Genomic DNA, 72,089 nt, shown 5'->3' with positions numbered 1-72,089 from the left:
AATTTTTCAGTGAATTGGGTAGTAAACTTTATAAGGTAAAGAATATGAAAATACTTTACATTTATAGTATATTTTCCTCAGAACAGAAAGTGACAGTCATCTGCACTCTGGGACTGACCACACCTTATCTGCTCCCTGGTTACCTTTGTTTTTACAACAGAGTCCACTGATAGGTATGTAACAGGAAAACTGACATGGCTAAAAAATCTACAACATGAGAAAAACTGACAAAACTGATGACCTCTAATCTAATATAGAAAAGCCAGGGAATTTCTTTTTTATTTTTTTAATTTTATTTAAGGTAAACAAATTTCATCTATTTCACATATACAGATTTAGGAACACAGTGATACTCCCCCCCCCTTCCTTCTTTCCTGCCCATACTTCTACCCTTCTTCCTCCCCCCTCTCCTATTTTCTCTCTTAATTTTTACAAAGATTTACTTTTAGTTTACTTTATACTCATAAGATTAATCCTACAGTAACTAAAGAGTTCAACAAATAGAATAAAAAAATACTGTTCCTCAACAGTAAAGACAAGGGCTGTAAACAATCATTTGAATCTCAAAATGTCAGCTTCACTCCTATACATTACATTTTTTGTACTCTATTAGTTACCACTGGAATTTCTTAATGGTTCATCTTCTTATGCTCGCAGGGTTGTTACATGAAGTTGGACTAGAAAACAGATTGGAAACAGATGCAGAGAAATTACAGGAGATCAGATTCCCACTCAGTGCAAGGGAACTCACAAAAACTGCCCAGAAATGTTAATAGCAGCTTTGTTCATAACTGCCAAAACTTTCAGGCAATAAAGATGTCCTCCAGTAAGTGAATGGATAAATAAATTGTGATATATCCAAACAATAGATTATTGGTCCATGCCCAATATAAATGAGCTAACAAACCATAAAAAGACATGGGGGAACTTTAAATGTGTATTACTAAATTGTGCCCAATCTGAAAATGTTCTATACTATATCATTCCAAGTATATGTATAGAATTCTGGAAACAGTAAAGCTATGAGACAGTTAAAAGATCAGTGACTGTTAGCATTTGGGTGAGGGAGAATGCATAGGTGAAATATATAAGTGGAACACACAGGAGTTTGAGGGCAGTGAAATTGTACTGCATGAGACGATATTGGTAGTTGCATGTCAATACATATTTGTCAAAACCTAAAAGAGAGACCAAGAGTGAAGCTGAATGTAAACTACAGACTCTGGCTGGCAATGATGTGCTAGTATTTGTTGACTGTGTGACCAAATGTCACATTCCAGTGTAGATGGCAATAGTATGGAAGTTAGGTATGAGAGGGAGTATAGGGGAAATATCTTTATTTTCCACTCATTTTTTCTGTAGGCTAAAAGCTGACAAATAAAATAAAACCTATCTGTTTTTTTTAAAAGATAACAAAAATATGTTGAACTTCTTTTCATCATGACTGGTTTGTCAAAAAAAAGTCTGAGAGAATGACTGTCAAGAATACTACCAAAGGAAGTTTTTAACTACAAAGATTGCATTCCTAACCTCTACATCTCCTCCCATCTCTTAAGTTTCTGCCATTTATTCATTCAGCAAGTATTCCCTGAATATTTTGCATAGCTATTTTCTTAACCTAAGGTATGTGTAACCCCTACAATATGTGATGCTGGATCAGCTGGTACTCAAAGCCATAGTATAAAAACGGTGCATCTTCCAAGAGCCTTGGTTTTACTGGATTTTTAAAATTAAAACAAAGAACATAAAACAAATTTTAAAGGTAAAGTAGCAGAAAAAATATCCTGCTCACATGAAGTGCTCCTAAATTTTCTTATATACCTTACCAAGGCCCAAGGATTACAAATTCACACTGGTCTTAGAGTCTTTCAGTGGAAAAATTGGAATAATACAGGCTTACTGTGTACCAAGAATTGTATGCTCTGCAGGGAGGAAACAGAGTAATAAAACCCAGCTGCACCTGCAGAGAGCTGGCCTTTAAGAGGCATGACAGGCCTACTTCCTCATAGCATTAAAATACTTATCTCTAATATAAGGGGAATGTAAGTAACATCCTATACTAATACAGTCACGGGTTTCATTCCTAGCTATGGAAATACTTGTTATGCAGCAGTATTATGTCAATCTTGAGAATTTGATTTCATAAACATCTTAACTAGGCAGCAGTACTGTTGGTCTGCTTTCTAGTGGGCACTGTGTGATTGATTTATCTGATATCTCTTGGGGAAGATAATTTAAAGTAAACCATATTTTATCCATGGAAACCCCATTTTTAAGAAAAAATTTTATTGATAATGATTGCATGTATTTATGGGCTACAGTGTGACACTTTAATACATGTATACAATGTGTACTGATCAAAGCAGAGTAATCAACACTTTCCCTTCTTTGACATTATTTTGTGGTTGGAGACTTGGAGTTTCTTTCCTCTTTTTGTTCATAAAATACATTCAAGGTTAATGTGAACCACAGTTACCCAACAATGCTGTGCAACACTAGCAACTTATTCCCTCAATATAACTCTGATCTGGTAGCTGCTCTCCAAACTCCCTATATCCCCACTGCCTACCCTTCTTAGCCTCTAGTAATCACTACTCTGTATGCAGACTGAATTTAGTTTCCATATATGAAGGGTGATATATGGTACTATCTTCTTTTGTCTGACTTGATTCACTTAACATTATATTCTTTGCTTCCATCCATCCTTTCTTCTGCAAATAACAGGATTTTACTATTTCTGTGGCTTAAGGATTAACAGCTAGAAAATATTTTCTCCCATCCTATTAGAAGTCTCTTCAGTGTTGATTGTTTCTTTTGCTGTGCCAGCGTTTCTGTGTTTATAGGGGAGATGTGTTTGTTTTCTCTCTGGACTTCAGAAGCAGTTTTTCTGTTTCTACAAAAGTTGGGTCAGGAGTCCTGCCTGAAGAATTACAGCCAGATGATTGAAAACACTTCTATTATAAGACCTTTCTTCTACCAACAGTGCATAGCTATGACTGGGTTTTTGTTTTGTTGTGTTCTTGTTTTGTTCTGGTGGGAACGTTTCAGTTAGGAAAAGTAATGCTAGAAGAAAGATCTGTCTAGATCATATAAAGATTGGCCAGAACAAATTTAAGATTAACTGCAGGGAGAAGGGGCTTCTCATGGAGATGGGCCGCCATATGTAGAGAATGTTGCTGGGGTGCTGCCTCTGTCACTGAGGAATCAGTGTGAGTTTGTGTCCTGAAGATTCAGACACAGATAAGAACAAGACCATAACCCTGCAGCCCATGTCCTGCAAGTGTCTTTGCCTCTTCATGTGTTTGGAGATCTCAGTAACTCCCTAGTGGGAGGCAAAATTTGCATGTTACACAACAGTGGTAACAACAGCAGACAAACAACAGACAGTCATTTATTTGGATTTCTACGTGTCAGGAGTAGCCCTTTGGTTCTCAGAGGACTGGCAAAGATTTTAATTCAATCAACCAATATTTATTCAGCATCTTCTCTATGCCTGGAACATTATTTCAAACTATCTAGCTATGAACAAAATCCGTTCACTTCATAAAACTTGTATTATTCTAATGGAGAAAATGAGGAAGGAGAGATCCAAGATGGCTGAATAGGAAAAAGACATGCTGATTTTTGTCACAGGAAGGTACCAGAAGAAGAGAGGAGGGACTGTATTCCCAGGGGACACAGGGAGAGAAGTTCTCAGTAGAAAGCCTACAAATAAGAGACTCTGGAGCAACAAAGACTGTACACAAACATGCAATATGTGGCACAATGCTACCAGCACCTTCCACACTGGCAGGTTGTAGAAACACCATCTTCCCAAAGTGAGGTAGAGGAGCCTGAAGCAGCCTGCATGCCACCAGTGATCTTGTCTGAGGGAGAATCCTGTGGTTCCCATTAACTGTCAGTTGGCCTGGAGAGCTGGTGGGGGCAGTGTACTCACTTGGATACATGAAGAGAGAGCACTTCACTTTCCTCCACTTCCCAACCAAAGCATGCAGCACAGGTGGAGAAAAGGGCCATATTCCCAGAATAAGGCAAATGGAGGCTGCTGTGGCCCATATACCACTGATGGATTTTGTGTGAAAGAGAACTCCATGGTTCTCACTGACTTTGACCTGCAGAGTTGGTGTGAGGCAGGGAGGTCCACTTAGCTCCATGGGGATGGGCACATTGCTTCCTTCCCCTCCCTCCACTAAAGTGCCAAACTCAGCTTGTTGAGGCAGAGCACCAACAGACTTTGAGCAGGCAGGTGGCTGGCTCCTGGGCAGGGCAGCTTGTTCCATGGACAGGGTGCTTTGCAAGACAGAGTGGATCCCCTGAACACTTTGACCATGAAAATCCTGTGACTTCAAGTTATACATAGACCAGAAAACTGAGTGTGGCATGGGGTGTCACTAGGCCTTTGGGCTGTCACCTGGTCTGAATCCAGAAGCTCAGAACTGGGTGCTGGAGAGGGATATTATAGTGAGATCCATGCTCACACTGCTGAGCACACTGATCCTTTGTATGGTTTGTTTGCTTGAATGGGTTGGGGCATGCAGGCACAGCAAACTCACCCTTGATAATTGGCTCACCTTGACCCAGAGAAGGGCTTGGGCTCTTAATATGTCAGCCAGTGCAATCACCTCCCTCCCCCTACTGATGATACAGGAGATCTACCACAATCACCTTGGGTGTCACTCTGAACTCACTCCACACACAAACACTATACAGAGCTTCCTGGCCCCAAACAGCACATAACTCTGGATATCTGCTGAAGGTGCAGGCACTCTACTGAGCCAGAGAGGCATATTTCCAAGTACAAATGCTTAGAGGGGATACCAACAACTGTTTCCCCAGATACATAAATATAAACAGAAATATAAGAAACATGAATAAAGAAAACAATGTAACACCAAAAGGAACACAATAATACTTCAATATTAGATTGTCAAAATGAGGAGGTTAATCAAATGCCTGAAAAATAATTCAAAAGAATGATTTTGGGATGGCTCAAAAACACTGAGAAGCAATTAACTTGAATTAAGAAATCTGTACATGATATGGATGACACATTCTGGGAGATAGAAGTATTAAAGAAAAATCAAACAGAAACATTAGACATGAAGAATTCAACATGTCAAATAAAAAAATACAGTTGAAAGTCTTTTTTTTTTTCCTGTGGGTGACCATTACATACAACTAAATGGTACCAAGTTTTCTCATTCAATATCTAATTTTTAAAAATATGAGAATGAAATATTTGGATGTCCATTTATGAGATAAACAGAGTTCATAGTTTCAGGTGTAAAACTCCCATTAGTAGCAATAGGTATATGTGCATATATTATGCTTGTAAGTTACAGAAAGAAGAGGGGGGAAAAAGAGGAAAGGGAAGAAAAACTTTTGCACATTACAATTAGAGTGGAATTTCTATAATTTTGTAGGTCTGAAGGTGAGATTAAGTCAATCATGAATCTTCCAAGTAAAGCAGCGAAAAAGAGAATGAAGCTAGACAAGGTTAAAAAAGTACAAAACTGGGGCTGGCGTTGTAGCATAAGGGATTGAGTGGTTACCTGCAATGGCAGCATCCCAGATGGATGCCTGTTCGAGCCCTGGCAACTCCACTTCTGATCCAGCTCCTTGCTAATGTGCCTCGGAACACAGCAGAGGAAGGCTCAAGTGTGTGGGCCCCTGCACCCACATGGGAGACTTGGATGAAGCTCCTGGCTTGGCCTGGCCCAGCCCCAGGCATTTCAACCATTTGGGGAGTAAACTAGCAGATGGAAGATCCTTCTCTATCTCTTTCTCTATAACTCTGCCTTTGAAATAAATAAAATAAACCTAAAAACAAATTACAAGATCAGAACAGTACTTGAACATATAAATAATACAACAGGGGTAGAAGATGGGGCCCAGGGACAGGGAAGAAAGGAAGAGAAAGAAACTGGAAGGGAAGTAATTAACAGAGGATTATAATACTAATTGAGAAATATTTCCTTGAAATGAAAGACCTTTATTTCTTGATTTAGAAAGAAATAAGAAGTAAAGAGTCTTTGGAAAAAATACACTCACCAAGCACATTGTGAAGCTCATAATACTAGGAACAGAGATAAGTCCTCAAACTTCCAAAGAGGTCAAAAACGCGTTACATTCACAGGATCAAGGTCAGTGTAAACACTACCTCTATCTCAGCAGCAGCTTGCTATGAATGTTAGATTAATTAGCGCAGATGGGGCCACTTGCCACAATGTAGTTCCCTTTGCTCTAGTACACCACCACTATTGTGATATACTATACGTCACTACTCTGTGTATTAACTCATTTAATACACAATTCCAGTAGTAGGAATAATTACGATTGTTGTGTTACAGTCGGGGAACACGAGGGACAAAATAGTTAAAGAACTTAGCTAGATGTCGCCCAATAGTAAGTAGCTTTTTGGAACTCACATTATTAGCCATTACGCAATATAGGAATCTTTGTTAGTGCATGAACCAATATAAATCCCCAATGAATAAAAGAGCTAAAGATAGTAAAAGAAATTTGTGAAAACATAAGATAAAATATTTTAATATTGTTGTCATGAAGAAAACATTTATCAAGATGAAAGTCTTAATGACAGACTCGCTGAGGCATCAGAAGAATATCCAAGCCTGGAAACATTTCTTTAGATATAGTCAAACCAAAAAAAAAGAACAAAAAATTTAGAAAAATCAAAAGCAGTGTTCAGGATCTATGGAATACCACCAAATGATAAAATATAAATGTCTTAGGAGTTCCTGAAGGAATGGAAAAACAAAATGGATTAAAAAGATTATTCATGGAAAATGGAAATTTTCCCTAATTTGGAGAAAGATACAGACATATATACTCTTGTCAAATTTTGAAAAGTAATATATGAAGAAAATATCCTAAAATATCCAAGAGAGAAATACCAGATTACCTCTAAGGATCTCCAATTAGATTGACAGCAGATTTCTCATCAGAAACCCTATAGGTTGGGGCCAGTGCCGTGACACAGTAGGTTAATCCTCCGCCTATGGCACCAGCATCCCATATGGGTCCCAGTTCTAGTCCCAGCTGATCCACTTCCAATCCAGCTCTCTACTATGACCTGGGAAAGCAGTGAAAGATGGCTCAAGTCCTTGGGTCCCTGCCCCCCGTGGGAGACCAGGAGGAAGCATCTGGCTCCTGGCTTTGGATTGGTGTACCTCCAGCTGTTGAGGCCATCTGGGGAGTGAACCAGCAGATAGAAGACCTTTTTCTCTGTCTCTGCCTCTCACTGTCTGTAACTCTACCTCTAAAATAAATAAATAAAATCTTTTAAAAAAAAAAGAAAGAAAGAAAGAAACCCAGTAGGCCAGGATAAAATGGAAATGTATAGTTTAAGGCCTCAAAGAAAAAAATCTTTTTTTTATTTAGAAAAATCTTTCTTTTTTTAACATTTATTTTATTTATTTGAAAGACAGAGTTATAGAGAGATAGGTTTTCCATCCGCTGGTTCACTCCCCAGATGGCTGCAACAGCTGGAGCTGCGCTAATCCGAAGCCAGTAGCCTGGAGCTTCTTCTGGGTCTCCAACATAGGTGCAGGGGCCCAAGGACTTGGGCCATCTTCTACTGCTTTCCCAGGCCATAGCAGAGAGCTGGATTGGAAGAGGAGCAGCTGGGACTAGAACCAGCGCACATATGGGATGCTGGTGCTTCAGGCCAGGACTTTAACCCACTATGCCACAGCACTGGCCCCCAAAAAAAACCTTTCAACCCAGAATTCAGTACCAGCAAAGCTCTCATTTACAAACTGAGGTGAAATAAAACCCTTCCAAGCCAAACAAAAGTTGAGAGAATTTGTTGCCACCAGACCAGCTTTAAAAATGATAAATTTGTACTATCTAAAGAAACATACAAAGAAAATCAGCATCATGAAATAATGCAGAGAAAGCCTCCTATTTATGGTATATAGATCCAAAACAAACAAAAGGAATATTTACAGAAAAATGGCAGAAAAAAGTCATTATTCATAAATAATAACCTTGAATGTAAATGGAATAATTCTCCAATTAACAGATACTGACTTGCTGAATGAATTAAAAAACAAGACCCATCTATATGCTGCCTACAAGAAACGCACCTAAGAACAAATATACTCAAACTGAAAGGGAAGGATGGAAAAATATAGTCTATGTAAATAAAAATAAAAAATGAGAAGTGCCAAACTTAATTACAGATAAAATAGATTTTAAGACCAAAACTAATAGGGCTGGTGCTGTGGTATAACGGGTAAAGCCACTGCCTGCAGTGCCAGCATGCCATATGGCCACTGGTTCAAGTCCCAGGTGCTCCTCTTCCAATCCAGCTCTCTGCTATGACCTGGTAAAGCAGAAAAAGATGGCCCAAATCCTTGGATCCCTGCACACACATGGGAAACCCGGAAGAAGCTCCTGGCTCTTGGCTTTGTATCAGCACAGCTCTAGCCACTGCGGCCATCTGAGGAGTGAACCAGAGGATAGAAGACTTCTCTCTCTCTCTCTTTCTCTCTCTCTCTCTCTTTTTCTCTTCTCCCTCTCCCTCTCCCTCTCCTTCTCTCTGCGTGTAACTCTGACTTTCAAATAAGTAAATAAATCCTAAACAAAAGACCAAAACTAATCAAAAAAAAAAAAAGACAAAGAAGGTCACTATGTAATGACTAAGGGTTTAATTCAACAAGATGATGTGACTATAGTAAGTGTACAATTACTCAATGCTAGGACACCCAGCTATTTTTTTTATTTAATGAACATAAATTTCAAAAGTACAATTTTTGGATTATAGTGGCTTTTCCCCCCATAACCTCCCTCCCACCAGCAAACATCACATCTCCCACTCCCACTCCCATCCCATTCTTCATCAAGATTCATTTGCAATTATCTTTATATACAGAAGATCAACTTAGTATATACTAAGTAAAGATTTCAACAGATTGTACCCACACAGACACACAAAATATAGAGTACTGTTCGAGTAGTAGTTTTACCGTTAATTCTAAAAGTACAGCACATTAAGGACAGAGATCTTACATAGGGAGCAGGTGCACAGTGACTCCCATTGTTATTTAACAATTGACACTCTTATTTATGACGTCAGTAATCACCCAAGGCTCTTGTCATGAGCTGCCAAGGCTATGAAAGCATCTTGAGTTCATCACTCTGATCTTATTTGGACAAGTCCATAATCAAAGTGGAAGTTCTCTCCTCCCTTCAGAGAAAGGTGCCTCCTTCTCCAATGGCCCATTCTTTCCACTGGGATCTCATTCACCAAGATTTTTCATTCAGGTCATTTTTTTTTTTTTTGCCACAGTGTCTTGGCTTTCCATGCCTGTGAAACTCTCATGGGCCTTTTAGCCAGATCTGAATGCCTTAAGGGCTGATTCTGAGGCCAGAGTGCTGTTTAGGGCATTTGCCAGTCTATGAGTCTGCTGTGTATCCTGTTATGCCTGTAGGATCATTCTCTCCCTTTTAATTTTATCATTCATTATTTGCAGACACTGGTCTTACATGTGTAATCTCTTTCACACTTAACCGATCTTTTTGATCAGTTATGAACTTAAACTGATCACTTTAGCAAGTAAGATGGCATTGGTACATGCCACCTTGATGGGATTGAATTGGAATTCCTGGCACATTTCTAGCTCTACCATTGGAGGTAAGTACGAGAGAGCATGTGCTGAACTGTTTATCTCTTCCCTCTTTTATTCCCACTCTTATGTTTAACAGGGATCACTTTTCAGTTAATTTTAAATGTCTAAGAATAACTGTATACTAATTAAAGAGTTCAACCAATGGTATTAAGTAGAACAAAAAAAATACTAAAAGGAATAAAGTAGTAAGTTGTTCCTCAACAGTCAGGACAAGGACTGATCAAGTCATTCTTTTCTCATGGTGTCCATTTCACTTCAACAGGTTTCCTTTTAGGTGGTCAGTTATTTGTCACCGGTCAGGGAGAACATATGATATTTGTCCCTTTGGGACTGCCTTATTTCACTCAGCATGATATTTTCCAGATTCCTCCATTCTGTTGCAAATGAGCAGATATCATTGCTTTTTACTGCTGTATTCTATAAAGTACATATCCCATAATTTATTTATCCAGTCTTCTATTGATGGGCATTTAGGTTGATTCCAGGTCTTAGCTATTGTGAATTAAGCTGCAATAAACATTGAGGTGCAGACAGCTCTTTTATTTGCCAATTTAATTTTCTTTGGGTAAATTCCAAGGAGTGGGATGGATGGCTGGGTTGTATGGTAGGACTATATTCAGGTTTCTGAGGAATCTGCAGACTGACTTCCATAGTGGCTTTACAAGTTTGCATTCTCACCAACAGTGGGTTAGTGTCCCTTTTTTCCCACACCCTCACCAGCATCTGTTGTTGGTGGATTTCTGAACGTGAGCCATTCTCACTGGGGTGAGGTGAAACCTCATTGTGGTTTTGATTTGCATTTCCCTGATGGCTAGAGATCCTGAGCATTTTTTTGTGTGTCTGTTGGCCATTTGGATTTCCTCTTGAAAAATGTCTGTTAAGGTTCTTGGCCCGAGTTTTTATTGGGTTGCTTGTTTTGTTGCTGTGGAGTTTCTTGATCATTTTATAGATTGTAGTTGTTAATCCTTTATCAGTTGTGTAGTTTGCAAATCATTTTTCCTATTCTGTTGGTTGCCTCTTCACTTTCCTGACTGTTTCTTTTGCTGTAAAGAAACTTCTCAATTTGAGGTAATCCTAATTGTTCATTTTAGCTTTGACTAGCTATGCCTCTGAGGTGTTCTCCAGGAATTCTTTGCCTGTTCTAATGTCTTGGAGGGTTTCCCCTATGCTGTCAATAAATTTGATGGTATTGTGGCATAGATATAGATCTCTAATCCATGTTGAGTGGATTTTTGTATATGGTGTAAGATAGGGATCTTGCTTCATACTTCGGCATGTGGACATCCAGTTTTCCCAGCACCATTTGTTGAAGAGGCTGTCCCTGTTCCAGGGGTTGGTTTTAGCTCCTTTGTCGAATATGAGTTGGTTATAGATTTTTGGATTGATTTCTGGTGTTTCTATTCTGTTCCATTGGTCTATCCATCTGTTTTTGTACCAGTACCAGGCTGTTTTGATTATAACTGCCCTTTAGTATGTCTTGAAGTCTGGAATTGTGATGCTTCTGGCTTTCTTTTTATTGTAAATGATTGCTTTAGCTATTCGCAGTCTCCTGTTTCTCCATATGAATTTCAGCATCATTTTTTCTAGGTCTGTGACGAATGTCTTTGGTATTTTGATTGGTATTACATTGAACCTGTAAATTGCTTTCGGGAGAATGGACATTTTAATGATATTGATTCTTCCAATCCATGAACATGGCAGATTTTTCCAATTTTTTTGTGTGTTTTCTTCTTTTCTTTCTCTAATGTTTTATAATTTTCATCATTGAGATCTTTGTTATCCTTAGTTAAATTTATCCCAAGGTACTTGATTTTTTTTGTGGCTACTGTGATTGAGATTGATCTTAGAAGTTCTTCCTCGGCCACGACATTGTCTGTGTATAAAAGGCTGTTGATTTCTGAGCATTGACTTTGTATCCTGCTACTTTACCAAACTCTTCTATGAGTTCCAATAGTCTCTTAGAGGAATTTTTTGGATCCCCTATATATAGGATCATGTCATCTGCAAAGAGGGATAGTTTGACTTCCTCCTTTCCCATTTGATTCCTTTAATTTCTTTTTCTTGCCTGATGGCTCTGGTTAAAACTTCTAGGACTATATTGAATAGCAATGGTGAGAGTGGGCATCCCTATCTGGTGCCAGTTTTGAATGCAAATGCCTCCAACTTTTCCCCATTCAATATTATGCTGGCCATGAGTTTATCATAAATTGCCTTGTGTTGAGGAATGTTCTTTCTAACCCCAATTTGCTTAGAGTTTTCATCATGAAAGGGACACCCAGATATTTAAAACAGATGTTAATGAATCTAAAGGGAAATATATGCTCCAAAACAATAATAATAATGTGAAATTTTGAACACCTCACTTTTGTAAGTGGACAGATCAACTAGACAAAAAAATCAACAAAGAAAAAGAGGTAATCTACATTATTAGCCAAATGGATCTAATTGATATCTACAGAACATTTCATCCCACAGCTTCATAATACACATTCTTTTCATCACTGCATGGAATATTTTTAGGATAGAACATAAGCCAGTTCATAAAACAAGTCTTTAAAAAATTCAAAAAATTCAAATTATACAAAATATCTTTTTTGAACACAATGGAAGAAAGCTGGAAATTAACAACAAAAGAAAATCTAGGGGCTGGCATGGTGATGTAATGGGCTAAGCTTCTGCCTGCAGCACTGGAATCTCATCTGCATGCCAGTTTGAGACCTGGCTGCTCCCTCTATCAATCTAGCTCTCTGCTATGACCTGGGAAAACAGTAGAAAATGGCCCAAGTGCTTGGGCCCCTGCACCCATGTGGAAGACCCAGAAGTTCCTGGCTCCTGGCTTCGGATCAGCTCAGCTCCAGCTACTGCAGCCATTTGGGGAGTGAACCAGCAGATGGAAGACCTTTCTATCAGTCTATCCCCCTCACTCTCTGTAACTCTACCTTCAAATAAATAAATAAAATCTTAATTAAAAAGAAACTCTAGAAAATACACGGACACAGAGACTGAACAACATGTCCCTGAATGAACAGTGGGTCATAGAAGAAATTAAAAGGGAAACCAAAAAGTTCCTTGAAACAAATGAAGATAACAACACATCAAAATTTATGGGATACAACAAAAGCAGTATTAAGGAGAAAGTTTATTGCAATTAGCGCCTACATCAATAAATTGCAAAAGCATCAAATAAATGATCTAACTATGCCTCTCAAGGACCTAGAAAAATAAAAACACACTAAAACCAAAATTAGTAGGAGGAAAGAAATAATAAAAATTAGAGATTAAATAAGCAAAATTTGAAATAACAAACTATATAAAATATCAGTAAAACAAAGAGGTGTTTTTTTTAAAATAAGCAAAATTGGTAAACCATTGACCCACGAAAAAACTGGAAAAGACCCAAATTATTTAAATTAAAGATTAATAAAGAGATGTTCCAACTGATGCCACAGAAATAAAAAAGAATCACCAGGAATCATTAAAAAGAGCTACATGCCAACAAATTGGAAAATCAAGAAGAAAGGGATAGATTTCCAGACACACAAAATCTACCAAAATTGAGTCATGAAGACATTGAAAACCTATATAGACCAATAACCAAAATAACAATTGAATGAGTAATAAAGATTGTCCTAACATTAAAAAGACAAGGCCAGATGGCTGCACTGCTGAGTTCTACCTCATCTCAATTCTTCTTAAACTATTCACAACAATTGAAATGGGGGGAATCCTCCTAAATTTCTTCTTTGAGGCTGGCATCACCTTGACTCCAAAATGAGTCAAAGATATAACAAATAGAACTATAAACCAATATCCCTGATGAACATACATGCAAAAATCCTCAACAAAATACTAGCTAATGAAATCTAACAGCACATCTAAAAGATTTAAAAAAACGAAAGAAAGGTAGGGAGGAAGGTTGAGGGAGAGAGAGGAAGGGTGGGAAGTGTGATTATCTTCTTAGAATTGTAGCTATGAAATAAGTGAAATTTATTCTCTTTACATGAATAAAAATCACAAAAAAATTATCCACACCAAGTGGGATTTATCCAAAACAGAATGATTGTTCCAACATATGCAAATCAATAAACATGATAAATCACATTATCAAATTCAATAATAAAAATATGATAATCTCAATAGATGCAGAGAAAGCATTTGATAAAATAAATTTCATCTCATCCTAACATTCTCTAGTTTTCAGTACTCAGAGAGCCTATGCAATTGGTAGAAGGCTTAATCTGAGTTTCTGAGAAAAAGGATCTTGTTCAACAGCATTCTAAACTTTTAATTACCATTTGGTGGCACTTCCTTAGAACACTAATATTAATTTCTGATCTTGTAGGGTTGTCTGTCTGCACATTTCCATTACCCAGGTTCTTACAAGTAGCAGTGAACATATTGGAAATTGCATGAGCCTTACAGCCATATCTGTTGAGGCCCTGAAGAATTGGGTGTCCTTGAACATGTTATTTAGTTCTGAGTTTAGTCATATGCAAAATATGGAAAATACCTGTCATATCTGAAGATAAAATGAGATAATGTACAGAAAGTCCCTACTAGAGTGTCTGGCACATAGCAAATGCTTTGGAAATATAGCTATTATTGTCATTATTAGTGTATCATTTCCTCAACAACCTACTAACTTATATGGAGGATGCTGTGGTAGCCCCAGAGGTATGATATATGTCCAGAAATACCCACAGATGACCCATATAAATTTTAATGAGACCCAATAGTGCAAAATACAGCAAATTCCTCTAAAATTTATTTAGAGATTTGCCCCAGAAGTTTAATATTGTATTAGTCAATACATTCCAGAGATAATCAATAGAAACAGATAAAGACATATGTATATAGATGATATAGATGTAGATATAGATATATGAGAGAGGATTTATTAGGGGAATTGATTGATACAAGCCTAAAGGCTGAAAGATCCCATAATATGCTGTCTGCAAACCAGTAAGCCAGAGAATTCATTAGAATAACTCAGTCCAAGTCAGAAGATCCAGAAGCAAAGAAACAGGTGGTATAACTCCGATCAAGCCCAAAGCCTTGGGAGACCTAGGAGACCACTTGTGCAAATTTGAGAGTCCAAATGCCAAAGAATTTAGAGTTCTAATGTCCAAGGAAAGGAGTAGAAAAATATCCTGTTTCAGATGAGAAAGAATATGCTCTTTGTCCATATTTTTTATTTCACTAAGACTCCCAGTCAATTTTGTGTACCATCCACACTGAGGTTTATCTTCCTCCCACTCAATCCCCTTATTTATGCACCAAAGTCTCTGGAAATGCATACCTAAAAGCAAAGCTTCACATGGGCAAAACTCAGCTCAAAGTAATCATCTCATCTGGGTTTACCTGAAAGTGTCAAAAGCAGGTGCCCACAAAAATTTCCTCAATGATCAGCCAATATTCAGAGTATGAGATGGACAGACAGCTACTAACACAGTACAGGTCATCTGGTGTATGGTAAGGTAGTGTTTTAAGTCTTGTCTTACTACACAAGTCAGTGTGTATAACTGGAAAGAGCAAAAAATGTTAGACTCATTAAATCTGCTCGGCTCGTCTTCCCTAACCTGGTTGTAAAGAATTGAGTACATGTGGTTCACTGAGTGTTTAGGCTTTGTCTCAGGGAAAAGCAGAACTTATTCATTCCTAGATTTTTCACTTCTGTGGATAGTACTTCAGATTTCCGATGCATTTTCATCTGTATGTTCTGTAAGGGCATGAACATTGGTTAGGCTATGATTTGGGTAATATGCACATTTTCTTGCAAAAATAAAGCATTGCTGTGATCGCTTTACCTCCATGTCGCTGGAGGGCCTCATGTGGTGATTCTTCCTGCCTTCCTGGAAATCGTGAACATTCTCTGTAACCCTTTAGGAGGATCTAATCCACTTGCACTTTTACCACTTCCTTAATTCTTTTCTCCTCTCCTCTACTTTGTCCTAGAAAAAACTATGAGCATACTTTAAAAAGTTTATGGAAAATGGAATTAAAAGATGTATTTATTTTGCAGCAAATTTTTGAAATCAATGCATACTTTTCATAATAAACATTTTCCATGAATTTTCTGAAGACCCTATGTATGCTTTAAAAATTTGTTGCACCAAAGTAAACCTAACTTTGAATTCCATTTTCCAAAAACTTTTTGAAGTACCATTTCCCCCCTTGTTTTTGATATGTGTTTCACAATGTAACTTACTCTCCTCTGTATTTCCCAAAAACCAGATAACTGTGCTTTGCTGTTAGGGTAATAACGGAGACCTTGGTGGAAGCAGCTTAGATTTGGCTTACCCTCATCCTCTTTTTGCTCATCTGTAAAACAGGGATAATTACAGTACCTAACTCAGAGTTATGCGGATTAACAAGTAAAGCACTTGAAAGAGTTCCTGGCACATGATAAATGCTCAAGAAAGTTTGTATCTGTACATGTTTTTTGTTCAGTTTATTAATAAGCATGTCCAATGACTGGTGATAACTAAGAAAACATGTGAAACACATACTTTCTTTGTCAACAACAGAAAAATATTTATAGCATCAAAATTGAATCTACTTTCCACAATAAAACTTTACAGATCTTCCAGGACTTCTACTGAAGCTTATTGATTCATATACAGGTACTTTCTGTTACAAAAATTGTTTAAGGAAGGTTACAGTGACATGTATTAGCTATAAAATATTATTAAAAATAAGTTTAAATAAATAAGAATGAAAATATGAAATTAAACCCAGATAAAATTTTTAAAGTATATAATTAAGATGTACACATGTGCTAGCTGAGCCATAAAAGAAAGGTTAAAGTTGCTCAAAAAGAAACAAAATCCTGCTTTAATTTGTACTCCTGCTGGCAAGGATGACATAGAGAAAATTAATTGATATTAATGTTAGGCTCATTATATTCTCAATGCATACTTGTGATGGAGCTAAGCATGTAGCTGCTCGCCTCCCACAAGCCCTTATACAGAAGCTTATCAAGATGAGACAAGAGTAAAGAAATAAAGAAATCAACTCCAATTCTTTCTCCCTACCCCAATAATATTCTATGAAATAATTCATTAGACCAACTTACCTGTGGAATCTCAAGGAGTAAGGCAGCTTCAAAAACTAATGAGTATGCTCACCACTGCTAATCAACATAGTTCTGGAAGTTTTAGCCAGAGCCATCAGGCAAGAAAAAGAAATTAAAGGGATACAAATTGGGAAGGAAGAAGTCAAACTATCCCTCTGTGCAGATGATATGATTCTTTATTTAGGGGATCCAAAGAACTCTACTATGAGACTATTGGAACTCATAGAAGAGTTTAGCAAAGTAGCAGGATATAAAATCAATGCACAAAAATCAACAGCCTTTGTATACACAGGCAATGCCACAGCTGAGAAAGAACTGCTAAGATCAATCCCATTCACAATAGCTACAAAAACAATCAAATACCTTGGAATAAACTTAACCAAGGACCTTAAAGATCACTATGATAAAAATTACAAAACCTTAAAGAAAGATATAGAAGAGGATACCAAAAAATGGAAAAATCTTCTATGCTCATGGATTGGAAGAATCAACATCATCAAAATGTCCATTCTCCCAAAAGCAATTTATAAATTCAACGAGATACCAATCAAGATACCAAGACATTCTTCTCAGATCTAGAAAAGATGATGCTAAAATTCATATGGAGAGACAGGAGACCTTGAATAGCTAAAGCAATTTTGTACAACAAAAACAAAGCCAGAGGCATCACAATACCAGATTTCAGGACATACTACAGGGCAGTTGTAATCAAAACAGCATGGTACTGGTACAGAAACAGATGGATAGACCAATGGAACAGAGTAGAAACACCAGAAATCAATCCAAACATCTACAGCCAACTTATATTTGATCAAGGATCTAAAACCAATTCCTGGAGCAAGGACAGTCTATTCAATAAATGGTGCTGGGAAAATTGGATTTCCACGTGCAGAAACATGAAGCAAGACCCCTACCTTTCACCTTACACAAAAATTCACTCAACATGGATTAAAGGTCTAAATCTACAACCGGACACCATCAAATTATTAGAGAACATTGGAGAAACCCTGCAAGATATTGGCACCGCCAAAGACTTCCTGGAAAAGAGCCTGGAGGCGCAGGCAGTCAAAGCAAAAATTAACTTTTGGGATTGCATCAAATTGAGAAGTTTCTGTACTTCAAAAGAAACAGTCAGGAAAGTGAAGAGGCAACCAAAGAATGGGAAAAAAATATTTGCAAACTATGCTACAGATAAAGGATTAATAACCAGAATCTACAAAGAGATCAAGAAACTCCACAACATCAAAACAAACAACCCACTTAAGAGATGGGCCAAGGACCTCAAGAGACATTTTTCAAAAGAGGAAATCCAAATGGCTAACAGGCACATGAAAAAATGTTCAAGATCACTAGCAATCAGGGAAATGCAAATCAAAATCACAATAGGTTTCACCTCACCCCAGTTAGAATGGCTCACATATAGAAATCCACCAACAACAGATGCTGGCGAGGATGTGGGGAAAAAGGGACACTAACCCACTGTTGGTGGGAATGCAAACTGGTTAAGCCACTATGGAAGTCAGTCTGCAGATTCCTCAGAAACCTGAATATAACCCTACCATTCAATCCAGCCATCCCACTCCTTGGAATTTACCCAAAGGAAATTAAACTGGCAAACAAAAAAGCTGTCTGCACCTAATGTTTACTGAAGCTCAATTCACAATAGCTAAGACCTGGAACCAACCCAAATGTCCATCAACGGTAGACTGGATAAAGAAATTATGGGATATGTACTCTACAGAATACTATACAGCAGTAAAAAAAACAATGAAACCCGGTCATTTGCAACCTTATGGAGGAATATGGAAAACATCATGCTGAGTGAAATAAGCCAGTCCCAAAGGGACAAATATCATAAGTTCTCCCTGATAGGTGACAACTAACCGAGCACTTATAAGGAAACCTGTTGAAGTGAAATGGACACTATGAGAAACGGTGACTTGATCAGCCCTTGCCCTGACTGTAGAGAGCAACTTAATGCTTTATTCCTCCTAGTATTTTTTTTTGTTTATTCTACTTAATACTATTGGTTGAATTCTGTAATTAATACACAGTTATTCTTAAGTGTTGAAACTTAACTGAAAAGTGATCCCTGTTAAATATAAGAGTGGGAATAAGAGAGGGAAGAGATGTACAATTTGGGACATGCTCAAGCTGACTTGCCCCAAACGGTAGAGTTAGAAGCATACCAGGGGATTCCAATACAATCCCATCAAGGTGGCATCTACCAATGCCATCTCATTAGTCCAAGTGATCAACTTCTGTTCACAATTCATCATAATGATAGGACCAAGAGACAAAGGGATTACACAAACAAGACTAGTGTATGCAAATACTAACGGATAGAATAAAAAAGGGAGAGAACTATCCAACATGGGAAGCGGAATCCACAGCAGACTCAAAGAATGGCAGATGTCCTAAACAGCACTCTGGCCTCAAAATCAGCCCTTAAGGCATTCGGATATGACTGAAAAGCCCATGAGAGTATTTCAGGCGTGGAAAGCCAAGACACTCTGGCAAAAAAAAAAAAAAATGACCTAAATGAAAGATCTCCGCATGTGAGATCCCAGTGGAAAGAACAGGTCATCAAAGAAGGAGGTACCTTTCTCTGAAGGGAGGAGAGAACTTCCACTTTGACTATTACCTTGTCTAAATATGATCAGAGTCGGCGAATTTGGAAGGCTTCCATAGCCTTGGTAACTCATGACAAGAGCCTAAGGTGATTACTGATGCCATAAACAAGAGTGTCAATTTGTTGGGTCAACAACAGGAGTCACTGTGCACTTGCTCCTCATGTGGGATCTCTGTCCTTAATGTGCTGTACATTGTGATTTAATGCTATAACTAGTACTCAAACAGTATTTTTCACTTTGGGTTTCTATGCAGGTGCAAATTGTTGAAATCTTTACTTAATATATATTAAACTGATCTTCTGTATATAAATAGAATTGAAAATGAATATTGATGTGAATGGAAGGGGAGAGGGAGTGGGAAAGGGGAGGGTTGCGGATGGGAGGGAAGTTATTGGGGGGGGGGCATTGTAATCCATAAGCTGTACTTTGGAAATTTATATTCATTAAATAAGAGTTAAAAAAAAAAGTAATGAGTGTGTCTTCATACACCTTACGTACTCCAAATCATTTAGGAACAGATAATTGTTAACAGAAGTCACTCTACAACATAAAAATATTAAAGAATTGAACAATGTATGTGTGTTATCACACAAGCAGTTTGCCTATAGTGACTTAAATTAACAAGGTCTAACAAGGTCATAAACAAGACTAGTGTCTGCTAATAATAACTGATAGAATTAAAAAGATAGAAGGATCTAATATGGGAAGCAGATGCACAGCAGACTCATAGAATGGCAAATGCCCTAAACAGCACTCTGGCCTCAGAATCAGCCCTTAAGGCAATCAGATCTGGATAAAAAGCCCATGAGAGTTTCTCAGGCATGGAAAGCCAAGACACTGCGGAAAAAAAAAAAAAATGACCTAAATGAAAGATCTCTGTGAGTGAGATCCCAGCAGGAAGAATGGGCCATCAAAGAAGGCAGTACCTTTCTCTGAAGGGAGGAGAGAACTTCCACTTTGATTATGGCCTTGTCTAAATAAGGTCGGAGTTTGTGAACTCAAGAGGCTTCCATAGCCTTGGCAACTCATGACAAGAGCCTTGGGTGATTACTGACGTCATAAATAAGAGTGTCAATTGTTATATAACAACGGGAGTCACTGTGCACCTGCTCCCCATGTAGGATCTCTGTCCTTAATGTGTTGTACTATGCGAATTAACAGTAAAACTCCTATTCAAACAGTACTCTATACTTTGTGTTTGTGTGGATGCAGTCTGTTGAAATCTTTACTTAGTATATACTAAGTTGATCTTCTGTATATAAAGATAATTGCAAATGAATCTTGATGAAGAATGGGATGGGAGAGGGAGTGAGAGATGGGATGGTCATAGGTGGGAGGGAGGTTATGGGGGAAAAAGCTGCTATAATCCAAAAGTTGTCCTTTGGAAATTTATATTTATTAATAAAAGTTGAGGAAAAAAAGAAAGAGATTTGCCAGTCCCAAAAAGACAAATACCATATGTTTTCCCTGATCTGTGGCAACTAATAGAGTATCTAAAAAAGTAATGTATAGGAGTGAAATTGACATTTTTTTTAAGATTTATTCCATTTAGTTTGAAAGATAGAGTTACAGAGAGAGGTAGAGACAAAGAAAGAGGCAGATCCTCCATCCACTGGTTCACTCCCCAAATGGCACAATGGCTGGAGCTGAGCCGATCCAAAGCCAAGAGCCTGAAGCTTCTTCTGGGTCTCCCACATATATAGAGGGGCCCAAGGACCTTGACCATACCTTGCTGCTTTCCCAGAGACATCAGCATAAGCTAGATTGGAAGTAGAACACCTGGGATTGAACCTGTGCCCATATGGGATGCCAGTGCTGCAGGATGGGGTTTTAACCCACTGTGCCACAGTACTGGCCCACAAATTGACATTTTGAGGTTCAATGATTGTTTGCAGTTCTTGTCTAGACTGTTAAGGAACAGTGTTTTCTTTTCCATATTATTCATTGAACTTTTAGTGTAGAGTTAATCTTATGAGTATAGAGTAAAAATAGCGAAAATAGATCTTATAAAACTTAAGAGTGAGAACAGGAGAGGGAAGATGAAGAAGGGTTAAAGCATGGGCCAGAGGGAGGGTAGGGTAGAAAGCAGCACTATGCTCCTGAACCTGTGTATATGAAATACATGAAATTTGTATACCTTAAATAAAATTTTAAAAAAAGAAGGGCCAGCCCTGTGGCATAGCAGGTAAAGCCACCATCTGCAGTGCCAGCATCCTATGTAGGCATCAGCTTGAGTTTCGGCTGCTCCACCCTGATCCAGCTCTCTGCTATGGCCTGGGAAAGCAGTAGAAGATAGCCCAAGTCCCTGGGCTCCTGCACCTACATGAGAGACCCAGAAGAAGCTCCTGGCTCCTGGCTTAGGATTGGCCCAGCTCTGACCATTGTGCCATTTGGAGAGTGAACCAGTGGATGGAAGAACTCTCTCTCTCTCTCTCTCTCTCTGCTTCTGCCTCTGCCTCTCTGTAACTCTGTTTTTCAAATAAATAAATCTTTTAAAAATAAAAGTAATAAAAGAGATTTGCAATTAAGGACTTTCATAGTCAAAACAGTTATTCTCTCATTCCGATCATTCATCCAGCCTTACTAGATTTCCTTCCTCCACCTCCTGAACAAAGTACAGGGAGAAACACAAACAGAACTAATCATCGGTACTATTTCCCCCGAACGGATACTACTCTGATTTTCTTTCTTCCTGAGTGGAAGCTGCATTCTCAGAACCAAAGTCCTATAGCCTGAATCAATTTTTATTCCTTCCTCTGTCTTTTTTCTCCCCCATCTTCTCACAAATCCAATTAGTTGTCAAATCCTGGGCCTTCTTTCCTAGTTATGAATGAATCTCTTATTTCATATCTTATTTCCCAGTTATGCATGAAGGTTATTTTCTCTCATAACCCTTTACCTGGAATACCATAATGCCCATCTGAACCTGGCTTCTATTCCACCTTCTACAGAACTCTTCTTGTGCATTGCAACCACAGTGATCTGTAAGCCTAGCTTTTTCAAGGAGCAGGTGATTTTCTTTCCATCTTATATCAGAAAATTAAGCAGCCACTCACTAGCACACAAATTAAAAAGCCTTGATTTGCACAGCATGACCCCAAGAGAACTACAAATAGTGCATATCTCTTAAAACTCCACTCTGGATCTTCCCTACTCCAGTGTTTGTCATGTTCATACATCTCTTGGGATAACCTTATGAAACCCCAGAAAGGAGCCAACTCAAGATGAGTAATGGGGAAATGACAAGAACAAAATGTCTCTGGGTGAAAATAAAAGACTGTGTTCTAAACACAGCAAGCCGGAAACGGGAATCACTAGAACAGAAAAAATTCAGTCTTGAAGCAGCACATCTGTCAGCTACCTAAAAATTTCCTCAGGTTGCTACTGAATTTACTAGTGACTGTGCCCTGAGTAGACACCAGTGTCTAACATATACCATCTCTGGCCGGCGCCGCGGCTCACTAGGCTAATCCTCCGCCTTGCGGCGCCGGCACACCGGGTTCTAGTCCCGGTCGGGGCACCGATCCTGTCCCGGTTGCCCCTCTTCCAGGCCAGCTCTCTGCTGTGGCCAGGGAGTGCAGTGGAGGATGGCCCAAGTCCTTGGGCCTTGCACCCCATGGGAGACCAGGAGAAGCACCTGGCTCCTGCCATCGGATCAGCGCGGTGCGCCGGCCGCAGCGCGCTACCGCAGCGGCCATTGGAGGGTGAACCAACGGCAAAAAGGAAGACCTTTCTCTCTGTCTCTCTCTCACTGTCCACTCTGCCTATCAAAAATAAAAAAAAAATTAAAAAAAATTAAAAAAAAAAACATATACCATCTCCTCTGACAAGGTTACTTTTTAAGATGCACTGTTTAGACATCCCTTTCCTAAGCTTCTGTTTTGCTGAATGGGTAGACCATCTACCTATTAAGGGCGCATCAGTCAATTCACAATCCTTTTCTTTCAGCTCTTGGGATGTAGTTGTGGCATATACTGCTAGCGTCCAAATAAATATCCATTTTTCTCTACTTTTTTATTAACAGAATCTACATTTTAAAGGCACACTAATACTTTCAGATAAAACTGCTATTTCTTATCTTTTCTTATACATAGCAATAGCCACATGATGACACAGTTCTGGTTAACAAAAGCAGGCATCTGGGGCTAGCATTGTGACAAAGCAAGTAAAGATGCCACCTACAATGCCAGAATCCCATATGGGCACTGGTTGGTGTCCCAGTTGCTCTACTTCTGATCCAGCTCACTGATAATAGTCTGGGGAAAGGAGCAAGGGATAGCTCAAGGGATTGAGCCCCTGCCACCCATGTGAGAGACCTGGAAGAAGCTCCTAGCTTTGGCCTGGCTCCACCCTGGCCACGGCAGTCACTTAGTGAGTGAACCAGTGGATGGAAGAACCCTCTCTCTGTAACTCTGATTTTCAAGTATATAAATGAGTAAGACTTCTGAGTTATTGAATAGGACTTCTGAGAAGGTCCTTAAAAGAATCACCTGGCCCTGACCTTTTTGCTCTTTCTACTTTTCTCATTATTTCTTTCTGGAATATGGATACAAGAACTGGAAATATAGCTAGAGATGTCATCTTGTAACCACGATAGGCAAGAAAATCCTAAAGACCTCAGCCCTAACCACTTTAACCACTTCAAGCTGTTGGACCAACAGCAACCATCTACCTATGGGGTTCTTGTTATCTGAGAAAATAAATCACTGTTTGGTTAATCAACATATTTGTGTCCACTATTAAATGTGCCCAATTTTTAAAAGAACTTATATAGTATCTTAAATGGGAAATCACAGAAATAACCAATAGACTGTGCTCTATGCTGTTTCCTTCCTTTGTATACATTATGTGTCTATGTGTGTGTGTGATATGCAGACATATCACATGGGTATAACATGTAAACTCTCAGATAATGTTATGGACTCAGTTTGTATTGCAACAAAATTAGTATCTTCGAAACTTAATTTCCAATGTGATGATGCTTAGAGATGGGGCATTATGGAAATACTTGGAGTTAGATGAGGTCATGAGGGTGGGACCCTCATGATAGAATTAGTGTCCTCATTAAGAGAAACACCAGCACACACTCTCTCTCCATACACATTCATGTACAAAGAAGAAGTCATGTGATGGCCAGCACCGCGGCTCACTTGGCTAATCCTCCGCCTGCGGGGCTGGCACCCCGGGTTCTAGGCCCAGTTGGGGTGCCAGATTCTGTCCCAGTTGCTCCTATTCCAGTCCAGCTCTCTGCTGTGGCCCAGGAGTGCAGTGGAGGATGGCCCAAGTGCTTGGGCCCTGCACCCGCATGGGAGACCAGGAGAAGCACTTGGCCCCTGGCTTCGGATTGGTGCAGTGCGCTGGCCGTGGTGGCCATTTGGGAGATGAACCAACGGTAAAGGAAGACCTTTCTCTCTCTCTCTCTGTCTCTCTCTCTCTCACTGTCTAACTCTGCCTGTCAAAAAAACAAAACAAAACAAAAAGTCACATGAGCGTACAGCAGGATGGCAGTCTTTTAGAAACCATGTCAAGTCTCTGAATGAATCCTACCTGCCAGCCCCTTGATCTCAGACATCCTTGTCTCTGTAACATTGAGAAATAAATTTATGTTGCTCAAATCATGTAATCGCTGGTGTTCTTCTATGGTAGTCCAGTGTGACTAAGTTTTCTGCATCCTAACAAGGATCATTACTATTTCTGTGGCCCCATTTCTACATAGAAAACAATAGCAGCCTCAGCATTATTAATTTATCCTTCTATTTTTATACCAATATATGCATATTAACAGGATAAACACTGTGACAAGACACACTGAATTTCAGAATGTTTTTGTTAATTATACACAACAAATCCATTATAGCTCATCTCATTGGATACAGGTTCCAGAGGGATGCAGTTCTTTTCTTCTCTGATTGAATATCCTGAGACAGCCCACACATGCCTCTTTTGCCTTTTTATTCTTATAAGAGTGAAGTGAGGTTATATAAAATAAGAAATGCATAAGTATGTCCCATAGGTAAAGAGGAGGGGATATACCAGCGAACCTCATATCTTAATTTTCCTTTGGTCATACAAACTATTTGATTTTTTTACTTATTTTCTATATGAATTGCCAACTTATAATCCACTAAGTACATTTAATAACTGCTACTCCTTTAATAACTTCTTAAGATACTGTATCTTTCCCAAATTCAAAAAATTTAATATGATAGCAACCTCTATCCTATCTTAAAATTATTGTCAAAACTCAGATTTGGCAAACCTTTAGGTAACAACCTAAAATCTCAAGGCCAAAAAGGGGATTTGGAAGTTTTTAAAAGAATGATCGATGATTAGTTTCTATACGCAAACTTGAGTTTACAAAGTTCTTTCGCATATTATAATATTTAATTCTTGTTATATCCTATAAAGTAGAGATTATCATACTGTTTACACACATGCATAAGTAGAAGCTATATTTAAGAGACAAATTAGATAATTGTTCACCTTAATAATCATAAAATCAATGCAAATTAAAATAGCAAAACATTTTTCCAAAATTTAGCCAATAAAAATAATAAAAGCAATGCTGTTGAAGGGTAAGTGAAAGAGTATTTTTCATACAGTGTGAATCAAAGTATAAGCTGGTCTCACGCTTGGGAAAAAAATTCTATGTACCAAGAACCTCAACGTGTTCATGACTTTAACCTACAACCTCACTTCTAAAACTCTTTCCTAAAAGAAATAACAACAACAACAACAACAAAAGGACAATTTAAATGTCTTATTATGAAGATGTAGGTGAATAAGTCATGATATCCTGTACAGCTGATAAAATGACATCATTGAAATATGTATTAATAACATAGAAAATGCTTAATAATAATTCTTTTAAAGTGATACATAAAAGTATGAATAATGTTTATATATGCATAAATATATATAAACATATATGTATTAATAAGTAATTTATCCCCATTCATTAACTGTGGGCTGTACATAGTGACTTCTTTCCAAAGAGTACAAAATGGAAGAGGTGTGGGAGACTAAAGTGGAGAAACAAAATGTTAACTAAGTCAGGTGATCAAAGTCAACATTATGTTGATAGCATCAATCCTTAATATGATGTAATGAAATGCATTTTATCTCTGTGGTCTACCTACCAAAAATCCAAAACTCTAATATAATTTTAAGAAAGCCATCAGAAGGACATCCTACAAAATACCTGATCCGTACTCCTCAAAACTGTCAAGGTCATTAAAAACAAATAATTCTGAAAACCTGGCATAACAAAGAGGAAATTAGGGGATTAGAAGTCCTACCTACTTGTGCAAACTTGCAGACACTAAATACAAGGCCACAAAAATCATAAATGATTGTGGAAACATGATTCCATCAAAGAAACAAAATAAAGCAACCCTAAAAAAAAGAGTTCAGGGATACACATGCGATCCCACTACATATGAATAGAACAGAGGGCCCTCACCGATTCTATATCATGGTGTTTGAACCTTGACGCTCCAGAACCATAAGTCAAAATAAACCTCTTTCCTTGTGAAAGAAAGAAGAAAGAAAAGTAGAGTTCTAACGATTAGAATGGCTTACATACAGAAATCAACTGGCACGGATGTGGGGTAAAAGGGACACTAATCCACTGTTGGGAATGTAAACTGGTAAAGCCACTATGGAAGTCAGTCTGCAGATTCCTCAGAAACCTGAATATAGCCCTACCACACGACCCAGCCATCCCAATACTTGGAATTTACCCAAAGGAAATTAAATTGGCAAATAAAGAGCTGTCTGCACCTCAATGTTTATTGCAACTCAATTCACAATAGCAAAGACATGGAATCAACCTAAATGCCCATTAACAGTACACTGGATAAAGAATTATGGGATATGTACTCTATAGAATACTACACAGCAGTAAAAAACAATGAAATCCAGCCGGCGCCGTAGCTCAACAGGCTAATCCTCCGCCTTGCGGCACCGGCACACCGGGTTCTAGTCCCGGTCGGGGCACCGATCCTGTCCCGGTTGCCCCTCTTCCAGACCAGCTCTCTGCTGTGGCCAGGGAGTGCAGTGGAGGATGGCCCAAGGGTTTGGGCTCTGCACCCCATGGGAGACCAGAATAAGCACCTGGCTCCTGCCATCGGAACAGCGCGGTGCGCCGGCCGCAGCGCGCTACCGCAGCGGCCATTGGAGGGTGAACCAACGGCAAAAGGAAGACCTTTCTCTCTGTCTCTCTCTCACTGTCCACTCTGCCTGTCAAAAAATAAAAAATAAAAAATAAATAAAAAATAAAATAAAATAAAAAAAACAATGAAATCCAGTCATTTGCAACAAAATGGAGGAATCTGGAAAACATCATGCTGAGTGAAATAAGGCAGTCCCAAAGGGACAAATATCATATGTTCTCCCTGACCGGTGACAAATAACTGACCACCTAAAAGGAAACCTGTTGAAGTGAAATGGACACCATGAGAAACAATGACTTGATCAGCCCTTGTCCTGACTGTTGAGGAACAACTTACTATTTTATTCCATTTAGTATTTTTGTGTTCTACTTAATAGGGTTGGTTGAATTCTTTAATTAATATACAATTATTCTTAGGCATTGAAAATTAACTAAAAAGTAATACCTGTTCAATATAAGAGTGGGAATAAGAAGGGAGGAGATGTACAGGTCGGCACATGCTCACTCGGACTTACCCCTAATGGTAGAGCTAGAAACGTGCCAGGGGATTCCAATTCAATCCCATCACGGTAGCATGTACCAATGCCATCTTACTTGTTAAAGTGATCAGTTTAAGTTCATAACTGATCAAAAAGATAGGATTAAGTATCAAAGAGATTACACAAATAAGACCAGTGTCTGCAAATAATAATTGATAGAATTCAAAAGGAGAGAATGATCCTACATGGGAAGCAGGATACACAGCAGACTCATAGAATGGCAAATGCCCTAAACAACACTCTGGCCTCAGAATCAGCCCTTAAGGCAATCAGATCTGGATAAAAAGCCCATGAGAGTTTCTCAGGCATGGAAAGCCAAGACGCTGCGGAAAAAAAAAAAAAATGACCTAAATGAAAGATCTCTGTGAGATCCCAGCAGGAAGATGGGCCATCAAAGAAGGCAGTACCTTTCTCTGAAGGGAGGAGAGAACTTCCACTTTGATTATGGCCTTGTCTAAATAAGATCGGAGTTGGTGAACTCAAGAGGCTTCCATAGCCTTGGCAACTCATGACAAGAGCCTTGGGTGATTACTGACGTCATAAATAAGAGTGTCAATTGTTAAATAACAACGGGAGTCACTGTGCACCTGCTCCCCATGTAGGATCTCTGTCCTTAATGTGTTGTACTATGCGAATTAACAGTAAAACTCCTACTCAAACAGTACTCTATACTTTATATGTCTGTGTGGGTGCAGTCTGTTGAAATCTTTACTTAGTATATACTAAGTTGATCTTCTGTATATAAAGATAATTGAAAATGAATCTTGATGAAGAATGGGATGGGAGAGGGAGTGGGAGATGAGATGGTCGTAGGTGGGAGGGAGGTTATGGGGGGAAAAGCCACTATAATCCAAAAGTTGTACTTTCAAAATATATATTTATTAATAAAAGTTGAAAAAAAGAAAAGGAAAGTACTAGAAATAGTAGAAATAAAGAATGGAATAGAAAGCTCAATTAAAAAAATAAATAAGAAAACTTTCAAAATCTGAAAAAGTAAAATAACATCGAGAATCAGAAATCTCAATAAAAAGTCCAAGTAGATTAAATATGAAGACATATTTATCAATATACATTATAATCAAATTCTCAAAATTCATAGACAAAGAGAATTTTGAAAGCAGCAGGACAAAGTGACATCACATACAAGTGAACTCTTGTGAGATTACTAACAGATTTTTCCACAGAAGCACTTCAAGATAGGAGACAGTGGAAAGATATATTCAAAAAACTAAAAGGAAAAAAAATTGCAAACTGTATACAGCAAATCTATTCTTCAGAAATGGAGAAATAAACACATTCCCAGTCAAGAAAAACCATGAGAATTCATCATCACTACATCTGTCTTTAAAAAAATGCTAAAAGCATTGGTACATGCCACCTTGATGGGATTGTATTGGAATCCCGTGGCACATTTCTAACTCCACCATTTGGGACAACTCCGGTTGAGAATGTCCCAAATTGTACATCTCCTCCCTCTCTTATTCCCACTCTTATATTTAACAGGGATCACTTTTCAGTTAAATTTCAACACCTTAGAATAAATGTGTTGATTACAGATTTCAACCAATAGTATTAACTAGAATAAAAAAAAATACTAAAAGGGATAAAGTATTAAATTGTACAAATGCCATCTCACTAGTCCAAGTGATCAATTTCAATTCACAATTGATCACACTGATAGGTCTAAGAGTCAAAGGGATCACACAAATAAGACTAGTGTCTGCGAATACTAACTGATAGAATAAAAAAGGGAGAGAAGGATCCAACATGGGAAGTGGGATACACAACAGACTCGTAGAATGGCAGATGTCCTAAACAGCACTCTAGCCTCAGAATCAGCCCTTAAAGCACTCGGATCTGGCTCAAGAGCCCATGAGAGTATTTTAGGTATGGAAAGCCAAGACACTCTGGCAAAAAAAAAAAAAAAAAAAAAACACCTAAATGAAAGGTCTCTGTGAGTGAGAGCCCAGTAGAAAGAACGGGCCATCAAAGGAGGAGGTACCTTTCTCTGAAGGGAGGAGAGACCTTCCATTTTGACTATGACCTTGTCTAAATAAGATCGAAGTCAGCAAACTCAAGAGGCTTCCATAGCCTTGGAAACTCATGAATAGAGCCTAGGGAGATTTCTGACGACATAAACAAGAGTGTCAAATTGTTAAGTCAACAACAGGAGTCACTGTGTACTTACTCCTCATGTAAGATCTCTGTCCTTGATGTGTTGTCCAATGTGAATTAATGCTATAACTAGTACTGAAACAGTATTTTACATTTTATGTTCTGTGTGGTTGCAAACTGATGAAATCTTTACTTAATATATACTAAATCGATCTTCTGTATATAAAGATAATTGAAAATGAATCTTGATGTGAATGGAAGGGGAGAGGGAGCTGGAGATTGGCGGGGTGCGGGTGGTAGGGAAGTTATGGGGGGGGGAAAGCCATTGTAATCCATAAACTGTACTTTGGAAAATTATATTCACTAAATAAAAGTTTTTAAAAAAATGCTACAGGGAGTTCAAACTGATTGAAAGTTTTCTAACAAAATGAAAACATATGAAAGTATAAAGCTCACCGTTAAAGTAAGAATACAGCCAAATTCAGACTAAGATAACACTGTAACAGTGGTGTACAAATCACTTTTAATTTTAATATAAAATTAGAATTAAATTTTAATTCTAATATAGAATTAAAAGGCTAAATTATTAAAAATAACAGTAGCTATAATTATCAATAATGTAAAATGTCTAGGGGAATGAAGTTAAAATTTAGAATCTATTATATGGTTTAAGTTAGGTTGTTATAAGGTCAGAATGTTATGACTATAATATGCTTTTTTTAAGCCTCATGGCAAACCCAAGGGAAAAAAATCTTACAAAAGCTACAGAAATCACAGCAAAGCACTACAAAAAAAAATCATCAAATTACAGAGGAGTATAGTAAGAGAACTTTCTCTTTAAAAAGAAATAAAGGAACTACACAACATGAAACAATAAGAAAAGTGAAAACTTACTTTAAATTAAGTGGATTAAATTTTCTAGTCAAAAGATACAGAGTCGCTAAATAGATTCAAAAACAAAAACAAAAAAATAAATAAATAAAATAAGACCCAACTAAATGCTACCGTCAAGTGTCATTTAGGCTTTAAGGACACATAAACTGAAAGTGAAGGAATGAAAAAAGATATTCCAAAGAAAGATAACCAAAGTAGAACAATAGTAGCTACAATTTTGTCAAGTTGAATATACATAAGTCAAAAACTATTTTTAAAATGATAAAGGAGTCCATTATATAAAGATAATGAGGTCAATGTCAAAATCATATAATTAATAATTGTAAATATATATGCATCTGACATCAGAATACCTATATATATAAAATAAATACTAAAGAGAATTTGAAGGGAGGAATAGCATTTTAATAGTAGTAAAGATTTCTATAGCACACTTTCAGTAAAGGATAGATCATTTAGTCAAAAGGAAAAGAAAAAAATATGGAAATAGTGAACTTCAACACCACTACAAACTAATGAGAGGAAAAAGATATGTATGGAACATTTTGCTTACACAGCAAGTACTAAGAAGGAATTTTTTAGTGAAAGCATGTTAAGAAAATAAGAAAGAACTCAAATAATAAGCAATCTAACTTTATACTTCAATGAACTAGAAAAGAATAAACTAACCCATTTGTTTCCAAAAGGAAGGAAATAATAAAAATCAGAGCAGAAGTAAATTAAATACAGACTACAAAAACAACATGAGGGGCCAGCACTGTGGCTTACTTGGTTAATTCTCTGCCTGCAACGCTGGCATCCCATATGGGCACTGGGTACTAGTACCGGTTGCTCCTCTTCCAGTCCAGCTGTCTGCTGTGGCCCAGGAAGGCAGTGGAGGATGGCCCAAGTGCTTGGGCCCTGCACCTTCATGGGAGACCAGGAGAAGCACCTGGCTCCTGGCTTCAGATCGGCACAGCGCCGGCTGTAGCAGCCATTTAGAGGCGAACCAATGGAAGGAAGACCTTTTTCTCTGTCTCTCTCTCTCTCTCTCTCTCTCACTAACTCTATCTGTCAAAAAAAAAAAAATGAAGATCTTAAAAATTATAACTATATACACCCTTTGACCCAGAAATCCCATTTCTAGGAAATTACTCTCAGGTATACTTGCATGCATTAGTAATGCCATATACACAAAGTACATATCATATTAGCAGCAGCAGAATAAGCAACTCATATATAGCTATCATAGGAGATTGGTTAAATGAATCCAACTTTATCATTAAAAGTGAATATTATACATCTGTACAAGAGAATGAGGATATATTCTACAAAAAGAAAAGAAAGGTTTTGAGGTATAGACGGTGTTTTCAAATCAAATTGGGGCTGGCATTGTGGTATAGTGAGTTAAGCCACCCACTGGGATGCCAACATCCCATATGAGTGCCAATTTGAGTCCCTTCTGCTCTACCTCTTATCCAACTATCCAGCTCCTTGCTAACACACTTGGGAAAGCATATTATGATGGATCAAGTGCCTGGGCCCCTGCCACCCATGTGGGAGACCCAAATGAAGTTTCTGGTTCCTGGTTTTGGCTTGGCCCAGTCCCAAATGGTGTGGCCATTTGGAGAGTCACCAGAGGATAGATCACTCTCACTCTCATTCTTTCTCTCCTTCTCACTGTCACTCTCCCTCTCCCTCTAAAACCCTTCCTTTCAAATAAATAAATAAATCTTTTATAAAAATTAAATTAAATTTGGGACTGGTTTTGTGGCATAGCAAGTTAAGCCACTGCCTGTGATATTAGCTTCCCAGATGGGCGCTTGCTCATGTCTGGGCTGCTCCACTTCTGACTCAGGTCCCTTAACGGCCTGGGGAAAGCAGCAGAAGATGCAGATGATGGCTCAGTGTTTGGGCAACTGCTACCCATGTTGGGGACCTGGATGAAGCTCCTGCCTCCTGGCTTCAGTCTGGCCCAGCCTGGGCTGTTGTGGCCATCTGGGGAGTGAACCAGCAGATAGAAAAATTCTCTCTCTCTGTCTCCATCTCTTTGTATGTATTTGTAACTATGACTTCCAAATAAGCAAATAAATCTTTGTTTAAAAATTAATTTAATTTCAAAATAAAAAAGAGTGGAAAAAAGAAGATATTTGTATTGACTGTATTTGCATAAAGAGGTTAATCTTATGAGTATAAAGCAAGCTGAAAATAGATCTTTTTAAAAATTAAAAGTGGGGGCCGGCACCGCTGCTCAATAGGCTAATCCTCCACCTGCAGCACCAGCACACCAGGTTCTAGTCCCAGTAGGGGCGCCGGATTCTGTCCCAGCTGCTCCTCTTCCAGTCCAGCTCTCTGCTGTGGCCCAGGAATGCAGTGGAGGATGGCCCAAGTGCTTGGGCCCTGCACCCCATGGGAGACCATGAGAAGCACCTGACTCCTGGCTTCAGATCAGTGCGGTGCACCAGCCGCAGCGCGCCTGCCACAGTGGCCATTGGGCGGGGTGAACCAATGGAAAAGGAAGATCTTTCTGTCTCTCTCACTGTCCACTCTGCCTGCCAAAAATTAAAATTAAAATTAAAAGTGGGATGACACTCTGGCCTCAGAATCAGCCCTTAAGGCATTCGGATCTGGCTCAAGAGTATTTTAGGCATGGAAAGCCAAGACACTCTGGGAAAAAAAAAAAAGAAGAAGAAGAGGACCTAAATGAAAGATCTCTGTGAGTGAGATCCCAGTGGAAAGAACGGGGCAATCAAAGAATGAGGTACCTTTCTCTGAAGGGAGGAGAGAACTTCCCCTTTGACTATGTCCCTGTCGGTATAAGATCGAAGTCGGCGAACCCTAAAGGCTTCCATAGCCTTGTCATCTCATGACTAGAGCCTAGGGAGATTACTGATGCCATAAACAAGAGTGTCAAATTGTTAAGTCAACAACAGGAGTTGTACTTACGTCCCATGTGGGATCTGTCTTTAATGTGTTGTCCAATGTGAAGTAATGCTATAACTAGTACTGAAACAGTATTTTTACATTTTATGTTTCTGTGTGGGTGCAAACTGATGAAATCTTTACTTAGTATATACTGAATCGATCTTCTGTATATAAAGATAATTGAAAATGAAAAAAAACTTGGTTTTAAATTGGAAATTGCATAGAAAATTAATCAATTTTTTAAAAATATCATGTAGGATCTCTGTCCTTAATGTGCTGTACATTGTGATTTAAATGCTATAACTAGTACTCAAACAGTATTTTTCACTTGGTGTTGCTATGTGGGTGCAAACTGTTGAAATCTTTACTTAATATATGCTAAACTGATCTTCTGTATATAAAGAGAATTGAAAATGAATCTTGATGTGAATGGAAGGGGAGAGGGAGCAGGAAAGGCGAGGGTTGTGGGTGGGAGGGAAGTTATGGGGGGGAAGCCATTGTAATCCATAGGCTGTACTTAGGAAATTTATATTCATTAAATAAAAGTTTTTTTAAAAAGTGGGAATAAGAGAGGAAGGAGGAAGAAGTGTGAGAGAATGGGCAGGAGGGAGGGTGGGGTGGGATGCATCACAATATTCCTAAATCTGCATATATTAAATACATGAAATTTGTATACCTTAAATAAAATTAAGACAAAAATACACAAATGACACTGGGGAGCCAGCACTGTGGAACAGCAGGTAAAGCCATCACCTGTGGCACCAGCATCCCATATGGATGCCAGTTTGAGTCCTGGTTGCTCCACTTCCAATCCAGTTCCCTGTTAATGTGCCTGGGAAAGAAGCAGAAGATGGCCCAAGTGTTTTCCATGTGGGAGACCTAGAAGAAGCTCCTGGCTTCCAATTGCCCCAGCTGCAGCCCTTGCAGCCATTTGGAAAGTTAACCAGAGGATGCAATACCTCTCTGTCTGACTGTCTCTCTCTCTCTCTCTCTCTTTTTGTAACTCTGCCTTTTAAATAAATAAATCTAAAAAAAAAAAAAACACTAAAAAAGGGACCACTATTATGGCATAGTGGGTCAAACTGACACTTAACAATGCTGCCACCCCATATCAAAGACCTGGTTCAAGTCTCAGCTGTTCTACTCCCAATCCAACTCCTTGTAAATATGCCTGGGAAAGCCACAGAGAATTATTCAAGTACTTGGGCCTCTGCTACCCATGTGGGAGACCTGGGTAGAATTCCTGTGTTCTTGGCTTTAGCCTGGCCAAACTGTCATAGTCATTTGGGAGGTGAACCAGCAAATGGATGATCTCTGTCTGTCCTTCTCTCTGTCACTCTGCTTTTCAAATAAATCTTCAAAAAGAAAAATAAAACCAATAAAATAGTTAATTACAGGGAAGGATGGGAAGGATGAACTGGGCAGATGGAGGGCAGGAACAGGAATGATAACCTTCACATGCACAAGCTTGTAGCATTTGATTTTTAAGGCATATGACTATATTGCCTGTTTTTTAAAAAAAAATTTAAAATAAAAGAATAATGATCAAAAAAGAAAATAATTCTATAATGAGGCTTAACCTCTTTGAAACAGAAGAAGCTGAAGCAAAAAGAAGTAAAAATAACAATCCAAAGTCCAAAGATAGTTAGTAGCAGAACCTGCATGGGAACCATGGAAAACTGGACAATTGCACAGGAACCAAGTTATCTAAGGTAACAAGGTTGTCAGAGATACCAAAATCCATAAATCTTACATTCCTTAATCATTATTTCTCATCCTTAAAGCTCTCTACATTGGAGTGAATTTTGCCTTTAGTATTTGATTTCTATTAAAACTGCTAGTACATGTGTCATCTATGTTCATAATAAGGAACAAAACTACTATGGACATGAAATATAGCAAACTGAAAGCTGCACAAAGGAAAAAGAAAACAAAGAAAGAAGCTACACACATGGGAGCTAGAATGCCAAAGTCCTTTTAGAAGCAGTAAGGGCCCTGTATCCGGATCTGACTATGACATTTGGATGGGATTGGGAAGGGATCATACTGCCAGACTTAAATTTAGTGATTTCAATAGACAGCCCACATTTAATACTCTATTCTCCACTCCTTTTCACATTTCCTGATATTATTCATACAAGTCTGTTTCTTCTGCTAAACCATCAGTTCCTGAGAGGCAAAAGCAATGTCTTCCTCTTCACATGCTCCACTATACCCTATGCCCAGCACCGTACCTTAAACCTAATAAGGGACTTTATGTAGCCCAATTTCTAAAAACTTATTAAAAGCAACAAATCCATTCCCAAACAAAACATTAGATAGGGTCCCCTCACTATAGTAAATGGATAATAAAAGAGATGCTCAAGTTGAAGATGTTGTGTGAGGGAGGGGCACAAGCAAAGGTCAACTCTCCCCAATCTCTTCCATTCCTCTCTCAGTCCCTCCCTGCAGCACTTTGGGGAACACAGCTTGGAAACTGGTATTGTAGTACAGCCCCTTTATTTTCTAGATGGAGACATTCCTTAAAGATTTTCTTCACTGAATTAACAAACCCAAAGCAGGGCCTATGGACTACAATAGTCCAGCTCACTATATATCTTTTACCTATGGGAATATCTTCAAAATCACCTCAAGTGCTTGCTAAAAATGCAGATTCAGCTAAGACCTAGAGAATGTGAATCTTTACATAGACAGTGTCAGTGTTTAGAATTTTAAATAAGTTTTCAGATCCTTCTGATGCATACTAAAGTTCCAGAATCCCTGAGTGCAAAGTCTACAGGTTGAGCATAAATAGGAAAAACCTTAGATGTCATAGATCCTGCACATGTTATCAACCATGGAAAAGACTTCTCTGGTACTTGCTGCCAACTCCTGCTGTGCCTTGGTCTGCATTTACATTGGTTCCCAATCTCTCCACTGCCTTTATAGTGCCTTCTGTATGTTAGTATGTGTGTCCAAATTTCCCTCCTTTTGTAAGGACACCAATAATACTAGAGTCCATTGAATCCAGTATGACCTTACCTTTGTAGATTATGCCTAAAAAATCCTATTTCCAAGATGGATTTTTGGTGCAGTGATTAGGATACCACTTGGGTCCCCACATCCCATATCACAATGCCTGGGTTGTGGTCTTAACTCTATTAGCAATTTCAGATTGCTCTCAATGTGTACCTTGGAAGGTAGCAAGTGATGTGTCAAGTAGTTGGGTCCTTTCTACCAGTGTGGAAGACCCAGACTGAGTTGCAGGCTCCTGGTTTTTGCCTGGCACAGCTCTAGCTGTTGTGGCCATTTGGCAAGTGAACCAGCTGACGGAAGTGAACTGGCAGATAAAGATATTTCACTGTTTCTGCCTCTCTGCCTTTCATATGAAATAAATACTTGAAAAAAGAAAACCTTAGAAGAAAGATTCCAAGATGGCAGAATAGAGAGGGCGCTTAATGCTCTAGTCTAAGGGAAAATAGTTTAAAAACAAAAAATGAAAGTGCAATATCAGGGAAGAGTCAGGGAGAAAACTGCAGAGGTAATCACATGCAAATTAGAGGGACACTGTGTATCTACATGGAGTGAGTGGATATGCACAACTCAGGACCCAGCAGCCAAGAGCCTCAGCACCAGCTTTGGAGAATGAAGTGAGATCAGACTGCAGCAGCCCAAGCCACTTAAGATAAAGATTTGCGAAGAGCCTGGTATGAGTCCATCTTGGAAACCTGTAGGGGGCAGTGTACCTGCCAACCTAGAGGAAAAGGGTGGAGGGGGGGCACATATCGCTGATCACCTGCACTGGTATCCTGTAACTAGTCGAGAGAAGGCACGTGACATTTTAGACATACATAGCAGTTGCACCAGCTTGTGTCCACATGCCCATCAACCACAGAAGATGCCTGAGTCTTGCTGGGAGAATTGGGGGAACTGTGTTCTCCTGACTGTGGGAGCCTTGTGTGCTGGGACTGTGAAAATGGGTAGCTGAGTGAAGGGCACAGAGTGTGGCTGGGTCTTTGGACCAGCTCTGTGGGTGGCTCCACATGCTCAGGGTTCCCTAAATCCCTGGTGAAGGTCATTGCTGAAGGATCCATGCTCACACTGAGGATTGCATGAATACTCTGTGTAGCTCTTGTGGCAGAATGGATGAATATTGTTCCCACTGGGGTTAGTGCCCAGGCATTGGTCTCCTTAGAGAGGAGATGATCGAGACTATACCAACAGAGCTGATCAAATCTCCCCTCTGATAAAAAAGGAGATTTTCCATGCCCAACATGAGTGTCATCTTAGATACTCCCTTCATCCTGGAGCACTGAACAGAGCTCCCTGGCCATACCCAGCACATGCCTCTGGGTATTCACTGAAAAAGCAGACACTCCACTAAGCCACAGAGGAATAACCCAAAGATAAAAACCATCACAGGGGGGAAAAATGTATCTATAGTGAAAAAAAAAGGTAATCTATGGAAGTGAAATTGACACTTTGAGATGCAATGATTTTGAACAGCCCTTATCTCAACTTTGAGAAACAGTTTTTTTTTTTCATACTCTGTTGAACTTTTTACTTGGTTTAGAGTTAATTGTGTGTGTGTGTGTGTGTGTGTGTATAGAGAGAGAGAGACAGGCAGAGTTAGACAGTGAGCGACAGAGACACAGAGAAAGGTCTTCCTTCTGTTGGTTCACCCCCCAATTGGCCACTACAGCCGGTGTTGAGCCGATCCAAAGCCAGGAGCCAGATTCTTCCTCCTGGTCTCCCATGAAGGTGCAGGGCCCAAGCACTTGGGCCATCCTCCACTGCCTTTCCAGGCCACAGAAGAGAGCTGGACTGGAAGAGGATCAACTGGGACAGAATCTGGTGCCCAGACCGGGACTAGAACCCGGGGTGCCAGTGCCACAGGCAGAGGATTAGCCTAGTGAGCCGCAGCGCTGGCTATATCTGTATATATTAACTGAAGATAGATCTTAGTAAAAAATAAGAATGGGAATAGGATAGGAAGGAGGAAGAAGGGTGAGAGTGTAGGTGGAAAGGTGGGTACGGGGGCTTGGGGGAGAATCACAATGTTCCTAAAGTTGTATTTATGAAATGAATGATTTTTTTTTTTGACAGGCAGACAGTGAGAGAGAGAGAGAGAGAGAAAGGTCTTCCTTTTTCCGTTGGTTCACCCCACAAATGGCCGCCACAGCCAGCGCGCTGCACTGATCCGAAGCCAGGAGCCAGGTGCTTCTTCCTGGTCTCCCATGTGGAGACCAAGCACTTAGGCCATCCTCCACTGCCCTCCCGGGCCACAGCAGTGAGCTGGACTGGAAGAGGAGCAACCGGGACAGAAACCAGAGCCCCAACCGGGACTAGAACCCAGGGTGCCGGCGCTGCAGGAGGAGGATTAGCCAAGTGAGCTGCAGCGCCGGCCAAAATGAATGATTTTTGTACTCATTAAATAAAAGGTTTCTGGGGGAAAAAAAAAAAAACTTACTTACAAATAAAGTCACATTAACAGGTTTTTGTGGACAGGAATATTTAGGGGACACTCTTCGGTGCTGTTGATCTGGTTTGACACTGGAAAAAGCAAATCTACTGAACTTTCCAGTTTATATTCCTGAGCACTTTCTTCCAATTAGATGAAACTTGCAGTGCAGGTTAAACAGCTGATAAGACTATGGACAAAGCTAAGGGCTTTAGCTGCTTTATGACAATGGAAAAAGAAAGGGGTAGTTTCAGGGGGGAAATAATATTCTAAAACATGAGTGAAGAAGCCTATAATACAATTCATTTAAAAAGCAGGAAATAAAATGATGTCTGTGAATTTCCCAGTAGTGATGATTTTGTCTTATTCATTTGATCATCTTTTCATTCACTCAACAAATACTTAATAAGATTCTATTAAATGCCATGTACTATTCTAAGGTATTGAAATAATCAGTAAACCAAACAGGGAAAAAAAAATGCCTTACCCATGTGGAGCTTGCATTCTAGTTGACCTCCTTTTCTTAAGATGTATTTATTCATTTGAAAGGCAGAGTTACAGCGAGGCAAAGGCAGAGAGAGAGAGAGAGAGAGAAATATCTTCCATTCAGTTCATTCCCCAGATGGCCACAATGGCTGCAGCTGGGTCAATCCAGAGCCAGGACCTAGGAGCTTCTTCTGGGCCTCCTACACAGGTGCAGGGGCCAGTAACATTTCAGGCAGAGCTGTAAATTTCCTTTTGGATTTGCTGCCTATTCCATACTAACCTCCTCTTCAGGCCATCTCTCTTCCAAGGCTAACTAGGTAACAGGAATCAACAGTGTACCTTCTTAAGGAGCTTCACATCTCCCTTGTGATGCTTCTTCCAGAATCCCACATGAAATGATAGATAGGTCTGGGCCTCATAAATACCTGCCCATACCTTAATGCCCACCTGATTATTATCAAGCCCCTACTGTCAGTTTCTATTTGCCTCTCATTGGGAAAACTTCATCCTGGTTTGGATAGCAACTTTCTTAGGTCCTCTAATAATGACTTTGTCCTTTGTTTTAGACCCTGTGTATTTAATCTGCTTATTACAATGGTTTTCTCCAGACTTGAAGCACTAAATTCTATTTGGCCATGCAAATGAAACCTAGAATGGAAGCAGTTTCTGCAAGCTGATACTGCCTCCCCCTCAAGAGGCCACCTCCTGCTGGAACCCTTTCCTTTCTGTTGGTCCCTACTCCACCCCTCTCAGCTTGAAGAAGCCAGAGTAGTAGTTAGGGTCTATTCTTCTAGGGGAGGAAATGTGAGGAGTCAGATGGGTTAATAGGCAGTTAGGTTGGTCTTGGTGGATATGAGAAAAGAGAAATCTCTTTGAGATGGTGCAAAATGCTTGCTTCCCCCAAAATTATCTTTAGCAAGAACTATGTGCTGAATCCCACTGCATGCTTCTCCCCCAAAGCTGCCTTTGGCAAGACAAAGTGCCCATCCCACCCTTATGAGTTTCTAGTTTTATCATGAGAATAGAAAAAAGTTACCTATCCCACCCTGCTAGTGCCAATAAGATTACAAATCCAGCCTTTTGATGGATTTTTTTTTTGTCCCAGCCTTCTAATTGTGCTTTAAAACTCCACCAGCCTATCTTGTTTGTCTTTCTTTGAGCCCCCTTCCAGGCCACTTCAGCAGGAGGCTTCTGACTTAACTAAATCTTGCTTTTCTCTGAAAATAAAAAGTTAATCCTTCTCTTTATTGTGTACCTACAAATGCACATGACAATATTGAAGAAAGGCGGAATAACAATAAAGAAATAAGAGGTTGGCATTTTGGCACAATGGGTTAAGCCACTGCTTGTGATGCCAGCATCACAGAGAGTCCTGGCTACTCTGCTTTTGATTCAGCTCCTGGTTAATGCATCTGGTAAGATAGCAGAAGATAAACCAAGTATTTTGGTTCCTGCCACCCTGTGAGAGACCCAGATGGAGTACCAAGTTCCTGACCCAATCCCAGTAACTATTTGGAGAGCAGATCAGTGGAAGAACTATCTCTTTCGCACTGTCTGTCCCTCTCTCTCCCTGTCACTCCACCTTTCAACTAAATAAATCTTAACAAAATAAACAAATGAGAAAATTTTAAAAACAAATGCTCAGAAGAAAGTAAAACAGGAAAACGATGTTTTAGATAGAATGGGAGTAGTTATGCTGAAATACCAACCAACCCCAAAATCTCAGTGTCTTAAAACATTAAGTTTGGTTTGGTTTTTCTCATATCCTACATAACAGCCAATAGCTGGGGCTCTCTCCCATTTGTGTCAGGAAAATATAATCTTCCAAGCATGCAAAGGAGAGGAAAAACATGGATGAGCACACAAGATGGAGCAAGCAGTGAACATGCAGGGTTGATTAAAGTGGCCTAGAAAAGGCTTTCTAAGATGATCCTTGAACTGAGATTTGAATGATGAAGAAGGCACCATTATGAAATCAGCAGTGGTTGTGGTGGCTCTAATGTACACCCTGCGACCAACAGGAAGAAGCCACCATTTTGAAATGAACAGCGGCTGCAACTATGAAACTGATAAAGGATTAATATCCAGAATATAAAAAGAGCTCAAGAAACTCAACACAACACAAACAATCCAGTTAAGAAATGGGCAAAGGACTTGAACAGAAATTTTTCAAAAAAGAAAAATTCAATGGCCAACAGACCATGAAAAAATGCTTAGGATCACTAGTCATCAGGAAAATGCAAATCAAAAATACAATAAGGTTTTACCTCACCCCAGTTAGAATGGCTTTCATACAGAAATCAAAAAACAACAAATGCTGGTGAGGATGTGGGAAAAAGATACCCTAATCCACTGTTGGTGGGGATACAAAGTAGCATGGCCACTGTGAAAGATGGTATGGAAATACTTCAGAAAGCTGAAAATATATATAAATTCCCACTCCTGGGAATTTACCCAAAGGAAATGAAATCAGCATATGAAAGAGTTATCTCTATCCCCATGTTTATTGCAGCTCAATTCACAATAGCTAAGATATGGAATCAACCCAGATACACATCAACTGATGACTGGATAAAGAAATTATGATATATATACACTGTAGAGTACTACTCAGCTGTAAAAAAGAATGAAATACTGTCTTTTGTAACAAAATGGTTGCAACTGGAAACCATAAAACTTAGTGAAATAAGCCAGTCCCAAAAACACAAATACTATGTTTTCCATGATCTGTGGTAACTAATAGAGTACCAAAAATGTAATGTATAGGAGTAAAATCAACCTTTTGAGATTCGATGATTGTTTTCAGCCCTGAGAAGTATTTTTTTTCCTTCTTACTATTTGTTTAATTCTTTACTTAGTGTAGGGTTAATATTATGAGTATAAAGTAAACTGAAAGTAGATCATTGTTGTGAATGGAATGGGAGAGGGAGAGAGAGATGGGAGGGTTGCAAGTGGGAGGGAAGTTATGGGGGGGAGCCACTGTAATCATAAGCTGTACTTTGGAAATTTATATTTGTTAAATAAAAGTTAAGAAAAGTAGATCACTATAAAAATTAAGAGTGGGAAGCCAGCGCCGCGGCTCAATAGGCTAATCCTCCGCCTTGCAGCACCAGCACACCGGGTTCTAGTCCTGGTCGGGGCACCGGATTCTGTCCCGGTTGCCCTCTTCCAGGCCAGCTCTCTGCAGTGGCCCCGGGAAGGCAGTGGAGGATGGCCCAAGTGCTTGGGCCCTGCACCCGCATGGGAGACCAGAAGCACCTGGCTCCTGCCATCGGATCAGCGCGGTGCACCGGCAACAGCGGCCATTAGAGGGTGAACCAATGGTAAAGGAAGACCTTTCTCTCTGTCTCTCTCTCTCACTCTCCACTCTGCCTGCCAAAAAAAAAAAAATTAAGAGTGGAAATAGGAGAGGGAGGAGGAAGAAGGGTGGGAGTGGTGTGGGCAAGAGGGAGGGTAGGGTGGGAAGTGTCACCATGTTCCTAAATATGTATACATGAATTACATAAAATTTGTATATCATAAATAAAATTTTTAAAAAAGAATATAGGAAAGGTATTTCACTAAAAGGGAATGGCAAACAGGGAAGGTCCTTAGATTAAAGCAGGTGTACAAGTAAATGAATCAAGCTCAACAAGAGCACTATGAAAGGGAGAAAGTGGTTAATGAAGCCAAATAATAAAAACCTTTGAAGGTCATGAGAAAAGGCTTGATCTTTTATCCAAAGTATGCCTCAATCTCGAGTAGACACGTTTTCTCTTTTCCTGTTCTTATATTACACTAAAAAAATCCACTTTCTGCTTTTCAATTTTCTGTCATTCAGACTAAACCAAGCCTTTACCGTTTTCATATTCACCTCAAGTTCACCTTTTTTTGAAATACCACAGAAGCGTGACAGGCTTTAGAGTATTTCCTGGAACTTCTTGCCTCAGCTCTGCATTTTCTCAGGCCTCAGCTTAGGGTCTTGATCAGCACCCAGATCTGTGCTCATCGCTGCTGACAGAACACACATTTTCTCAAAAGGCAAAAAAAGGAAGCCATCATTCTGAGAAGAAAATAATAACCATTTTTAACAGAAAATATCCCTTTTCAATTTGAACTCAGTACTTTTAGAACTGAACCAAATATAGAAATCATTTTACTCTTGAAAGCAATTATGTAGAATGATGTCCTAGTTTTCACTGAATTTCCAGAGTAGGTTTCCAAGAGAAGTCTTAAAATCTTTATCTTGTTGCCATTTGCGTTCAATGAATATCTCTTCAAGTCCAGGAAACTGTTCTCTTGTCTCCACCATGGATAAACATTTAATCCAAGTCGGCAAATCTAAAGCAGGCTTTGTGGCACAGAGTGTTAAGCCAGCACTTGGGATTTGTATATTCCAAGTTGGAGTATCTATTCAAGTACAGGCTGTTTGGCTTCCAACCCAGCTTCCTGCTAGTGCATCCTGGGAGGCAACAGATAATGGCTAAATTGCTCAGGCTTCTGCCACCCACATGGGAGACCTAGAAGGAGTTCCAGGATCCTGGTTTCAGCCTAGCCCAACCCTGGCATTTAAGAGTGAAGCAGCAGATGGAAGATCTTTTTGTCTTTCTATTTCTCTCTTTCACTCTGCTTTTCAAATAAATAGATGACGAACAAATAAATATTTTTTAAGATGAGGCAAATATAACTTCTCTGATGAAGCCTTAGATTTCTCACCCATAAAGTAAGCCTAATCAGCAGCCAGGATGAACACAGCTGCTGAGTCAGCCTAACCTAATTCTTACGCTGGCCATATTGACTGTCTCAGCAAGGCAGTAGGCATTTTCTCAATAATTCAGTGGTGTGAACTTTGCCCACTGGCCTGTCTAGTGGGAGGTTTCCCAAGCTGCTTGAGGAAGGCCTCCAGCATGAATAACTGGTGACTTATGGGAAATGGGAAATGTGAACAGTTTACCTGGTTAGACATAGTTAGAATATAGTTCTATATTAGAACTATATTAGAATAGTTTACCTGGTTAGAATATGGTTCTAACTCAAAATGTTTTTTGTTCAGAAGACTCTTCCAGGGTCTTCTTAATATCTTGCCTGTAGCAGAGCATGATCATTAAATATGTAAACTTTGGAGTCAGGTAATCCAATATCCAGTCATCATTCATCCACTCACTAAACCTCTCATCTCTTCTTTCTCCCTTGGTTAAAAATGGAGAGAAGTGAGCTTGTTTCATCTGGTTGTTGTGAAGATTATGAGCTGTTTCCTGTAAATCTGGCATGTACATGACCCATGGTGTCAGTGAACATTAATTTCATCATTACTGTTAACCTTGAAGAGTGAAGAGTCACAACATAAGAATCTTTGCACATGACTAGCGGATTTCAATTATTCAGCTTCTACCTGTCAAAACTAAACATTTATGAATCAACCCAAAGAGGAGACTTAAACTAGGACAGAAACATTATGACTTCCTTCTGACACTCAGTCTTCAGTGGGAGGCATTTTGTCCTCAGATATACTTTTTGTACCTCTCCTTCTCTTCTCTTTGTCCACTTGTTTGTGTTTTCTTTTCCTATATTAAGATCTGTTTCCTATATTAGGGATCTGTTTTGTGTCACAAAATCTTTATATATTTAAAGCCTTCTTTTCTACTAATTCCAGCATTGTAAAATGCATGGAAACTAAAATTAGGCTCTAGTTTCAAGATCTTATTTTAGAGTGTTCTGAAAATTAAATAATACATTGTGAAAATATGTATAAACAACAAGTTTCTACACAAATGTCAGCCATTATTATATTTACTGTTTCCTTATATTCCTCAAATGTTATAAAACTGTGTCACTCAAACTGTAACTGGGCAAACTAGCTTGACCACTTACAGTGAGGTCAGTGGTTGGATTCTGTTCTCCTATTTCTAACACCATTAGAGATGCCTTTGGAACAAGTCATAGAAACGAGATGAGCAATCAGCTATACGTGACAACTAAAGAGCAGAGGTATATAGTTTACTTTCAATAGTGTCCTTCCTATACAACTAAAAACATAAAAACACTTACATTCAAAATAGATAAATGCCCATGTAGCTCCTGCAGTTCACCAAACAATGATCTTATAATAACTAGTTTGTTCAGCCTAAATCAATTCTAAATATTCCCAATGTGATTTTAAAAATAATAATAAATCTGCTTCTACCTGAATTACTCATATAGCTCTTTTACCAGAAAATAATGTGAAATGACCAGGAATTCTCCAAAATAATTTAACATAGGATTAATGTGCATGTGGCACAAAGAATAAAAGAGAAAGGGATGGGCACTTGGCATAGCAGTTAGAGATATCTGCGTCCCATATCAAAGTGCCTGGGTTTCAGTTCCAGTTTCACTCCTTATTCTAACTTCCCACTGATGTACACCCTGGAAAGCAGCAGGATGGCTCATGTACTTGAGTCCCTGCCACCTACACAGAGACCTTGACTGAGTTCTCAGCTCCTGACTTCAGCCTGACCCACTCCCAGCTGTCTCAGGCTCTCAGTCATTTGGGAAGTGAAATCAATGAATAGAAGGGTATGTTTCTCTCTCCCTCCTCCCTCCCTCTCTCCCCTCCTCCTTTTCCCCTCCCCCCCATTAAAAAAAATTTAAAAGAAAAAGGAGAGATGTAGAGATTATTCTGAATCTTATTGTTCCCTTTTTCCTTCTAGTGAAGCTAGCCTACTTTAGACCCCTTTTTATATCAAGAGTGCTTGAATAGGAAAGTCTCCTAACCACATTCCTCACACATAAATGCACAGTACAAAGAACACACTCCATACATGTTGATTTGTGTCTTCACACAACCCCATCCTTCTTCCATATTCATTTGCTGAAACATTACTATATCAGTTAATTCTCCTTGCCTCCAAACTCGCCAATATACCAAAACTAGTGTTAATATTTAAATATATTTAATTCGTATTAAATAATTAAACATCTTTAAATCTAAAAATAGGAATTCTTTTACAAGAGGAAGATATTTCAGTTGTTTAAAAAAATAACAATGGGCTGGTGCTGTGGCATTGTAGGCTAAGCCTCTGATTGTGGCATTGGCATTCCACATGGGCGCCAGTTCATGTCCCAGCTACTCCTCTTCCAATCCAGCTCTCTGCTTATGGCCTGGGAAAGCTATAGAAGATGGCCCAAGTGCTTGGGCCCCTTCACTCACATTGGAGACCTGGGAGAAGCTCCTGGCTCCTGGCTTCAGATCAGCCTAGCTCTAGCTGTTGCAGCCATTTGGAGAATGAACCAGCAGATGGAAGAACTTTCTCTTTGTCTCTCCCTCTCTCTGTAACTCTACCTCTCAAATAAATAAATAAAATATTTAAAAGAATAGTGCTTGATGCTTCAATTAATTTGAAAAAGAAGTTACATAGAAAAAACAATGGTGCAAAAATTTAATATTTATTTTAAAAATCTAAAATATAAAATAGATACCAATTTTTCAACAAATTTATTTGCAGAGGGAACCTGTCTATACTACACAAAATAAATCAGATGATTTGATTAATCAAAAAATAAAAATAAAGTTCATACAAGAGGAAATATAATTTGCAAATAAATAAATGGAAGAAATGTTTAATGTGGTTAGTAATAAAAATATAAATTAAACAATGAGGCAGAAAAACAATTGATAACACAGGTTTAGAGTCAGATGCTACCTCAAATCCTAGCTTTGTCACCCTAGTGGCCCTAAGATCTTTGGTCCATGTTTAATCTCTACAGTTAAGTTCCCTTTACATATGATCATATGCTCCTCACATAGCTATTCAAAGGATTAAATAAAATAATCTTGGTTAAGTACTTAATGCAAAGTAAGTACTTAATAAATGGCTGTTGTTATAATGATTATTTTACCACTGTTCCTATCATGTAATTTGTAAGATTTTAGCACTTAAAATCTCATTCAACAATTCCAAGGTTGTGAGAAAATCAGCACAGCCATTCATTAATAGTGTCTTTTTAAACTGAATTAATTTCTCACTTATAGGTATAATCTACTGAACTTATAGAAGTAGAGAATAAAATTGTGGTACCAAAGGACCAATGGAATATAGAGGGTTGATGTAGCAAAAATGAAGGTCAAGGATACAAAATTTTAGATAGGAAGAATCAGTTCAAGAGATCTATTGTAAAATATGGTAACCATAGCTAATAACAAGTTATTGCACTCTCTAAAATTAGGAGAGGAGAATTTAAGTGTTTTCAGTTAAAAAAAAAAAAAGTTTTGTGAGGTAATGCATGTGTTAATTAGCTCCATTTAGCCACCCCACAAAGTATACATATTTCAAAACATGTAGTACATGATAAATATATATAATTATTAACAATTTTGCTAATTTAAATAAACAGGGGAAATGTTCATATGTATTTGTGACCATACCCTAGAATAACAAGAAAATTTGAATTAGACATCATAGCACTATTTATAAAGTTAAAGCAGCAACATAAACATTTGACAATTCAAATATGTTTATTAAACTCAAACCCTAGTGGAAGATAATGTAGCCACGAAGGACATGGTTCAGATAATACTGGATGAAATAAAAGGAGACATTTGTATGCATGGTATCATTTCAATTAGGGCATGATGTTTCCAGGTATCAATAGGAGACAGCAGAGAAACATGAACTCACTTGATAGCAGAGCACTTAGGTCAGTTTCCCCCAACACAGACCCCAGGACAGAACAAGGATTTGCATATAATTTTGGGGGAAGTTGCTCACAGAAAACATTAGTAAAGGAGTTGAAGCAGCAGCCAAGGTCAGAGAAAGACTCAAGCTAGGTGTGACTTTACTCAAATAAAGTCTCCCCCAGGGCAGTTTCAGTCTGATCCTGCAGAATCAAGTGCAAGTTACTTGGCACTAGTTTTGCTCCAGTTTGGAGCTTCTAGCACCTATTAGTCATTAATAAACAGCTGCCTAGTGCAGTAAGGAGTTAGGGCAGGAAATCTAAGCACTCTGGGCTCCTGGTGCCTATAGCAACCAACATGGTCCTCTGAAGAGAGTGGCAGCTGCAGGTATTGGAAGCAGAAACTCACAGAAGCTGGGGAAGGGGTGCAAAAATCAGCAGAAGGAATTTTAGGGTATCCAGCAAAGCATTACTAGAATCTGTGTATCACTACTATCCTGCCCAGCTACTGCTTAGAGATGCTCTTCACACAGACCCACCACCAGCTCTCCGTAAACACTGTGCTGAGACTACACTGCCCAACCAGGGGAGCTTCTGCCCCCCAACTCCATTCTCTCCTACTTTCCTCTCCTGGGGCCCAGTGGAAGTAAAAGATTCAAAAATGTTTTGGTCTTAAGGACCAGGGTTGTGACGCCTCTGGACTTCACTTGGACACTGCAATCAGGTCCAAGTTTTAGTACTTGAACACCTTAGAGGGAACTGAGGTTTAGGGCTATCAGCATGCATCAGCCAATTCTGTGCATAAAATAAAATTCAAAAGAGCAGTCTGAGTGGCTGGCATTGTGGCTTAGTAGGTTAAACCTCTTCCTGCAATGCTGGCAACCCATGTGGGCACTAGATTGTGTCCTGGCTGCTCCACTTCCAATCCAGCTCCCTGTTAATGTGCCTGGAAAAGCAGCAGAGGATGGCCCAAGTGCTTGGGCCCCTTTATCCACATGGAGACCCAGAAGAAGCTCCGGGCTCCTGGCCCAGCCTTGGCCATTGTGGTCATTTAGGTAGTGAACCAGAGGATGGAAGATCTCTCTCTGTGCCTCTCTTCCTCTCTCTTTCAAATAAATTTAAAAAAATAAATCTTTTTTTAAAAAGCCTGAGAATTAAACTTTAATTTAGAATGTCCCTTCTACAGGATAAATTTCACTGAAGAAATACAAAGGTACTTATGAGAAATATCTCATTCATTCATTCACTTTTTTTTAAGATTTATATATTCATTTGAAATTCAGAGTCACACAGAGAGAGAAGGAGAGGCAGAGAGAGAGGGGGGTGGGGGTCTTCCATTCACTGGTCTATTCCCCAATTGGCCGGAATGGCCAGGAACTTCTTTCAGGTCTCCCACGTGGGTGCAGAGGCCCAAGGACCTGGGCCATCTTCTACTGCTTTTCCAGGCCATGGCAGAGAGCTGGATCAAAAGTAGAGCAGCCGGCCAGCGCCGTGGATTAACAGGCTAATCCTCCACCTTGTGGCGCCGGCACACCAGGTTCTAGTCCCGGTTGGGGTGCCGGATTCTATCCCGGTTGCCCCTCTTCCAGGCCAGCTCTCTGCTATGGCCCGGGAAGGCACTGGAGGATGGCCCAAGTCCTTGGTCCCTGCACCCGCATGGGAGACCAGGAGAAGCACCTGGCTCCTTTCTTCGGATCAGCGAGATGCGCTGGCTGCAGCAGCCATTGGAGGGTGAACCAACGGCAAAAAGGAAGACCTTTCTCTCTGTCTCTCTCTCTCTCTCTCTCTCTCTCTCTCACTATCCACTCTGCCTGTCAAAAAAAGAAAAAAAAAAAAAAAAGAAGAAGAAGTAGAGCAGCCAAGACTGGAACTGGTGCCCATGTGGGATGCCGGCACTGCAGAGAGCAGCTTAACCTGCTATGCCAAAGTGTTGGCCCCCATTTATTCACTTTTTAAAGTGATTTGCCTTCATATTTAAATAATTCCAGTGCCTGCTTCGGCAGCACATATACTAAATAATTCCAAAAATATTTGAATTGGTTGGATTATATAATTTAAAAGACAGAAAATAACTGCAGAATGACATTCAATGAAATATTCTTTAACAGCAAAAAAGAGGAACAAAGCCTAAGGAGACTAGTACAGCTGTATATTCATTCAATTAAGTATTATGTAATATTAATGCTGTTTATAGAGTTTTTAAAAGGATTAGAATAGGCTTATGCAATAAGGTGAAAAGTATTATAAAATCATTAGGTGTATTTTCTTTTTTTTTTTTTTTTGGATTGTATTTTCACTATATTTAATTAGTAAGTACCTGTTGAAATCCACTTATACTTCCTTCCACAAACATTTCTCTAGAATTACTTTGGTCTGTGACACATGCTGGTTTACAAATTCAACTACTTGATCATTCTATGATACTTCCTGGAACATATCTCAGTGGCATACCTATTCATTCAGCAATTCAAAGACACATATAAAAGCTGACAATGACAAACCAAGCATGGTCCTGGGAGCTTGGGACACAAAAATTGTAAGATTTGGTGACTAATCATCATAGAATTTACAATCTAGGCAACAGAGCCACATGGTTAATACAATGAAGGTGACTGTATAACAGAGATGTCAACAAGGCCCTCTGGAGGCTTACCTTAGTTACACAATTGATTATTTTCCACAGAACCGTACTTAGCTATCCAGGCGTTATTTGTTGATTATTGAATTGATTGAAATTCAGGTAAACTAAATTGATGCATCCATTTAACTGAGAAAATGATCAAGTTAGATCATTTTGGTCTAACTTGGTCATATCATCAACTTAGTGGATAGCAACTGACTTACTTCTATTGCTAAAACATGATAAAACAATTGGCCAAGAAAACATCAGTACATCTTGAAGAACAGGAATATTTTTTGTAGATCATTGTAAAAATCAAGAGAAATAGTAAAAAAGGAAAGAGGAGGAAGGGTGGAAGCATGGACGGGAGGGAGAGTAGGGTGGAAAGTATCATTTTTCTACTGAATTTGTACATATGAAATACAAGAAATCTGTTCACCTTAAAAAAATTTAAAAATACATAAATAAGTAAAGGAGTGTATTTAAACTTCAACTTTCCTTCCTTCAAATAAAAAGTTTTTCATAATTTCATGTGCATAAAAATGATCTGAAAGATTATTAAAAATGCAAATCTAGTATCTATGGTAGGTGTCTGGAAAAAGAACCTAAAGTTTTTCAGATCCAGTAGACTAAACCTTAAAAATACATGACATCAAATAATATAATAAACATATTTTGAGTAGATAACATTCTATCACAATGATAGCTTTAAATATAGTACCCTAAGAAAAACACTTACAAAATAGTCAAAAGAGAAAAGTGTAAATATATTTCCTGCTTAAGAAATGTCATTGTGGGAAGACTGGCACTGTGGCATAGTGGGTAAACCTGCTACCTGCAGTGCTGGGATCTCATATGGGCTCTGGTTTCAGTTCCAATTGCTCCACTTCCGATCCAGATCCCTGCTATGGCCTGGGAAAGCGTTAGAAGACAGCCCAAATGCTTGGGCCCCTGCACCCTAGTAGGAGACCTGGAAGAAGCTCCTGGCTCCTGGCTTCTAGCTTCAGATCTGCACAGCTCTGGCCATTGTGGCCAACTGGGGCATGAACCAGCAAATGGAGGACCTCTCTCTCTCTCTCTCTCTCTCTCTCTCTCTCTCTCTTTCTCTGCCTCTCCTTCTCTAACTCTGACTTTCAAATAAGTAAATAAATCTTAAAAAAAAAATGAATTAACCTGTAAAACTACACAGAACAAGAGATGTGGTTCAATAGTTTAGTTTCCTTATACTTCTATGAAAATTTGACATGCTAAATCTTGCTGAGCCGATCAACTAATACATGTTTTGACCTCATGGGAACAGAGGCTATAAAAGAATGAAACATTTCAGTTGAGGAAATAAATGTCCACACAAGACATGATACAAACACATGCATGAATGTCAACTGGTAACCTGATTATCATTCACAGTAAGAATTAAAGCAGAGGCCGGCGCCGCAGCTCAATAGGCTAATCCTCCGCCTTGCGGCGCCGGCACACTGGGTTCTAGTCCCGGTCGGGGCACCGATCCTGTCCCAGTTGCCCCTCTTCCAGGCCAGCTCTCTGCTGTGGCCCAGGAGTGCAGTGGAGGATGGCCCAAGTGCTTGGGCCCTGCACCCCATGGGAGACCAGGAGAAGCACCTGGCTCCTGCCATCAGATCAGCGCGGTGCGCCGGCCGCAGCGCACCTACCGTGGCGGCCATTGGAGGGTGAACCAACGGCAAAACAAAGACATTTCTCTCTGTCTCCCTCTACTGTCCACTCTGCCTGTCAAAAAAATAAAAAATTAAAAATTAAAAATTAAAAATTAAAAAAAAGAAAAAAATAGGCTAATCCTCCGCCTTTTGGCGCCAGCACACCGGGTTCTAGTCCCAGTTGGGGCGCCAGATTCTGTCCCAGTTGCCCCTCTTCCAGGCCAGCTCTCTGCTGTGGCCAGGGAGTGCAGTGGAGGATGGCCCAAGTCCTTGGGCCCTGCACCTCATGGGAGACCAGGAGAAGCACCTGGCTCCTGCCATCGGATCAGCGCGGTGCGCCGGTCGCAGCAAGCCTGCTGCGGCGGCCATTGGAGGGCGAACCAATGGCAAAGGAAGAACTTTCTCTCTGTCTCTCTCTCTCTCCCTCTACTGTCCACTCTGCCTGTCAAAAAAAAAAAAAAAAAAAAGTAGGAAAAAAGGGATGAATCAATGAGATGTGGTAGAAGAGAAATCAATAGGTGAAAGAAATATATAATAATTACTATGTATTCACTGATAAATATATTAGAAGTTTTTAATCTAAAATGTCACCACGATCATAAACAAATTAATCAGAGAAAATTCAAAACTCTGGGCTTTGTACCTGATATAGAAGTTGTATTAAAATTGTACTTCTTGGCCGGCGCCATGGCTTAACAGGCTAATCCTCCGCCTTGCGGCGCCGGCACACAGGGTTCTAGTCCTGGTCGGGGCGCCGGATTCTATCCCGGTTGCCCCTCTTCCAGGCCAGCTCTCTGCTATGGCCTGGGAAGGCAGTGGAGGATGGCCCAAGTCCTTGGGCCCTGCACCCACATGGGAGACCAGGAGAAGCACCTGGCTCCTGGCTTCAGATCAGCGCGAGGCGCCAGCCGCAGCGGCCATTGGAGGGTGAACCAGCGGCAAAAAGGAAGACCTTTCTCTCTGTCTCTCTCTCACTGTCCACTCTGCCTGTCCAAAGGAAAAAAAAAATTTTTTAAATTGTACTTCTTTTCTGTTTTCATAACTCTTTATAATATTGAAAATTCTCAATGATCTCATGGTCCTGCTGATCGTAAGCTTACAGATTATCTGACAGCTTCATAATGGATTTTTTACCCACTCAGTCTGGCAGCCTCAAAACTGAACACAGTTCATGGCACATAATAAGTGTGCAATAAATATTTGCTGAATGGGTGGAGGATATAATTCCCAAAGTATGGCTATACACAGAAGAGTAAAGAACAAGATTCCATAGAAAATTTTCCCCTCTAGAAACTGAAAGTGTCAATAAAATCCCTAGATACCCAAAAGATTAGCCCAAGTATACTTTAGTGCATTCTAGAAAACATTGGTATTTCAATGTGAATAATCACCTTTAATAAAAAGAAGTATGAAATAGAGCCGATTATACTATGTGAAAGCAAACATGAAATATATAGTATACTCCTTTCACATTTTTGCTAAAAATGAGAAAATCCACAGAAAAACAGTTATACTAGACCATTCCAGTAAGTAAAATACCATCAAGCAGTTTACAATTCTCCCACCTCAAAATCTGTATTTTGCTGACTTAATCCTCTTTTAATTAACATAGCTTGGTATTACCATGGAAATTCTGGGAAAATTCCAAGTAGCACTGGGAAGTGGTATGATCTAATCACCTTTTTTTTTTTTTTTCCTGTTTCTGTTCTGGCTACAATAACATCCAACTGGGTGTAGTAATAGATTCAGTCAACTGGTTCAGTGATCTTTCAACTGAGGACCTCACTCATCACAGGTCCTGAAGATTCCATCACAGTACTCATCCCTTGAGCTCATTCCTCTCCCTTACTATAATTATCTCCCTCCCTCCCCAGTTTTTTTAAATTTTATTTAATGTATACAATTTCAAGTATGCAGATTTTGGAACATAGTGATACTTCCAACCCTACCTTCTCTCCCACCCACACTCCCACCCTTCTTCCTCCTTCCTCTCCTAATCCCTCTTTTATTATTACAATGATCTACTTTCAGTTTACTTTATACTCATAAGATTAACCCTACACTAAGTTAAGAGTCCAACAAACAGTAAGAAGGAAAAAAAAAAAAAACAACGTTTTCAGGGCTCTAAACAATCATGGAAGCTCAAAATGCTATACTTCATTTCCTATACACCACATTTTTGATACTCCATTAGTTACCACAGATCAGGGAAAACATATGGTATTTGTCTTTTTGGAACTGGTTTAAAGATAGATTTAATTGTTTGAAAGGTAGAGCAACAGAGGGGGTGGGGGGGAAGAGACAGAGAGAGAAAGAGAGAAATACAAAAATCTCTGCAATACCTTGTGATGCCTGGAGTACCCTAATTTTTGACCATCAGAAGTCTGAGTGTGCTACTGAATATAAGTTCTGTACACCCTACTGCATCTTTGAGTTCAGTGGTTCTCTGTACCTGAGACATGCCTGACAAGGACAGATCACTTAGCAACCCTGACCCTCCAGCTGGAAGGCCTGTTACTAATCCTACTGCCTTAGATCTAGCGTTATGGATTGAATATTTATGCTCCCCACAAATTCACATATTCAGTAATACTGAGTCAGCAGTAGGTAACTTTGTGACATCTTCAGGAAATAAAATCTTTGACACGTGCATTCTTTTTTTTTTTCAGATAGTAAATTAGAATTTTAATTTATTTTCTTTAAAGTATTTATTTATTTATTTATTTGAAAGGCAAAGTTAGAGAGAGAGAAAGGCAGAGGCAGAGGCAGCGAGAGAGAAATCTTCCATCCACTGGTTCACGTCCCAAACAGCTACAACAGCCAGGCTGAAGCTAGGAGCTTCACTCAGGTCTCCCATGAGGGTGCAAGGGCCCAGGCACTAGATACAAGCTCTGTTGCTTTCCCAGGTACATTGGCAGGGAGCTGGATGGGAAGCAGAGCAGCTGGGACTCAAACTGGTGCCCATGTGGAATCCGAGCCTGCAGGCAATGGCTTAACCCACTACACCACAGCACCAGCCCCATCTTTTTATAAAATTAAAAGTGTATCATCATCAAAGTTTCTTGAATTACACAATCATTTCTAATGCAAAGTTTTTAAATGTCTGTCAGAACCATTATTGGGTTTTTGTTTTTGTTTTAGTTGTACATATTTCAACACATATTTTATGACATCACGGAACTACAGATCCTGGGCCAGAATAAAATTTCACAGATCATCTATTCAGTCCCATGCTGGCAAAAGCACTTTATGCACAGAGGTACTATAGTCACAATGAGCATTTAACTTCCTCAGGCCCCTCCACATTAAGTGAGAACCAGAACTCTGTGGTTTTCGACTTTTTTTTTCTTTTAAAGATTTATTTTATTTATTTGAAAGACAGAGTTACAAAGAGAGGTAGAGCCAGGTAGAGCCGCTGGTTCACTCCCCAAATGACCACAATGGCCAGAGCTGAGCTAATCTGAAGCCAGCAGCCAGGAGCTTCTTCTGGGTCTCCCATGTAGGCGCAGGGGTCCAAGGACCTGGGCCATCCTCTACTGCTGTCCCAGGCCACAGCAGAGAGTTGGATCGGAAAGGAGCAACGGGGACTCAAACCGGCAGCCATATGGGATGCCAGCACTGCAGGCTGGGGCTTTAAGTCACCATGCCACAGTGCCGGCCCCTCAACTTCTTAGTGAAGTCATTCTCCCTCTACAACCAACCACATCTTACAGGTTCATAGTTTTCAGAGTTGAAAAAAAAAAAAAAAAGACATGTAGGATCATCTGTGTTAGTGGTTCTCTGGGGATATCCACACTTAAGTAAATGACATTCCCACCAATAATATGGACTCACTGCTTGTTTACCTGTCTCTGTCCGTCCACACAGGAGCTCACTTGAGATTAACTATGTAGCAGCAGAAATTTTCTCAAAGTGGTCAACTGGATCACACTCTACTAACTGTCACTGGTTAATGCCCCAAGCAGCTCAAAAGTAATTACCTTGTCTAATTTTTAGGAATCTCTCATCTCTGACTACCCTGCACTTGTCTAACCTGAAGCCATGGGCAATGCATGAGAGTAGATGAGCTTATCATCATTTCAAGCTCTGATGGGTATGTATAAATAATTAATGATAGCCATAGCAGATGTATGTTTTTCCTGTCCATTATTAGTAATAACCACACAATTGAAAAAGGAATTGCACAGATATATAACAAAAATCTCTTTCTTGGTTATTAATAGCTTAATTAGCTCATAAAAAATACGGACAGGCACAATTGCATTATAAATTCAAGTAGAAAGGAGTTTCAATACCTCAGTGTCATTTTGATTTAAAAACTGTTTTGTCTTGGCCGGTGCTGTGGCTCAATAGGCTAATCCTCCGCCTGCGGCGCCAGCACACCGGGTTCTAGTCCCGGTTGGGTCGCCGGATCCTTTCCCGGTTGCTCCTCTTCCAGTCCAGCCCTCTGCTGTGGCCCGGGAGTGCAGTGGAGGATGGCCCAAGTGCTTGGGCCCTGCACTCGCATGAGAGACCAGGAGGAAGCACCTGGCTCCTGGCTTCGGATCAGCGCAGTGCGCCGGCCACAGCGGCCATTGGGGGGTAAACCAACGGCAAAGGAAGACCTTTCTCTCTGTCTCTCTCTCTCACTGTCCGCTCTGCCTGTCAAAAAAATAAAAATAAATAAAAATTAAAAAACTGTATTGTCTCTTAAATTGGCTTTAGAAAAGTAGAATGAAACCATACCTCATAGCCTTGCTAAAGACAGGATTCATCTAAAAATTTCTCTTCCAAAGCTTGGTGGGCTCCAAAGTAAAGACCTTCTTCACTGGAAAAGCATTAATGTGCAGAAAATTCCTTGTGTCAGTCAAGATTCATCCAGGAAACCAGAACCCATATGAAGCATTTTCTACAGATGTGGTACTTAATTTTAGATATCAATTTGACTAGATTAAGGTATATCTAGATAGTTAATGAAGCATTTTGAGGATACTTCTAAAAAGTCCAAAAAAAAAAATTGAAAGAGAACCCTAATTTTGTGGGAGAAAAAAAACTGACGTCCATGCATAGTACAGTGAGTAGGAAAGATCTGTCCCCACCTAGTGTGCAAAGGCATCATTCAATAGGCAAAAGCCCAAAAAGATAAAAAGACAAAAGGAAAGTAAATCTGTGTTCCTTCTTCTAGAGCTTACACATCCCCCCCCCCCTTTCCTGTGGAAGGACTCAGATTCTCCAGTCTTGGATCTGAGATACGCACCAGCAATAAAGGAGCTCAGCCGCCAACTGATAGTTGCTCCACTGACTTCCCTAATTCTGAGGCCTTTGGACTTAGACTGAGCCACACTACCAGCTTCTTTGATTCTCCACCTTGCAGACTTCTCAACATCCAAGTCCTTTAATAAATCCCTTCTCATATACTAATGTGTCCATATATGTATCTTTTTATATGGAGACATAAATCAATCTGCCTATTGTCAGTCTCTATATATTTATATTGATTGATAATTTATTCTTTTTTTAACACTTATTTATGTATTTGAAAGACAGAGTTACAGCACTCTGGCCTCAGAATCAGCCCTTAAGGCATTCGGATCTGGCTCAAGAGCCCATGAGAGTATTGTAGGCATGGAAAGCAAGACATCATGGAAAAAAAAAAAAAAAAAAAGAAGACCTAAATGAAAGATCTCTGCGAGTGAGATCCCAGTGGAAAGAACAGGGCCATCAAGGAAGGAGGTACCTTTCTCTGAAGGGAGGAGAGAACTTCCACTTTGACTATGACCCTGTCGGAATAAAATCGAAGTCGGCGAACCCTAAAGGCTCCAGAGCCTTGGCAACTCATGACTAGAGCCTAGGGAGATTACTGATGCCATAAACAAGAGTGTCAAATTGTTAAGTCAACAACAGGAGTCACTGTGTACTTACGTCCCATGTGGGATCTGTCCTTAATGTGTTGTCCAATGTGAAGTGATGCTATAACTAGTACTGAAACAGTATTTTACACTTTGTGTTTCTGTGTGGGTGCAAACTGATGAAATCTTTACTTAGTATATACTGAATCGATCTTCTGTATATAAAGATAATTGAAAATGAAAAAAACCCTTGGTTTTAAATTGGAAATTGCATAGAAAATTAATCATTTTTTTAAAAATATCATGTAGGATCTCTGTCTTTAATGTGCTGTACACTGTTACTTAATGCTATAACTAGTACTCCAACAGTATTTTTCACTTTGTGTTTCTATGTGGGTGAAAACTGTTGAAATCTTTACTTAATGTATACTAAACTGATCTTCTGTATATAAAGAGAATTGAAAATGAATCTTGATGTGAATGGAAGGGGAGAGGGAGTGGGAAAGGGGAGGGTTGCGGATGGGAGGGAAGTTATGGGGGGGGGGGAGCCATTGTAATCCATAAGCTGTACTATGGAAATTTATATTCATTAAATAAAAGTTTAATTAAAAAAAAAGAGTTACAGAGAGAAAGGAAGAGATAGAGAAAGATCTCAATCTGCCGATTCACTCGACAAATTGTCACAATGGCCAGGTCTGGACAAGGTCAAATCCAGGAGCAGAAACTTTATCCAGGACTCCAATGTGAGTGGCAGGGGCCCAGATACTTGGGTCATCTTATGCTATTTTTCCAGGTGCATAAGCAGAGAGCTGGATCAGAAGTGGAGCAGGTGGAAACTCAAGCTGGTGCCCATATGGGATGCCGGTATAACAGGCAGCAGCTTAACCCACTGTGCCACAAGATAGATAGATAGATAGATAGATAGATAGATAGATAGATAGATAGATACATCTTTTCTTTTGGTTCAGTCTCTCTGGAGAATCCTGAATAATATAGCAGGAATTAATTCCATGTAAGGAATTGGGTGTTTATAAAACTGTTGGGAAGACTGAACAAGCAAAAGTAAGGAAAAGCACCCATATGTTTCAGGTTTATGGCCACAGAGAAAGTAAGCTGTTAAGCCACTTAAAAGCAAAACCATGCCAGTAGCTACTGCCAAATTCTCAGTTCTCATGACTCAAAAATGGTTGAAATATCAATCACTCACTGGGAAGCCTACCCATTCATCCACCACCATTGCCAGGGGACAAAAAATAGCGAGATCTGCCTCTCTTCCACATTTCCAGTCCCACGCAAGAGCATCTCATCTCATTGGCAAAGCCCTGCCAGTTTGAAATGCTGCTAAGCAACAGAATTCAAGCAGCATTGTTGCCAAGTTTTCAGCTTCAGGACAGAGCCTAACAGGGGTGGAAGACAGCAGACAAGTCTAATATCAGAATTATTCCAGTATATAAGTGAGTTTCCAAAGCCCATCTGCATCACCACAGACCCCAGGACAACCCCCCTTTTGTCAGAGATATCTCTAAAATGACAAATTGCCTTTCAACCACATACAAACATCTCCTAGGTCTTCTATGACCCCCAGAAGGTGAAATAATCTACTGCCAAAGACCAGAGAAAATACTTCAAGCCAATAAAAGTTTGTAGTCCCAACATTTGAGCCTCCCATCTATGAAGGGAACCTCATGAAAAATGTTAATGAAACATATCCTTTGATCATAAAAAAGTTCCTCATAAAGGTACACCAAGAAGAAAAGAGGATTGCTTCCTTGAAAGGCTAATATTGCATATGAAAGAGTTATATGTACTCCATAATCACTGCAGTACAAGTCACAATAGCTAAGATACGGAATCAACCCAGATTTCCATCAACTGTTGACTGAATAAAGAAAGCATGGTCTATATACACTATGGAGTACTATTCAGATGTAAAAAAAAAAAATGAAATCCTGTCTTTTGCAACAAGATGGATGCAACTGGAAACCATTACACATAGTGAAATTAGCCAGTCCCAAACAGATATCATATGTTTTCCCTGATCCAAGGTATCTAATAGAATACTTGAAATGCAATGTATTGGAGTGAAATAGATATTTTCTAAGATTTTATTTATTTTCTTGAGAGGCAGAGTTACAGACAGAGAGAGGGAAGACAGAGAAAAAGATCTTCCATCTGCTGGTTCACTCCCCAAATGCCCTCAGTGTCTGGCGCTGGGCGATGCGAAGCCAGGAGCCAGGAGCTTCATCCAGGTCTGCCACATAGGTGCAGAGGCCCAAACACTTGGGCCATTATCCTCTGCTTTCCCAGGCCATAAGCAGAAAGCTGGATTGGAAGAGGAGCAGCAAGGGTGAAATAGACACTTTGAGATTAGATGATTGTTTACAGTCCTTGTCTTTCCCACTGAGAAACAGTATTTTTATTTTTTTTTCTTTTCTTTTTTCTTCATACTACTTGTTGAAATCTTTTACTTAGTATAGGGTTAACTATATGATCATTAAATAAACTGAAAATAGACCTTTGAAAAATTAAGAGTCGAATTTGAGAGTGAGGAGGAGGAAGTCTTGGAGTGTGGGCGGGGGGGGGGGGGGGAGTTCACTAAAGTCCTAAATCTGTATATATGAAATACATGAAACTTGTATAGCTTAAATAAAATTTTAAAAAAAGAAAGGCTAATACATTCTCCCTAAAGTTCTTAAAAGAAATATTTAGTTTTGTTTTCTATACAGATAATTAAATAATTTAGAGAAAAATGACAACGGATTTGATAACTGCCCCAAAGACAATCCTTTAGAAAGGTATCAAATTTTTTTCTGCTTTGATTTGCCTGTCTGTCTCTTCCTCTCTCTCTCTCTCTCTCTCTCTCTCTCTCTCTCTCTCTCTCTCTCTTTCTCTCTGGTTTTATATACTGAACTTGCTTTTATTCTTTCAGTTTCAGTTAAAAGTGACCTTTTAATCAGGGGTTTTCCATGCACGATTATTTTTCCAGAATAAGAGCCAATGTTTTTCCATTTACACCAAGTTATGAAAGAGTTTCCTTTCCTCTGAAGGAATTTTTAAAAATCATTCTAAATGCTTATTTTAAATCTTCCTTATATGAGTGCCTACTATCCGAACAAGAAAAAAGCAGAAAAGGCAGATCTGTCAATTGTAAAAAGACTACCTTTAAATATCTTTCAACTGTATCCTTCCTGTGAGTCTTCTTTTATTTTTTATTTTTTATTAAGTTAGACAACTTTCGTGTATTTCATATATACAGATTTAGGAACAGAGTGATACTTCCCCCTCTACCCTCCCTCCTACTCACACTCCAACCCTTCTTCCTCCTCCTTCTCCCATTTGAAAGGATGAAATAATAAATGCATCCCTTGGTCTGACAGGCAACTTCCACCTAACAGAGTAATGAATCTGTCTCTGAATCCCAAAGAGGCTATTAAGTAGAAGGAAAAATTGCTGCAGGGTTGAGGCAAAAATGGAAAGCTCAGAGCTAACCCTCACAGGGAGCTTAATTTAGAATTATTTCTACCACACAGCTTACACTCTTCCTTATTGTCCTTGACATCCAGGTTTAGAATTATAAATGGGTGACTTGCCCTTTAAGCTGTCTGCAAGGATCTTAACTAATGGTACAAAACTCTCCAGAAAGTTATTTCAGAAAAAAAGGACAGCCTGGAAGCTCCAGGAAAACTGCCAGCTAGGCTGAGTGGACAACAATCTGTCAATAGTCCTGGTCATGCACCACCTACGGATTCCAGACCAAGGATGATCAGGTCTAATTATTTCTGCACTTGTCATAACAAGGATGAGAGGAGATAGATTTTAGCCTGATGGCTATAATGCCTCGGCCAGGGTATATTTTTTTTACTTTTATTTAATGAATATAAATTTCCAATGTACAGCTCTTCCATAACTTCCCTCCCACCCGCAACCCTCCCCTCTCCTGCTCCCTCTCCCCTTCCATTCACATCAAGATTCATTTTCAATTCTCTTTATATACAGAAGATCAATTTAGTATATATTAAGTAAAGATTTCAACAGTTTGCACCCACACAGAAACACAAAGTGAAACATACTGTTTGAGTACTAGTTATAGCATTAAATCACAATGTATAGCACATTAAGGACAGAGATCCCACATGAGGAGCAAGTGCACAGTGACTCCTGTTGTTGACCCAACAAATTGACACTCTAGTTTATGGCGCCAGTAACCACCCTAGGCTGTCGTCATGAGTTGCCAAGGCTATGGCAGCCTTCCAAGTTCGCCAACTCTGATCATATTTAGACAAGGTCATAAAAGACAGAGTGAGGATAGTAACCAATGATCCTAAGAGTGGCATTTACCAGGTCTGAACAATTATACAGCATTAAGTGGGGAAGATGACCATCAGTACACACAGGTTGGGAGTAGAGCCATTGGTGGTAGAGTAGAAGTTGTGATTACAAAGAAATGAGGCCCATGTGCGCTAGACAGGGTCTAGAACAAAGGACAGAGTCATTATTAGAGGAGCTAAGAAAGGTGCTGTCTAAGCTACAATTAAGTTTTCTGATTGAGAGGCAAATAGAACGTGATAGAAGGGGCTTGATAATAATCTGTTGGGCTTTAGGCCTTGTAAGTTAAGAGGCCCAGACCTATCTATCTCTTCACATGGGGTATATCCTAAGGGAGGTGTGAACCTCCTAGGGGAAGGCACTCTGTTGACTTTCATTACTTAGCTGGCCTGGGAGGAGAGCTGGCCAGGTAAAGGCAGGTGGCATCTCTAACAAGAAATTTACAGTTCTGCCTGCAATGTTGCTGACCCTGCTTGGCCGTCCCCTCAGCTGCAGTGGTCACTTTGGAAGTTGGGCTGAGTGAAGGGCTTTTCAGCTTAGAGCCAATAAGATCTGTGGCTCTGACCTGGGCATCCTTCGACTCCAGGGCAGGTCCATTTCCAGTGATCTAACTCTTGGCATAGCTGCCAGGGCTCTTCACAAGTTGACTTCTGCTGAAGCCCAGGCTTACCACATTGAAAGCCGCTGCTGTAGACTGGCCTGTTGGGTCTCCTTGAGGGCAGATCACTGTACAGATCAGCCATTAATAGGCCTGCCATCGGCCAGGGTATTGACAGGACTAGATTTAGCTGCTAGCTATGCTTACTGACTACTGGAAATCAAGGTTGGAGGAAAAAACAGCTCAGTGTAAATGAAATAATCACCTTTTTTCTTCAATCATTGTCTATAAACTACAATGTTCTATGCCTACAAGAGTGATCCAGAACTGGGTCTCAGTCCCTTTCTACCACTGACCAGCTATGTGAAATTAGGTAATTATTTAACTTCTCTGTGCCTGTTTCTTCACTTCTAAACTCAGGATGATGGCATTAGTACACACTTCCTATTTTCACTGAGGTATTTAAAAGGAATAATGCAGAAAAATTTTAACACAAAGTCCTCAATAAATAATATATATTAGTATTTTTATCATATAGACATTTTGTTTATCATTTCTATTATTTATTTAAAAGTTACTAGATTTGTGTGTGTGTATATGTACAGACAATTGAATATGAAAAATACTACTTAAAACACTTCTCTGATAGGAAGACTAAAGTTGAGAGAAATTCATCAGCCTAGTGTAAATAATATTGGAGTAGCCTTTACTAAAATATATCCAATCTGCTTTGATAATTATAGAATTTTCTGTAGTCTGTGAAAGTAATTATATAAATCTGATTAATAATCTCTGTTGTAAAAACATAATAACCCATGTTGTGTGGTCAGCATTATTTACTACCAAGAGTCAGTGGTGGATTAATCATGGATTAACCTGAATGTACTGGTAATTGGGTATGACACACTAAAGCCTAGACTCTCCTAAAGTAAATAAAAAGTTATAACCATAAAGTCACTTTTCTTGTCCTGGTAACTATAAAACAAGGCTCCTGCCCATTATATGGCTTCCTTCAACCTCAAGGCCTAGAGCCTCTCCTGGTGGTAACAGTGTTAGATCTTTATTGTCCCATGTCTTAGAAATGGCTGTGAAATTTCAACATGAACAAAGTGAAAGTAATTCAGGGAGATTATTTTTAGCTGCTCTCTACCCACCTATTTCACAAGAGACTAACCATATCAAATTCTTAAGGAGACAAATACTGCAACCCACTTTTACATAGAACCTTTCCTGTGTACCTGTCAAAGCAATTCAGAGCATTTCCCAGGAGAAAATATTATTTCTTTGTTTAATTTTGTCCTATGAGCTAAGTGGCCAACCCAAAGTCATACAAATAAAATTGTAGAGCCAGAAATAGAAGCTTCCTTTGAATTCCCATGTGATAGCTCTCCCTATCAGGTACCTTAATTAGTTCTTTATGGAACGAAATGAGGTAGAAGCGGGGTCACACTGCGTATCACTGAATAGTCCTCAGTCTCTTCAAACCCCAATTAGGTAGATACGAATACACAAAATTAGAAATTCTCTTGGGGCCAGCGCTGTGGCGCAGCAGGTTAAAGCCCTGGCCTGAAGTGCCAGCATCCCATATGGGCGCCAGTTCTAGTCCCAGCTGCTACTCTTCCGATCCAGCTTTCTGCTATGGCCTGGGAAAGCAGCAGAAGATGACCCAAGTCCTTGGGACCCTGCACCCACATGGGAGATCTGGAAGAAGCTCCTGGCTCCTGGCTTCGGATAGGCACAGCTCCAGCTGTTGCGGCCATCTGGGGAGTGAATCAGCGGATGGAAGACGTCTCTCTCTCTCTCTCTCTCTCTCTCTCTCTGCCTCTCCTTCTATCTCTGTGTAACTCTTTCAAATAAATAAATAAATCATAAAAAACTTTCTTACATAATGAAAGTCAATTATTAGAAAATTGACATTTTAAAATTATAATTAAACATCTGTTAAAGACGCCATTGGACTAAGCATATGTCTTCTTAAAATTATACCCCATGTAAGGATCCTCTGGTATGTTCATTCATTCAACAGCAATATTTTGAGCTCTACTGTATGTCAGGCTTAGTTCTAAGCACTGGGAAATATCAAAGTGAACAAAAAAATAAAATCGCAAACTTCACAGAGTTTACATTCTAGGGAAGGAAACATGCAAACAAATAAGTAAAAGAGTAGAACATACTGTACACAATGTAACATGGAGAAAAGAGAAAAATCAAGAGTTCCTCAACACTGTGCAGCTGAATGGAGATCTTAAGCCTGAGGGAGGCCCTGGGTTTCATGTAGAGACAGACAGAGCTTTGCGTCAGAACAATGAACTTTGTCTTACTGGTTTCAAGATAGCAGTCAATGGTAAGGCTGTGACTACTAGGGGAAAGGAGAGGTAAAGGTCACGACAGAAGTACTCAGAATTCTAGGATATCCTCTCCACTTCTACAATGGTGATGTGCATGCCAGGAAAGGACTTTAACATCGGGAGTATGAAGAACTCTGAAGACATTTCTTGATGTTCACTGGATCAGCCACATTTTTTTTATGTTTTTTTTTATTTTTTTATTTTTTATTTCATAAATGTGAATTTACAAAGTGCAACTTTTGTATTGTTGTGGCTTCCCCCCCCCCAACCTCCCTCCCTCCTGTGGCCCTCCTCTCTCCCTCTCCCATCCCGCCCTTTATTGAGTTTCATTGTTAATTACCTTCATATACTGAAGATCAACTTAGTATATACTAAGCAAGGATTTCAACAGGCTGCATTCACACAACCGCACAAGGTATAGGGTATTGTTTGACTAGTAGTGTTTTTAAGTTTCATAGTAAAACACATTAAGGACAGAGATATCAGCCACATTTTTTTTTAATTCATCCAGTGTGTAACTCAACAAACTTGCAAACACATCAGGGTTTTTGAGTTTTGCTTTTGCTTTCAGGGTAGGGGGTAGCTGACCATGGCTTTTTTTCTCTTCTACCCTCTTTCATACCAGGTCATTAGCATCTAAACATCTTAGTTACAAATAGTACTCATACAGCATAACATAACGAAAGACTGAGGGAAGAAAAGGAGTTGAGAATGGAAGGAAGCATGTAGAGAGATGGAGGTGGAAGGGAAGAATGGACTTGAACCTTCAATCTGTGTAACAAAGTCAATGCAAATGTTTGATGCCCTGAATTTTCTACATCCCTATTGCTTTGGCTGCAGAAGCCGGTTTAAAGAAGCAGATTTGGGAGCATTACCTCATTTCAGAGGTAAAGAAAGCAGATTTTAGGAATTTATTTTATAGAAGCCACAGGACAGGCATTTGACACAGTGGATAAAAGTTTTCTTGGGAGGCCCACATCAGAGCCTGGTTCAAGTCCTGGCTCTGCTTCTGATTCAATTTCCTACTAATAACCACCCCAGGAGGTAGTAAGTGATGGCTCAAGTACTTGTATCCCTGACATCTACATAGGAAATCCAAAATGAGTTCTGGGCACCTGGCTTTGTTCTGGCCCAGCTTTGGCTGTTGTAGAAATTTGGGGAATAAACCATCAGATGGAAGATCCTTCTCTGTCTTTCTGACTCATTTTCTTTCTGCCTCTCTACCTTTCACACAAACTAAAAGTAAATAAATAATTTAAAAAAAAATAAATCCATAACAAATCAATTTGAGATGGATTGATTCATAGGAACTATGCTTAGCCAAAATGCATTACAGATACATTCTTGAAGTATCTGAAGACATTGGAGTCTATCACTTTTAGCCACTTCATCTTCATCCCCTTTAAAAAAGTGATGATTCTATTCTACACTGGTGCAACCATTTAAGTAGGCAAACTTAATCCCTACAAAATAAAAAATCTTAATTCATGGTATATAGCTGATAATCATATTTTAAAAGAAAAATTAAAGTCATGATCAAAATTAAGTAGTCTAGACATCAATATCATATTCCATCCCTGAAGTTCCAGGCACTCAAAACTCTTCTTGAAAAATTACTCAGCTATAACACTGAAAGTTTTAAAGTTCACTATAATCCAAGATTCATAGAATTTCTCAGTACAGGAAGTCTCTTGGGAAACACTTCATTCAGAATCAGTCCTGCACACTTTATATTCACTATGCCTCACGGATTATGAGCCAAGATCAAACTCAAGCTTCCTTACTAGTCCCTAAAACTGCTTCACATTTTCTAGGTTTAATTATTGATGATTGGATCTTCTAGGGCACAGATGAAATAGACCTACTACTGAAAATCTGTGCTGAAAACTCCATTGACTTCTCTGGATCCAAAGCATACATTTTACCCTGCTCTGAGCTGCAGAGGCTGACCCATGTGGCTCCCTAATCCTCTAGCTTCCTGGTAGGCTCAGCCAATGTATGAACATGGAGAGCTGATAAAAATGGGCATTCAGGCCTAGGAGATGTCTGCCCTTTATTAGTTCTGAAATCTCTCATGTTCTCTGTGTTCTGCCCTGACTATAACTTTGAAAGTACTCCCTGTATTAAATTCTTCACAAATTACCCTGTTGAGAGAGTCTTCTTCCATCCCCTGCCCTTGACTGATTATTGATACAGTTTTTTCAAAAAATAATTTGAACACTTGGACTTGTTCATTATATAGCCTGCTTCCTTTATAAGAATGGGTTAATGTGAATTATTCACATGTACAAACATACCTGGCCTGGTATAACAAGTTGTGATAGGTTTGGGAGAATTTGATTAAAACTCAAATCCTACCCTTTCTTCCAGATCTGGCTACTTGGAAAAAAAGAAACTTTTTAACATTAGCAATAACCCAAGCATATGATTTAGAAGTATTTCCATGAAGAAGAAGAAATAACCTTAGTTGATATATGAGTATGTATTCTTAAGAGGCAAAACTGAGTTCATTAACCCATTGGCGTGAGGTAGGAATACATTTTTTTAAAGTTATGTTCTTTTGCTGTTTTTATTCTTTCACAAAGTTTCAAAAATGTCATACACCTGAATTGTTTTTCCACAGTGAAAATGATGAGTTTGTCCTGACTCATTCATGCCTTCTATCTTGGTTTCCTTGTAATTAGTGGCAAAATGTGTGAGATGTCTTACGGGGCTTAACCCTGCAGCTGTGATGTAAGCTTTTCATAGATTTCTTCCTCTGTGCAAAATTCAGTGGTGCAAATAAAAGTCAAATTTGTAAGCTTAGCTTCTTTACACTGTGTTCATGTCAAATAGGATGAATTATAGAGCTCATCATACCAATGAGTAGCCCAAATTCATTTATCAGTGAAGATAGTAACAGAATTAGTAGCAATTACAATTAATTAAATGCCCAGTATGTACCAGGTAAGATACATCTAAGGTAGCCCTCACAAGTACCCCCATAAAGTGCTATTGTTGGCACTGTTATAAACTTCTCAACAAGCACTCCATCCTCAGCTGAGGAGTCAAAACTGCATCAATTCATTCTCCTAGTTGTATCTGGGATACAACAGAAACTTCACACATAACTGAAGTTGAACCCATAAATAAAGCATAGGAATTATATTCAATTGTCCATAGTGGAAGACTGAAAATGTCTGTCTTCAGTTGAACAGGACAAGATGGTATCCATTCCCTATTGCCAGTGGCAACCATCTTATAATGACAAGGGAAACCAGCTGAAGGTGTCATCTACATGTGACAGAGAAAGATAGGGAAATATTCTGGGTCATCAATGACAACTTTCAGCTAAGATTATTTCATATCTAGAATCTAGTCTATTCTGGATTTCTAAATAATTACATAAGATAATAATAATTCATATTATTTAAACCCACTTAAAGCTGAATTTTTTGATACTTGGGTTACGGACTAGGCTTTCTAATACAGAAAGCATTTCAAATTATTTAAGTATGTATTTGTATCTCCATTTTACAGAAGAGAAAAGTGATGCTTTCAGATTCTGTGTCTTCTCCTCAATGCTGCACCACTAATGATTGAACTTACATGGTAGGACTGCAGGTTCTGTGCTCTGTCTCCAATTATATTCCCCCTCGAAATTAAGTACTAAAGTCTCCCAGTTTCTCAGCAACTAAATGCAATTTTTGTGGCCTCCCTTCTCACTGAAAAGGGTGGAAGAGTTTTGCTATTCCATAGCTGCTTCTCTATTAAACACAGATTTTAATGGTTAACAATAAATCTATGAGTCAAAGAATGATGCTATTAAATACAACAGTCATGCCTTTCAAATCTAAAAGTAGACCAAACTATGAAATGTTTTTGACGTCAGTGAAAGATGCAGTAATCAGTTGAAATCACTTTATAACCTTTCCACAACTATCTTAAAGATAAACTTGTGCTGTAGTTTGTTATATCAGGACCATAAAAATACCCATCTGGACTTCATAGGCAAACACCTGTTAATTACACAACACTATATCCTTGTAAATTGATAATCCATCAACAAGTTATATAACCTCATACTACAAATATAAAGCAAATCACATAGAAAGATGTGAAAATAAGATTCATTTGTCTTTTTAAGTATGCATTTGTTATTTGTAAGTAATTTAAGTTGGACTAATACTACTAAAGAACATCTTCCAAGCTAAGGGTTTCTACTGTTTGGCAAAAATTCATTGACATCCCTTCAGTCATTTGAAAATATACATAGCTATATCAGATTTCTGTTTGTCTCAGGTTCACAACACTTGTCTGAAGTCATTTCTCACATCTTATTATCACTATCTTTTCAACCCGGGATTTAACAACAAAAACAACAAAATGAAGAATTGATTTTTCCTCTCCCAGTGAACACTTCCCTTTAGGAATTTTTCTTCTCTACACATTTACAGTAAATAGACTACCATTAAAATGACTAATAATTCAATGGAAAAGGAAAACTAGGTCCCAAGTTTTGTATTTAACTGGCCTACTAATATTAAATTTGCATTTCAATCTAAAAAACACATGTCAAATAGCTTCTGGCACACCTGATGTCACTTGTGTATTTGAGATCTCATAAAATCTTCTTTCCCTGAAGTCATGTCCAATGGCCAAATACAGAAAAACATTTTATTTATAAGTGAACAGAATTATGGATCTATAACTTACCGACTTTGAAGCAGAGCCATATTCATGGTGTTTAGTCACTGCAAACAAGGATAAAGAAATATTATTATTTTTACCATGGAGTACTGATTAGAGAAGAAATAGAAATGTTAACCCACTTGGAATCACCGTATTGCAATATATCTGGTCTATGTTCTGAGTGAAATGAGATTATTTTTAAATGCTTTTAAGATACCAAAATAAATTGCACAGATTGGTGATGCCTTGGGGGATCTATCTGGTACCTGGTACCTGGGAGGTTGTGGGGTGAGGGGAGGGTACTAGATACACAATAAAGCAGATTTATAAGGCTTAGAAGTTGCCAGGTCCAAAATATTAGGAGCAATCAGATATATGGTGTAGGCCAAGTGGATTTAGGTATATGAATGGCAGTCCAGATAACACAAGGTAATTATCCGCAGGTCTAGAGAGCCAAATGTATTAGTCATTTCTAATTTCCATTGTGTTACATAGGCATGGCCTTCAAGTCCCAGGGCAATTGATCTGTTTTCCCTAAGTCCTGGTAAGCTGTGTCAGAAAAATTCTCTTGAAAAGATTGATTGAGCTCACAGATCTCAGCTTGTCTGTGTATATAAGCTTTTAAATAATGTGGAGAATTACATATCTAATAGGAGGGAAGATGTTACATCTTTTCTTCTGATGTTTTCCTTTGCCTGTTTTTCTGAAAGGTACTTTGATTTGCTCATATCAGCTAAGTGTTTCTTTTTTTTTTTTTTTTGACAGATAGAATTAGACAGTGAGAGAGAGAGAGAGAGAGAGAGAGAGAGAGAGAAAGGTCTTCCTTCCATTGGTTCATCCCTCAAAATGGCCGCTACAGCCAGAGCTACGCCAATCCGAAGCCAGGAGCCAGGTTCTACCTCCTGGTTTCCCATGTGGTACAGGAGCCCAAGCACTTGAGCCATCCTCCACTGCCATCCCAGGCCACAGCAGAGAGCTAGACTGGAAGAGGAGCAACCAGGACTAGAACCCAGAGCCCATATGGGATGTCGGCGCCACAGGTGGAGGATTAACCAAGTGAGCCATGGCACTGGCCAGTTCAGTGTTTCTTACATGCTTTGTGGCTGCTTTTTTTTCAGTCCATTATCTGTCTTTTAACTTTGTGGTATCATTTGCAGCCAGAGTTTCAAAAATCCTCATTTCAATGTAGTCAAATGTGTCCATCTTTATTTATGATTAAGAATGTCTTATTTTTTTTCTTTTACGCTTAAGAATGTCTTCCCCCATACTTGCTTAAATGAATTTTCCTCTAAATTATCTTTTAATATTTTTCATTTTTTTATTTGTATCTTTAATCTCTCTGAGTACTTTTTTCCTATGAGATGACGTAAATAAATCTCTCAGAACATGAAAGATTACTTAAATAAGTCTCTAAGAATGTGAAATAAATCTCTAAGAACATGAAAGAACATGAACGTCTTGCTAATGTAAATGAAAGGAAAATTA

The sequence above is a fragment of the Lepus europaeus genome, chromosome 2 (genome assembly GCF_033115175.1).
Source record: "Lepus europaeus isolate LE1 chromosome 2, mLepTim1.pri, whole genome shotgun sequence".
Taxonomy (NCBI): Eukaryota; Metazoa; Chordata; class Mammalia; order Lagomorpha; family Leporidae; genus Lepus; species Lepus europaeus.
Note: the sequence above shows the minus strand (reverse complement) of the source record.